At 35.6% G+C, this 72089-nt stretch overlaps 2 pseudogenes; both read right to left on the bottom strand.

Moving 5' to 3' along the window:
- Nucleotides 1-24656: 24656 nt before the first annotated feature.
- Nucleotides 24657-26516, bottom strand: LOC121406624 (annotated as a pseudogene).
- A 23252-nt stretch (nt 26517-49768) lies between these two features.
- LOC121408830 lies at nt 49769-52860 on the bottom strand (annotated as a pseudogene).
- Nucleotides 52861-72089: the final 19229 nt, after the last annotated feature.

The following is a 72089-nucleotide window of genomic DNA, read 5'->3' as shown; positions in this document are numbered from 1 at the left end:
CTTATTTCGTTTTCGGATTATCGAACCTTCGGAATAACGAATCGTCGGAATTACGCCACAAATGTTCGGATTAACGAACCCTTTTTCGTTTTCGGATTAACGAACATCGAGGTATAGGCAATTTACGTGTTTCGGAATTACGAACCTTCGGAATAAAGAACCTTCGGAATTACGAAGCTTCGGAATTACGAAGTGTAACCAATGTAATAATGACTTTACCCACAAATGTTATAAATTTGAAGATATTTTTGGCAAATCTGTTCTAAACTAAAATATTATAGTAATGCCTTCATATAGCATAAAAGTGCAAAGTCTCTTTTCCTGACCCGGTTAATTAACAAATTATGATATAAATCCAAAGTCTTTTTTCCAGACCCGGTTGTTTCAAAAATTATAATATAAGTCCAAAGTCTTTTTTCCAGACCCGGTTGTTTAAAAAGTTATAATATAAATCAAAAGTCTTTTTTTCCAGACCCGGTTGTTTCAAAAATAATAATTTAAGTCCAAAGTCTTTTTACCAGACCCGGTTGTTTCAAAAATAATAATATAAGTCCAAAGTCTTTATTCCAGACCTGGTTGTTTCAAAAATTATAATATAAGTCCAAAGTCTTTTTTCCAGACCCGGTTGCTCAAAAATTATAATATAAATCCAAAGTCTTTATTCCAGACCCGGTTGTTTCAAAAATAATAATATAAGTCCAAAGTCTTTTTACCAGACCCGGTTGTTTCAAAAATTATAATATAAGTCCAAAGTCGTTTTTTCCAGACCCGGTTGTTTCAAAAATTATAATATAAATCCAAAGTCTTTATTCAAGACCGGTTGTTTCAAAATTGATAATTTAAGTCCAAAGTCTTTTTTCCAGACCCGGTTGCTTCAAAAATTATAATATAAATCCAAAGTCTTTATTCCAGACCCGGTTGTTTCAAAAATAATAATATAAGTCCAAAGTCCTTTTTCCAGACCTTGTTGTTTAAAAATGATAATATAAATCCAGTGTTCTTTCCAGACCCGGTTGTTTCAAAAATTATAATATGAATGCAAAGTCTTTTTTCCAGACTCGGTTGTTTCAAAAATTATAATATAAATCAAAAGTCTTTTTTCCAGACCCGGTTGTTTCAAAATTATAATATAAGTCCAAAGTCTTTATTCCAGACCCGGTTGTTTCAAAAATAATAATATAAGTCCAAAGTCTTTATTCCAGACCCGGTTGTTTCAAAAATTATAATATAAGTCCAAAGTCTTTTTTCCAGACCCGGTTGTTTCAAAAATTATAATATAAATCCAAAGTCCTTATTCCAGACCCGGTTGTTTAAAAAAAATAAATAATATAAGTCCAAAGTCTTTTCTCCAGACCCTGTTGTTTCAAAATAGTCCAAAGTCTTTTTTCCAGACCTGGTTATTTCAAATATTATGATATAAGTCCAAACTAAGATACGATAATGATGTTCCAGTGGAATAAAAATGAGAATCGAGCTTAGTGTTCTCTCCAGACCCAGTTAATTAAAACTGGTGGAATCTATGTCTTTGTTGTTAAATTATACGGAACATTTTGTGAATAAATGGGCTATAAGTAAATTGAAAATCAAGCATAGTCTTTTCTCAAGACCCGGTTATTTAAATCTAAAAACTAAAACCCTATAGTAATGTTTTCATATAGCACAAAAGTCCAAAGTCTTTTCCAGACCCGGTTGTTTCAAAAAATATAATATAAATATAATATGAGTCCAAGCTAAGATACCATCATTATATTCCAGAGGAAAAAAGAAAATCGAGCTTAGCCTTTTATCCAAACCCTGTTATTAAAAAATTGTAAATAACGATACAACAACAACAAAACCGCATAAAGACCCTATAATTTTATTAATGCTGGATAACATGGACATAATGCGTAGTCTTTCAGCCAGACCCAGTCATTTGTTTCTCAAAATAACACTAATTGTAAAAATAGAAATAACTCCAAATCTAAGACCAGGCAATCCCTTAACCTAAGAACCCGTTTTTAAAAAGAGGTTTAGCACGTTGTCTTTATTTCAGACCTAATCATTACAAAAATTACGGGAAAAAAATCCTCTAACATAAGACCATATCATATTCTTTTGGAAAAACACGAGTTTTTAAACGTACTCTTTCCTTCAGACCAGGTTATCTAAAAAATGAGTTAAAAAGAAAATCAAAACTAAAACCAATTTTCAAAAGTTACACCCAGCAAAAAATATGTCTTTACCCCACACTCAGACTTTTTTTAAATAATACTAAGACCCTTACAAAACATTATAATTACGCATGGGTGAAGCAAACGTCCTTTCTCCAGACTTGGTTATTATTTAAAAAAATAGTTTTTAAAAATATTCTAAAACGAATACCCAATAATCTAACTAATGTGGAATAACATGGAGATCGATTGTAGACTTTCCTCCGGACACAATTATTTTTTAGAATAAAAAACAATAAAACCCAGCCTCCAACAACGAATCTAAAAACCAACTATCCTCCAAATTAAGACCAACTAGAAAAGCACATGCTTAGAGCGGTGTCTCTATTCCAGACCCAGTCATTTAGAAATTAATGTAAACAATCTTAAAAACATAAGACTTTGTCATATTCTTATTCCTGTTGAATGACATGAATATTATGCTTAGACCTTCGTCTAGACCCAGTTATTTATAAGATAAACAAATATTGAAAAAAACAAAGCTAAGACCAATCTTTGAAATTAAACCCAGTTAATTAAAATGCTTGGTTTAGAGAGTTGTCTTTACACCATACCCAGTTCTCTTAAAATTACAAATTAAGCAAAAGATTAATCTTAAGACTTAGACACCAGCATCTCCCAAACGATAAAAACCCTGTGATAACGCATACCACAAAACGACAAAGTAATGAAAGGCGTAAATATTCAGATCTGAATGGTACGCGCCTTAAAAACCCAAAATAACAAGAACGTTATTCTACATCAATGATATTGTGGCGTCCTTGTTAATATTGTTTGTCTGTTTTTATCGTTTCTAATAATTTCCTATTTTGAAATAACTGGGTCTAGAGCAAAGACTACATCATATTTAAAGACGTTTGTCCCCTGGAAAGATCAAACCTCAAGATGTTGATGGACCTGAATCCACCGACGGGACAGCCTAACCCCGTCACTCTGGTATGGGTGTGGCTTTTCTTTCTTTGCCTGTCTCTCTTTCAGTCATTGATCAAATCAGCTTTTTTTCCCCTATCTTATCACTTCTTAATCACAGAAATCCTCTATCTCTCTCTCTCTTTACTTTATGGGTCAATATAACCCCAGAAAATATATCTTAGGCCACTGAGATCATTTGAATTGTAACTAATAAAAAATGCTGAATATATTATATTACAAATGGTGCTTGGTACACTGAAAATTCAAAGTACCGAAGAACTTGTTAAAACGTTATCCCGTCTTGTTAGAATGATTTTCTTTTATATAATATCTCATAGATCGTTGTTCATCAACCTTATCGTTTTCGGGAAGTAACCCCATATTGTGTGCTGATATCTTATTCCTCAGTTTTTTTGTTGTATATGTATTCAAAGGATTTTTTTTCATAGAAAAAAGGAATGAATATACAAGAAACAATAATAATAAAAAAGTAATAAAAATAATACTAAATAAAATTGTTACCCTACTTCTCATACAGTGGGTGGTACAAATATTCAATCATGACTTATTGCCAAATAAAAACATGGCATGGAATGGAATGGTTATCCCCTCATGTTAGAATGTTTTTCTTTTATATACTATATCATAGATCGTCGATCAACAACCTTATCATTTTTTGGGAAGTAACCCCCCTATTGTTTACTGATATCTTATTTCTCAGGTTTTTTTTGATATGTATTTAAATGTTTTGTTATTTGTGTTTTTTCATAGAAAGAAAGAAGGAATATACAAGAATTTTTTTAAATGGTTGCAGGGTCTTTCTTTTGTTGTTGTTATTGTTGAGCTTTTAATTAATTCTATAACTGGGTCTGACAGAAAGACTACGCTTTATTTCCATGTTATTTAACATAAATAGGATCGTGGGTCTTTGTTTTTTTTATAATTATTACAATTTTTGAAATAACCGGGTCAGGAAAAAGACTTTGCATTCATATTAAAATTTTTGAAAACCGGGTCTGGAATAAAGACTTTGGACTTAAATTATAATTTTTTAATTAAGCAGGTCTTGAAAGAAGATTTCACATTTTTGTCCTGTATAGACGCATTACTATAGGGTTTCAGCTTTTATTTATCAGGTCTGGAGCAAAGACTATGCTTGAGTCTCAATTTACTATTAGCGTCTGGAGAAAAGACTAAGCTCGATTCTCATTTTTATTCCACTAGAATATCGTTTTTGTATCTTAGTTTTTATTAAAATTATAATTTTTGAAATAACCGGGTCTGGAATAAAGACTTTGGACTTATATCATAATTCTTAAAACAACCGGGTCTGGAGAAAAGACTTTGGATTTATATCATGATTTTTTAAGCAACCGGGTCTGGAAAAAAAGACTTTGGATTTATATCGTGATTCTTTAAACAACTGGGTCTGGAAAAAAGACTTTAGACTTATATCATAATTTTTTAAACAACCGGGTCTGGAATAAAGACTTTGAGCTTATATTATTATTATTGAAATAACCGGTCTGAAATAAAGACTTTGGATTTATATTATAATTTTTGAAAGAAGTGCGTCTTGAATAAAGACTCTGGATTTATATTATAATTTGTTAATTAACCGGGTCAGGAAAAGAGACTATGCACTTTTATGCTATATGAAGACATTACTATAGGATTTTAGCCTAGAACGGATTTGCCCAAAATCCCTTCAAATTTATAACATTTGTGGGTAAAGTCATTATTACATTTGTGGGCGTTATTATATTTGTGGGTAAAGTGTTATTACATTTGTGGGCGTTATTACATTTGTGGGCATTATTACACTTGTGGGCGATTATTACATTTGTAGTGGTAACAGACCGTCCCCACCTCAAATTAATGGGGAAAAGGTCCCCCCCCCTGCTTTCGCCGCCTAAGAAATTGATAAGCTTATTATTTCGACATAGCGATATATTCTATCTTGTCAAGTCGATATGTCCACATGGCGAGATATGAAGTGTACAAGTCCCGGCAAGAATCCCGATATATCGCCATGTTGACATGTAACTTTTTATGAGTGGACTGACTTGGCAGGATAACGTATCTCGCCATGCAGACATAATAAGCTTATTTAGTCGATATGGCAAGACAAAGTATTTTGCCATGTCGTCAAGTCGATAGCATTTTAGAGGCTCCGTATGGCGTCTAGAGGGTAAATAAAAATATGGGGATAATATTTTCCTTGAAGTAGATGTCAGGGGCGATTGTCCTTTGGGTCATCGTTATAGAACCTCATGGACTCGTATCATTAACCTTTCAACCTCTTGATGACATCGGATTTCACTATATCCTGATCATAATAATACACACACCGCGGACTATCGCATCCGCGGTCTATCGGACCCGCGGTCTAACGGACTCGCGGTCTAACGGACTCGCGGTCTATCAGGCTGTAACCCCGTCACCAACCTCGACGCATATTTCATTTAATTTGATTTATTTGAAAAAATGTCTAATGCTTCATTCGGCACATGTGCGATATTCGAAAACTATGCAAATGGGAAGAAAATTTAAGGCCTTGGCCCCACTCTATGCCGTATCGAATGATTATTTTTGTGTGCGCGCCTTTTGCAAAGCATTTATCTGAATCCATGTGCGAAGTATCATGAAAAAATTGTTCTCAGAAGTAACAAAACCTGCCACGAAAAAACACCTTCTTTTCAGTTTTGTTAAAATTTGGAATTCCTTTTTCATAGACATTGTGTACACTATGGGTGCATATGTTTCAGACCGAGTGACCTCTATTCGGTATGGTGGAACTTTTTTTCAAGGCTGTCTTCAGCAATGTCATTTATGAGTTATGTTGATCAACCTATGGGCAGAATTCTGTGCAAAATGAAATCGATACGTTAAATTATTGATGAGTGAGCATGCATTAAAGTTGGAAAAGGGGCATTTTCAATGTTACAGACTCATTTTAAGGGGAAATAAAGTTAATAATGGGGGCAAATTCGGTTTCAATGCTTTTTATCATCCATCAGTTTTATCACCACACAATTTCCGATTTCTTGATACTGCATAAATGTATTTTTTTTCCCTAACAACTTTTCAGGATCATTTGAGCTTATTAGACAAATTAGTGGTGGATCCAGAATTTTAAAATGGGGAGGGGCCGAGTAATTGGGGAGCCACCAACATTTACCAATTTTAACATGTATCAACAAGTTGTAGGGGATACTGCCATAAACCCATATAATGATACGTCACTAAATATTGTGCTCACTCAGCCATAAACATACGATGACAAAATTTTGTATGAAGTGGCTAAATGATGGATAGTAAAACAGCATTAAAGGTAAATGCTAGTTTTAGTAACGATATAAAAATGAGTTCGTACAGAATCCAATGAAATGACCACTAAAGTGTCTGTTTGTATAAATAAAACGCATGTGCCAAAGGATTCTGGAAGAAATTGTGTAATTGCTGAGAAATCAGCAAATAAGCACAGGATTCGGGTAGGGCGTCGGGCCCGACGCCCTAAGCAATAATTATACATTGTCCCACGTGCGCTTATCTGTGTTGGGGATTTTCGGTGAGAACATTTTTCAGCGTAGATTTCAAGATTTCACAAAGTCCAGGTAATGTAACTGTACCAGATCTAGATCCTCGATGATATACTGGTAATTGAGCCTTGTTTTACAGACTTTCTCATGAAATCAGTGTTAACTGCAACTACTGGAATTTCTCTTTAACACCATAAAATTCACCTAAAAACATTCTTTGCTCAAGTTTGTATTTACACAATCTGAAAAACGAATCTTGTGACTTTTAAATTGGTCATTTTTAATTCAATTTTTGATTACTCATGCATGACTCCGTTCAATCTCATTTTCCCCCAGGAGTTGCCTAATGAGTGTAAAAAAACACCTACGAAATATCATATATCATTCAAAAGTTATAGCAGTTTGATTGAGGGAGGACTTACTATTATATTGTGTATTGATTTGAGCCAACAACAAGTGGCGGTCGCACAAAAGCATTGTTCCCGACCTTTAATGGATGACTTAAAGGTTGTGTGGTGTAGAATCCGCCCTTTTCGGCTTCCAAGAGATGTCTCTGAAGTGTATCTCGCTGCTGTATATTCACCTCCCAACACTGACAAAGAGCAAGAGCTCGTTGATCACATCATCAGCACTATTGACGAGTTGACATCTCATCATCCAGATGCCGGTTTTACTATCATGGGCGATTTCATTCGACTTAATACGGATGTGATCTGGCTCTATACGAGTCTTGTCCAGGTTGTTAATTCGTCAACGAGGGATGAAGCTATACTCGACAAGATACTGACGAATATGACGAAGTTCTACTATTCACCAGTGATTACCTCACCTGTTGGCATGAGCGACCATAATTCTATCATTTGGACACCATCGTCAACAAGTGAAGATAGGCCAAACAAAATGTCCACACGTGTTGTCAGACCGATGCGTGACTCCGATCTGAGATCTTTAGGCCAGTGGATATCGTCGAATGACTGGTCAAGTGTTACAGACGCCTTGACAACATCAGGAAAATGTGAGGCCTTTTATTCATCTCTCTTTTCAGCCATGGATGCCCTCAATAAACGATAAAGATTCATGTGAGGGATAAACCTTGGGTTACATCCGAGATCAAATCCCTCATAACAAGACGTCAGCACCTGTTTGCTAGTGGCCCGGAGAAAGACTGGAAAGCCTGCAGAAAGAGAGTCATAAGATCTATCAAATCAGCAAAGGCTCGTTTCTACCATGATCGTATTGCTTAACTTAAGACCGATGACCCTGTCTCTTGGTATAGGCATATCAAGGTCATGACCTCGCAACAAAGGTTCAGTCAAATAATTCAAGCTCCAGGAATTAATCAGCTGGAAACTGTAAAGGTAGCTAACGCCATCAACAGGCACTTTTCTCAAGTTGCTGCTGACATTCCTCAACTGGATCTTTCGAAAATACCAACCTTCCTCCCATCACAAAATGCGCCCCCTGTTGTCCAACCGTGGGAAGTGTATCGTGAACTTAAACATATCAAATCAGGAAAGTCGTCAGGTCCAGATGGCATTCCTGCAAGACTGATCAAGATTTTTGCCTGTGAATTCAGTTCTCCATTATGCAGCATCCTGAACAGTTCGTATGCGGAGGGTGTAGTGCCTACTAGATGGAAACAGGCAATAGTAGTGCCAGTTCCTGAAGAACAACCTGCCAGAATCGACAAGCTGAGACCCATAGCTCTCACCGACCACTTCGCAAAGGTTGCAGAATTGTTCATCACGAAGTGGCTAATGACTGATATATCACCAGTCCTTGATGTGAAACAGTTTGGAAGTAGACCAGGTAGATCAACAACCCACTGTCTTGTTGACGTTTTGAACTTCATAGCCAAACATACCAATAAGTTATCAACTTCTGTTACACTAGTCACAACCGACTTTTCAAAGGCTTTTGACCGAGTAGACCATTCTATTGTCATTTCGAAGCATATGGATCTCTGCTGTCGTCCATGTATCATCCCATGGATCACAGACTTTATCACTGGTCGTACCCAGTGCGTCCGCTACCAAGGCGTCATGTCAGACATTACTCTTATGAGCGCAGGTGTACCACAAGGTACACGGCTTGGCCCGGTGCTGTTCCTAGTTCTTATCAACGATGCTCTAGCATCATCCAAAATGGAGTTATGGAAATATGAAGATGATATGACACTACGTGAAGTGAAAACGAGGGGTGCAGGCAGTGAGGTACAAGACACTCTTAATGGGCTAAATGTATGGTGTAATACAAATGAAATGATCTTGAATGCCAGTAAATGCCAAATGATGAGAGTAGACTTTGGGAAAAATCTACTCCCACCACTGATTTTTTATATAGGCAACCAGACCCTGAACGAAGTAAATGTGATGAAAATACTTTGTATCCTTGTCCAATCAGACCTGAAATGGAATGACCACATTAGTTCAATGATAGCTAAGGCTAACAGGCGAATTTACATGTTGAGGCAGCTCAGACCTTTTAAACTCCAATAGGGTGATCTACTGACCATTTATACTGGTTACGTGAGGCCTTTGGTGAAGTATGCTTTGCCAGTTTGGCACCCAGGCCTGACTACCCAACAGCAAGCACAAATTCAAGAGAATACAGAAACGATCTCTCAGAATCATTCTTGGCCCACTGTACATCACCTATGAGAATGCCATACAAATCACAAACCTGAAATCACTCGAATTAAGACGACGGGACTTGTGTATCAAATTTGCCAGGTCCCTACAAAACTCATCCATCTTCAGATCCTTGTTGCCTAATCCTAGACTAAACACAAAATCACTCGGAAGAACTGCTCCCTACGATCAGATTAAATGCAGAACACAAAAAGGTACAAACTTAGTCCAATCCCATATCTAATTAGCTTATTGAATGAATCCTTGATAAAGAAGATAATCTGTTTGTTATGATCTGTATAATGACCTCTTCGTAAATCTTTTTTTCTTTTCATATCTCCTCCCTCTCTCTCTTTCTTCCTTTTCTATCTCACCCTCCATCTCTTTATCTCTCTCTCTCTTTCCCTCCCTCCATTATTCTCTCCAATTCTTTCTCTATCTCACCATGCAATGTGACTTATTATCATTACTGTTGAATTCGAATAATCAACGACTATCTGTAATGTTTCAGTAGAACGAAATAAGTATACAAAACTCTCTATATAAAACTTTATTCTAACTATTTACCCAATAGTTACCCACTTCCATTTCCCCTTATACTCTGAATATGTCACTAATTCAAAATCTCGATATCCTCAAGTCAAATTTATCCAATCCAATTACCTTACACCATAAATCCTTCCAATCCGCTTCCTCGTATACATGTACTATATCTTAAGCAAATTTTGAAACATCTGCAATTACTTATATTTGAAAATATTTTGTTGATTCATATTAACCCCAAAAGTATTAATGATAGTATATTTTTTCATGCTTTATGTATTTTTATGATTCTATTTTGACACTGTTATGTTTTTTATAATGTTTTTTCTGTTAAAGTTCTGTACAATTCAGCTCTTGCTGCGAACAGTCTTTGAATAAATACCATTATTATTATTATTTCGTTGGAGAACGCAAACGCTCCTTTGCGACGGTAGTTGATTTTGGAGGAGACTTTTGGGGCCGTCGTCGTGGTCGTAAAATTCTGTCCTGCAATGCAAATTGTGTGATGGTGTATTATTATTAAAGCACGTTGGGAACTACATCTATCCATTTTTGTCCATCAATGTATTTTCATTATTACTTCAGATGGTTACAAATAATTCAAACACAATCCTATAACAGTGTTTTGCTTAAAAAGTACAGATTGACTTCCCCCTTAATTTTTTAGGTGAAAATATGAAATTAGTTTAGGACTGGACATTGATGACCTTTCTTCATTTACCCACTCAGCAATTAAAGACTTCATTTTCCAGTTATTTATTATTGATTATTAGTTTCTCGCATGAGCTTCTTCCTTTAGATAAAACACATTATTGCAGGCCTATACAATTTTTTTTCTTCTTGCAATTCAATCACTCTTTACAATCACAGGGTTCAACTGGCAGCATTGCACTATAATGCTAATTCTGACAGGAAGCAAGCAACCAGTTCTGCAGGAGAGCTGCTGTATGACATTAGCAAGCCTAAGTACAAGCCAGGCTCCTCCAGGGCAAAGGCCCGTATTTAGAACCGTGCAGATATTGTAAGTATTATTGGAACAAAATTAATTCACAAAGAATACAAATTAAGAGGTAAATAGTGTGAATGGCAACATTCTTCAACAAGATATATTATTATCTGTCTATTTTTCTTGAGCAATAAATACATATTAGATTAGCCATTTAAAAAGACCAGATAAAACCATTAGGGTGGAGTTTGGGGCGGTTGGGGAGGATATGTTAATAAATAAGGAGTAGGTCTCAATGAAAGTGTACTAAATTGTGAGAGTATGACATTGTCACGTCATCCTATTAAATATGTATAAGGCCTGGTCAAGAAACATTTTCCGAAAATGGAGACACTTTGAAATGTCGTAACCTGCTCCTTTCTAATGAAAATCTGGTTTTCATAATTTTTGCACAATTTCTTTAGAATATTTCCCTTTTTATCAAATACAGGGATTTTGGGGCCTGGCTTTCTCTTTTAAGAATTATTACAAGCATATATTTTTTATTCCATCTATTTGGTATGTGTTTTGTTTCTTTCTGCTTCATACAGCATATGTTGATGACCTCCTCTCTGCTGTTGTTGAGTATGATGAGCAAACTCCTGCACCCTGCCAGCCCTCTCCACCCCCTCTTGTGAGTGCCTTTGAGTACCCTCCACGGGTTGAAGTTATTGAACATCATAGGAGCCGATTTACTGCAGACAAATGATCAGTTGTACCCTGGAATTTTGTCATTCAAGTTGTGAAATGATGTCAAACTATCGTCCTATATGACATCACAGTAGTGTATTGATAAGCTGGCTGTCATGCTCTCTACTAGATTATGGAATGACGAGTACGTAATATAGCCAGAATGTTTTGATTGTTTATGCATCTGCCCGAAATTGCTGGAACTTTATGTTTCGGTTTTGTCTGTCAGTCCATATACCCCAGATATCATAAGCCAGATTTAAGGAAAACTTCCGTGCAGTATAGTGCACAACTGACTGAAATGGGATTGAGATGTAACTTTAGTAAAAAAAAAAAAGGAATTTTATAGTTCTGGGAATGATTTTAGAGTATGCCTGAGCAAAAGGTTCATGTAAGCCAATGTATTTTGTATGAAGAGAAAGTAACTCTTCCGATATAATGTTGAGTTTAAATTAGGATATTATTTATGATGATTGTCCAGCTGCACAGGCATAGGAATGGGGTCGGGTGGGGTGTTAAAAGTGGCTGCTCAGTCCCCCCCCCCTCCCCCACTCAGAAATCAGGGCTCAACCCATTTTTTTTTTAAGCATAATAACCCCGCAAGAGAGGGTCTACATACCTGTATGAAGCATATATTACACCAAGGAACCTCTCACTAAAGCATGACCAGCCCTGCCCCCCTTTGTGTTGTTCGGAGCTAGCATGAGGAAAATTCCCGCCCCCACTGAAAACCCATGCCTATTACCAACTGACATGGAACTGGAGATGATAATTTCCATTTTGTGCCGAGTTTTATGATTGGGAGAGACACAGGTATGGTTTACAATCTCATTTCCCACTGATATACCCTCTTGTATGCTGTACCCAAGACACAACTCTTCTACTGTAAATTGTTCCCCAAGCTTGACAGAACAAAGCCAATCACTGTGCCGTATTGCTCTCTGAACCCCCCAATCTATCTATACAAGAACATTCAACACCCATCTACACAGGCACAAACATGAGATTACCCTACCCCCCCCCCCCATAGAACACACACACTCACTCACAAATGCTTCCAAAAAGACATGCTTGAAACACTCACATGAACATGGGAGTTGCATAAGGAATTAAGGATGCACCATAACATAGAGTTGTTTTTTTTCAGTTAATGTTTTCCATTGATGGCGTGAAACATTCTATGATTTGAGTTCATGATGCCTAATATGTGTATTTGTGCAATGTCAAATATGTGTATGAAGGAGATCCATTCTGCAAGTATTTTGTGGGGTAATTTGATAATGTAATGCTATGTTTAAATACAAGGAATAAATACAGAATAAGACTTTTTCCATTCGTTACTTCATTTTGTATAACTGGTGTTATTGAATGAATAGTTCGACAAACGGATAAAGTTAGTGCATGTACATGTGGCCATATATTGTTACAGTACAGATAATCCAGTTACAGGTACTACATGTCATATTTTCTAAATTAGGGGAGTATGTAAGTACTAGACTTGTTTTAGGTTATGAACAGAGTCCCCAGAAACTTTCACCAACGAAAGCCATAGTACTGTGATTGTGTAAGGACCTTACAAACCTAGTATACTAGAGTGCTCCCTCCTGGAACACTGACCAGTGGAAAGTGTTAAACGTCTGTTTATACTAACTTTGTATAGTGGCAAGAGCGCTCTAGCAAGGGAAGTGTCAGCAGCAGCAGCAGCAGCAGCAGAATATACTCGGTTGTTGCTATAGAAGCACATAAAAAATGGGTTCAGAATTCAAACCATTCAGTTTTTCACTTTTCATCATAACCATACTGTTCTGTTTACAATTCATTTCCTTGAGCACTTTTGCAACAAAGCGCTCCAGATGACCACCTCGTAAGGTCGTCGTCAGTTTGTCTGTTTTCACTTGGGACAGAGCACTATGGAAAGCAAGACTCTAAACAGGGTCTTAGATAATGAATTTTGACGACCATAATTTCAGACATTGACATTCAAATTGTAAATTTGACACAAATAAATTACCTCTACTGTGAATGCTCGATTACAAGCACACACCTGCCTGATCTCTTTGAGGAGCTTTCTTTTACATAAAAAGATTTTAAATCAAGGAGAAATTGATAGATCTGTTGATTGTCATGGTATCAATAAAAACAATATAGCTTCTCAGTATTAATAATACATATCAGTAATCCAATTATACAAGAAATCTAAAAGATACAATTCTCCAAGTCAGTATGTGCCTTTATTGAAAATATTACTTTAGGTGTACGGTTGTGAAATTATAATTTTCCATTTACCCTAGAACTTAATTCAACTAAAAGAGTAAACATGGTGAGAATACGAATCAAGAAAATACATGTAATGACATATAGTGCATAAAACATTTTTTAAACCAATGATACTACCCCTTTATGAGTTTATATTGTAACCTTGTACGATTTGTATCATAAATAAAATACAACAAAAAATTGCCTTAAGACATCAATCACTCTGCTGTTACTGTAGTTTATCCAAATAGTGCTCTTGAGTGTACTGGATAAGAGTGTAGTAATAATTGTAAAATATCAAATGCCTAAATATAGGTAAAGCTTTGGGGGTAAATATGACAGCATTGCTTCAAGTTCCCCTTATTTTTATTTGTTTTTTGTTTTAAATTGTCACATATATCTCTGATAATTGGAAAGGTATGTAGATGCGATTTTCACAATGATTCTCCATGCATATAAAAGTAAACCGTCATTAAAAAATCTGGTGGTTCACTTATGGTTTTGCACAAACACTCTTATATAGGTAAAATATTGTAATGTTGAGGATCCACTGTGCATGACCATCTGTTGTGAGAGGCTGAACCTTGACTAATTCAGTCTATCTTAAATGCATTCCTTTCTGCAAACCTATTGCAGTGGCTGGAAAATAGTTTATTAAATTTGAGAACATGAAAAGTACTGACCCCCTGTTGCACCCACAAATGTAATAACGCCCACAAATGTAATAACGCCCACAAATGTAATAACACTTTACCCACAAATGTAATAACGCCCACCAATGTAATAACACTTTACCCACAAATGTAATAATTTCACCCACAAATGTAATAATGCACTTTACCCACAAATGTAATAATTTTTGATCGCCCACAAATGTAATAATGACTTTACCCACAAATGTAATAAATTTGAAGGGATTTTTGGCAAATCCGTTCTGAACTAAAATCGTATAGTAATGCGTTCATATAGCACTAAAGTGCAAAGTCTCTATTCCTGACCCGGTTAATTAACAAATTATAATATAAATCCAAAGTCTTTATTCCAGACCCGGTTGTTTCAAAAATTATAATATAAATCCAAAGTCTTTATTCCAGACCCGATTGTTTAAAAAAAGATAATATAAGTCCAAAGTCTTTTCTCCAGACCCGGTTGTTTAAAAAATTATCATATAAATCCAAAGTCTTTTTCCAGACCCTGTTGTTTCAAAAATTATAATATATATCCAAAGTCTTTATTCCAGACCCGGTTGTTTAAAAAAAAAATAATATAAGTCCAAAGTCTTTATTCCAGACCCGATTGTTTCAAAAATGATAATATAAGTCCAAAGTCTTTTCTCCAGACCCGGTTGTTTAAAAAATTATAATATAAATCCAAAGTCTTTATTCCAGACCCGGTTGTTTCAAAAATAATAATATGAGCCCAAAGTCTTTATTCCAGACCCGGTTGTTTCAAAAATAATAATATAAGTACAAAGTCTTTATTCCAGACCCGGTTGTTTAAAATATAATCATATAAGCCTAAAGTCTTTATTCCAGACCCGGTTGTTTCAAAAATTATAATATAAATCCAAAGTCTTTTTCCAGACCCGGTTGTTTAAAAAATAATCATATAAGCCTAAAGTCTTTATTCCAGACCCGGTTGTTTCAAAAATTATAATATAAATCCAAAGTCTTTATTCCAGACCCGGTTGTTTAAAAAATAATAATATAAGTCCAAAGTCTTTATTCCAGACCCGGTTGTTTCAAAAATAATAATATGAGCCCAAAGTCTTTTCACCAGACCCGGTTGTTTCAAAAATTATAATATAAATCCAAAGTCTTTTTCCAGACCCTGTTGTTTCAAAAATTATAACATAAATCCAAAGTCTTTATTCCAGACCCGATTGTTTCAAAAATGATAATATAAGTCCAAAGTCTTTTCTCCAGACCCGGTTGTTTCAAAAATTATAATATAAATCCAAAGTCTTTATTCCAGACCCGGTTGTTTCAAAAATAATAATATGAGCCCAAACTCTTTATTCCAGACCCGGTTGTTTCAAAAATTATAATATAAGTACAAAGTCTTTATTCCAGACCCGGTTGTTTAAAATATAATCATATAAGCCTAAAGTCTTTATTCCAGACCCGATTGTTTAAAAAATGATAATATAAGTACAAAGTCTTTTCACCAGACCCGGTTGTTTCAAAAATTATAATATAAATCCAAAGTCTTTTTCCAGACCCGGTTGTTTAAAAAATAATCATATGAGCCTAAAGTCTTTATTCCAGACCCGGTTGTTTCAAAAATTATAATATAAATCCAAAGTCTTTATTCCAGACCCGGTTGTTTAAAAAATAATAATATAAGTCCAAAGTCTTTATTCCAGACCTGGTTGTTTCAAAAATAATAATATGAGTCCAAAGTCTTTTCACCAGACCCGGTTGTTTCAAAAATTATAATATAAATCCAAAGTCTTTTTCCAGACCCTGTTGTTTAAAAAATTATAATATAAATCCAAAGTCTTTATTCCAGACCCGATTGTTTCAAAAATGATAATATAAGTCCAAAGTCTTTTCTCCAGACCCGGATGTTTAAAAAATATTAATATAAGTCCAAGAGTCTTTATTCCAGACCCGGTTGTTTAAAAAATTGTAATATAAGTACAAAGTCTTTATTCCAGACCCGGTTGTTTAAAAAATAATCATATGAGCCTAAAGTCTTTATTCCAGACCCGATTGTTTAAAAAATGATAATATAAGTCCAAAGTCTTTTCTCCAGACCCGGATGTTTAAAACATATTAATATAAGTCCAAAAGTCTTTATTCCAGACCCGGTTGTTTAAAAAATTATAATATAAGTACAAAGTCTTTATTCCAGACCCGGTTGTTTAAAAAATAATCATATGAGCCTAAAGTCTTTATTCCAGACCAGATTGTTTCAAAAAATGATATTATAAGTCCAAAGTCTTTTCACCAGACCCGGTTGTTTCAAAAATTATAATATAAATCCAAAGTCTTTATTCCAGACCTGGTTGTTTAAAAAATAATGATATAAGTCCAAAGTCTTTATTCCAGACCCGATTGTTTCAAATATTATGATATAAGTCCAAACTAAGATACGATAATGATGTTCCGGTGGAATAAACATGAGAATCGAGCCTAGTCTTCTCTCCAGACCCAGTTAATTAAAACTGGTGGAATCAAAGTCTTTGTTGTTGTTTTAAATTATACTGAACGTATTGTGAATATACGCGCTATGAGTAAATTGAGAATCAAGCATAGTCTTTTCTCCAGACCCGGTTATTTAAAACTAAAAACTAAAACCCTATATAGTAATGCCTTCATATAGCACAAAAGTCCAGTCTTTTTCCAGACGCAGTAGTTTCAAAAATTATAATGTAAGTCCAAAGTCTTTTTTCCAGACCCAGTTATTTCAAAAATTATAATATAAGTCCAAACTAAGATACCATAATGATATTCCAGTGGAAAAAAGGAAAGTCGAGCTTAGCCTTTTTTCCAAACCTTGTTATTCAAAAATTGTAAATAACAATACAACAACAACAAAAACCGTATAAAGACCCCATAATCTTATTAATGCTGGATAACATGGATATATAGCGTAGTCTTTCAGCCAGACCCAGTCATTTGTTTTTCAAAATAAGGCTAAGAGTAAAAAAAAATAAATAACTCCAAATCTAATACCAAGCAATCCTTGAACCTAAGAACATGTTCTTAAAAAGAGGTTTAGAATGTTGTCTTTATTCCAGACCTAATCATTACAAAAATTACGAAAAAAAAAATCTTCTAACATAAGACCCTATCATATTCTCTTGGAATAACATGAGTTGTAAAACATACTCTTTCCTCCAGACCAGGTTATCTAAGAAATTAATTAAAAAACAAAATCAAATCTAAAACCAATTTTTAAAATTTATACCCAGTAAAAAATATGTCTGTACCCCACACCCAGATTCTTTTGTATAATAATACTAAGACCCAAACAAAACATTGTAGTTATGCATTTGCAAAGAAAACGTCCATTTTCCAGACTTGGTTATTATTTAAAAATAAAATTGTCTAAAACAAATACCCAATAATCTAACTACTGTGGAATAACATGGAGATCGATTGTAGACTTTCCTCCAGACACAATTATTTCAAGAATAAAAAACAATAAAACCCAACCCCCAACAACGAATCTAAGAACCAACAATCCTCCAAATTAAGACCAAGTACAAAAGCACATGTTTAGAGCGTTGTCTCTATTCCAGACCCAGTCATTTACAAATTAATTCAAACAATCTTAAAAACATAAGACTTTGTCATATTCTTATTCCTGTTGAATAACATTATTATTATGCTTAGACCTTCGTCTAGACCCAGCTATTTATAAGATAAACAAATATTGAAAAAATCAAAGCTAAGACCAATCTTTAAAATTAAACCCAGTTAAAATGCTTGGGTTTAGAGAGTTGTCTTAACCCCACATCCAGTTCTCTTAAAATACAAATTAAGCAAAAGATAAATCTAAAAACTTAGACACCAGCATCTCCCAAACTATAAAGCCCTTTGATAAGGCATACCGTAAGTTGGTATACAACTTGTTTTTGTTTGATGGAAGTGAAATGAATAAAATTGAATTGAATTGAATACCACAAAAACGTCAAATTAATAAAAGGTGTAAATATTCAGATCTGAATGGTACGCGCCTTAAAAACCCAAAATAACAACAACAAAAACGTTATTCTACATCAATGATATTGTGGCGTCTTTGTTAATATTGTTTGTCTGTTTTTATCGTTTCTAATAATTTCCTATTTTGAAATAACTGCATGGGTCTAGAGCAAAGACTACACCATATTTAAAGACTGGGCGTTGTGGCGTGCGCCTGTAATTAAAGCTATGTGGGGAAGTTACAAATTGATGCAGAGGTTCGAGGTTCGAGCCCTTGTCACGTCTTTCGGATGGTGACGTTAAAGGTCGGTCCCAGACGTAAATAATCATATCTGATTGAGACACGTCTGACAAAACTCAAACACACACACACACCCACACACGTTTGCCCCCTGTAAAGATTAAACCTCAAGATGTTGATGGACCTGAATCCACCGAGGGGACAGCCTAACTCCGTAACTCTGGTACGGGTGTGGGAGGGGGCTCTTCTTTCTTTGCCTGTCTCTCTTTCAGTCATTTCAAATCAGTTTTTGTCTCACCTGCGAAGCAAAGTGAGACTATAGGCGCCGCTTTTCCGACGGCGACGGCGGCGGCGTCAACATCAAATCTTAACCTGAGGTTAAGTTTTTGAAATGATGTCATAACTTAGAAAGTATATGGACCTAGTTAATAAAACTTGGCCATAAGGTTAATCAAGTATTACTGAACATCCTATTAGAGTTTCATGTCACATGACCAAGGTCAAAGGTCATTTAGGGTCAATGAACTTAGACCATGTTGGAGGAATCAACATCAAAATCTTAACCTGAGGTTAAGTTTTTGAAATGTCATCATAACTTAGAAAATATATGAACCTAGTTCATGAAACTTGGACATGAGGTAAATCAAGTATCATTGAACATCCTGCATGAGTTTCACGTCACATGACCAAGGTCAAAGGTCATTTAGGGTCAATGAACTTTGGCCATGTTGGGGTTTTTTGTTGAATAACCATCATATCTCTGTAAGTTTATTGGTCTACTTCATAAAAAGTGGACATAAGAGTAACCATGTATCACTGAACATCTTGTGCGAGTTAGAGTAGTATTCAAAGTCAGCACTGCTGCTATATTGAACCGCGTGATGCAGGTGAGACGGCCAGAGGCATTCCACTTGTTTTCCTATCTTATCACTTCTTGATCACATAAATCCCCTCTCTCTCTCTTTCTTTACTTAACGGGTCAATATAACCACAGAAAATATATCTTAGGCCACTGAGATTATTGGAATTGTAACTAATAAAAAAAATGCTGAATATATTACAAATGGTGCTTGGTACACTGATAATTTAAAGTACCGAAGAACTTGTTAAAACTTTATCCCCTCTTGCTAGAATGATTTTCTTTTATATAATATCTCATAGATCGTCGATCAACAACCTTATCGTTTACGGGAAGTAATCCCCATATTGTGTGCTGATATCTTATTCCTCAGTTTTTTGTTTTATATGTATTTAAAGGTTTTGTGTTTTTTTTCATAAAAAAAGGAATGAATATACAAGAAATAATAATAATAAACAAGTGGAATGCCTCTGACCGTCTCACCTGCATCACGCGATTCAACATAGCAGCAGTGCTGACTTTGAAAACTACTATAACTCGCACAAGATGTTAAGTGATACTTGGTTACTCTTATTTCCACGTTTTATGAACTAGACCAATACACTTACAGAGATAGGATGGTAATTCAACAAATACCCCCAATGTGGCCAAAATTCATTGACCTCACATGACCTTTGACCTTGATCATGTGACCTGAAACTTGCACAGGATATTCAGTGATACTTTATTACTCTTATGTCCAAGTTTCAAAAGTCAGATCCATAAACTTGCAAAGTTATGATGGTAATTCAACAGATACCCCCATTATGGCCAAAGTTCATTGACCTTTGACCTTGGTCATGTGACCTGAAATGCACACAGGATGTTCAGTGATACTTGATTACTCTTATGTCCAAGTTTTATGAACTAGACCAACATACTTTCAAAGTTATGATGGTAATTCAACAAAAAAAAATCGGCCAAAGTTCATTGACCCTAAATGACCTTTGACCTTGACCATGTGACCTGAAATGATACTTGATTACTATTATGTCCAAGTTTCATGAATCAGATCCAAAACCTTTTTAAGTTTTGATTGTAATTCATCAGATACCCCCAAATCGGCCAAAGTTCATTGACTCTAAATGACCTTTGACCTTAGTCATGTCACGTAAAACTCATGCAGGATGTTTGGTAATACATGATTAACCTTATGTCCAAGTTTAATGAACTAGGTCTATATATTTCTTAAGTTATGATGATATTTCAAAATCTTAACCTCAGGTTAAGATTTTGATGTTGATTCCCCCAACATGGTCTAAGTTCATTGACCCTAAATGACCTTTGACCTTGGTCATGTGACGTGAAACTCTAATAGGATGTTAAGTAATACTTGATTAACCTCATGGCCAAGTTTCATGAACTAGGTCTATATACTTTCTAAGTTATGATGTCATTTCAAAAACTTAACCTTAGGTTAAGATTTGATGTTGACGCCGCCGCCGCCGTCGCCGTCGGAAAAGCAGCGCCTATAGTCTCACTCTGCTATGCAGGTGAGACAAAAAGAAGTAATACAAATAATACTAAATAAAATTGTTACCCTACTTCTCATACAGTGGGTGGCAAAAATAGTCAATCATGACTTATTGCCAAATAAAAACATGAAATGCAATGGTTATCCCCTCTTGTTAGAATGTTTTTCTTTTATATAATATATCATAGATCGTCAATCAACAACTTTATCGTTTTCGGGAAGTAATCCCCTATTGTTTACTGATATCTTATTTCCTAGTTTTTTTCATATGTATTTTAATGTTTTGTTATTTAGGTTTTTTCAAAGAAAAAAGGAAGGAATATACAAGAAATTATTTTTTTTAAGGACAAGTCCACCCCAACAAAAACTTGATATGAATAAAAAGAAAAAAAATCAACAAGCATAACACTGAAAATTTCATCAAAATCGGATGTAAAATAAGAAAGTTATGGCATTTTAATGTTTCGCTTCATTTCGCAAAACAGTTATATGCACATCTCGGTCGGTATGCAAATGAGGAACTGATGACATCACTCACTCACTATTTCTTTTGTATTTTCTTAAATGAAATATGAAATATTTTTATTTTCTCGTCATTGTCATGTGAAATGAAGTTTCATTCCTCCCTGCAACACGTGGAAATTTATTATTTTAACATTTTGTGCTTTAGGCAAGGTGGTCCTAATCGTCAAATTCGTAAAAATTGAAATAATGTATAATTCAAACAATGAAAACCAAAAGAAAGAGTGAGTGAGTGACATCATCGACTCTTTCATTTGGATGTAGCTGGCTCGTTCATATAACTATTTTGTTAAAAATAAACAAAACTTTGAAATGTCATAACTTTCTTATTTTACATCCGATTTTGATGAAATTTTCAGCATTGTGCTTGTCTAATTTTCCTCTATTGATTCAAATCAACATTTTTTCTGAGGTGGACTTGACCTTTAATGGTTGCAGGGTCTTTGTTTTGTTGTTGTTGTTGTGTTTCTAATGACTTTTATAACTGGGTCTGACAGAAAGACTAAGCTACATTTCCATGTTATTCAACATAAATAGGATCGTGGGTCTTTTTTTTTTTATAATTATTATAATTTTTGAAATAAATGGGTCTGGAAAAAAGACTTTGGACTTATATTATAATTTTTTAATTAACCCGGTCAGGAAAAAAGATTTCGCATTTATGTGCCATATAAACACATTACTATAAAGTTTCAGCTTTTAGTTACCGGGTCTGGAGCAAAGACTATGCTTGATTTTCAATTTACCATTAGCGTCTGGAGAAAAGAATAAGCTCGATTCTCATTTTTATTCCACTGGAATATCATTAATGTATCTCATTTGGGACTAAAATTATAAATTTTTAAATAACCGGGTCTGGAAAAAAGACTTTGGATTTATATCATGATTTTTTTTAAACACCCGGGTCTGGAAAAAAGATTGTGGATTCATATCATGATTTTTGAAACAACAGGGTCTGGAAAAAGACTTTGGACTTGCATTATTATTTTTTAAACAACCGGGTCTGGAATAAAGACTTTGGACTTATATAATCATTTTTGAAACAATCGGGTCTGGAATAAAGACTTTTGGCTTATATGATTATTTTTTTAACAACCGGGTCTGGAATAAAGACTTTGGACTTATATTATTATTTTTTAAACAACCGGGTCTGGAATAAAGACTTTGGACTTATATTATTATTTTCTAAACAACCGGGTCTGGAATAAAGACTTTGGACTTATATTATTATTTTCTAAGCAACCGGGTCTGGAATAAAGACTTTGGATTTATATTATAATTTTTGAAACAACAGGGTCTGGAAAAAGACTTTGGATTTATATTATAATTTTTGAAACAACCGGGTCTGGAATAAAGACTTTGGGCTCATATTATTATTTTTGAAACAACCGGGTCTGGAATAAAGACTTTGGGCTCATATTATTATTTTCGAAACAACAGGGTCTGGAAAAAGACTTTGGATTTATATTATAATTTTTGAAACAACCGGGTCTGGAATAAAGACTTTTGGCTCATATTATTATTTTTGAAACAACCGGGTCTGGAATAAAGACTTTTGGCTCATATTATTATTTTTGAAACAACCGGGTCTGGAATAAAGACTTTGGATTTATATTATAATTTTTGAAACAACCGGGTCTGGAATAAAGACTTTGGGCTCATATTATTATTTTTGAAACAACCGGGTCTGGAATAAAGACTTTGGATTTTTATCATAATTTGTTAATTAACCGGGTCGGGAAATGAGACTTTGCACGTTTGTGCTAAATGAACGCATTACTATACGATTTTAGCTTAGAACGGATTTGCCAAAAATCCCTTCAAATTTATTACATTTGTGGGTAAAGTCATTATTACATTTGTGGGCGATCAAAAATTATTACATTTGTGGGTAAAGTGCATTATTACATTTGTGGGTGAAATTATTACATTTGTGGGTAAAGTGTTATTACATTTGTGGGCGTTATTACATTTGTGGGTAAAGTGTTATTACATTTGTGGGCGTTATTACATTTGTGGGCGATTATTACATTTGTGGGTGTAACACCCCCCCCCCAAAAAAAAAAAAAGAGAGAGAGAGATTGGTATATAAGTCCAATCCTAACTACTAATCTGGGTAATCTTGCTCTTATAAGGATAATTTACCCACAGGAAATATGCCCATCATAGCTAGGGTGTCCACTAAATGAATTTGTGCCATTCATTACTTAAAAATAACAACAGTACATATTTACAACACCTACATTGTCACTGTTCTATAATATACGTCTTGCAGCAAAATAAGAAAAGCACGATTACTTTAGTCGATGGATACAGTAAACAGTTGAGAGAATTTTGGTCCCCTTTGCTCTGAATGGAAATGTAATAGCTACACAACTATTAAATACAGTGGTCAATTCTGATGGAGTTACTCATGGATTAAATCATAAGACTGGCAACCAAACCAGTTCTTGTAAAATCACCATTAATTTAAAAACACATGTACAAAGTTGTTGAAAATGAATGCACTTCAGAATGAATTGTGCTCAAATTTGATGGTATTTGCTGCAGGGAGACAGGGCACCTCAAGTAAAACACTAAGACATAATATTAAAGACATGTGTAGATACTTCAACAAAATCCAGGTTTTTAAATTGTGTTCCCTGATGAATTGGTGTTGGTAGCTGCATGTTTTTAGTTTGCCAGAACAAAAACATGAAATTATAATTGTGTCATAGACTTAAATAAATTTGAAAATACATGCACAAATTTGCTAAAAATTAATGCATTACAGAATGAAATGTGCTTAATTTTTTTGTGTTTGATAAAAAGAGAACAACTCTATTAAAACCCTAAGATATAATACAAATAACTTAAATATAAAAATAAAAAGATATATAATACAAATGACACGTAGATACTTCAACAATATCCAGGTTTTTCAAATTTGTTCCCTGATGAATTTGTGTTGGTAGATGCATATTTTTAGTGTGCACGATCAAAAACATAAAATTTCAAATGTGTCACAGACTTATCTAACATATTTCTAAAAGCACCCTCCCTAAATATGCAAAATATAATATGAGTGGTCACATTCCATAGCCAATACCAGTGCTGCATTATAGTCTTTTGATGGCCTTTGCAAAATGAAAACCTGTATAAGTTCCTGACGGAAAAGTTGAATGTATTTTTGTCACGGCGCAAGATGGCAACGGTACTCTTACCCTCCTCCAGCACCACCTTACAAGCTGACGGTATGCCACATGTCTTGATCGCCTGATATTGACAAAATAAAAGAAATTGAATGATTAGTAAACTTGATGATTTTTACAAATAAAATTGAATTCTAATTTCTTTTTTTTTTTACACCTAGGGTGAAGGATGGGTTGAGATGTCAGCAGATGGTTTACATAAAACTGTCCTATTTTTGTGGTTAGAAGCAAGAAAACAGTAATTATGATGTGCAATTCTTATATTAGCTGACTACTACATGTGAACTTAATTGTAAGAAATTCCTTAGGAGAAGATACAATAATAGAATGTATACATAAAGCTATAGGATAAGAAAAATCACTTCTTTATCAGGAGAGTAAGTTTAATAAGATAGTAATGCAGTAGGCATATACTGTATCAGTACATAAAAAATCACGAACATAAACATTAACTACTCATCCTACTTTTGAATTTACGATGACCAAATATATTTGAATAATTTACTGGAGCACAGGATTAAAATCACACATTGTGAATGAGATATTGCATTCTTTTGATGTGAGCAATTGGAAATTGGAAGTATAAACAGCATGTTGTCAAGGGAATATAAAATGACAAATTTGCATTATTTCAGAAGAAAAAAATGGAAAATTTGATAAACAAACTCACTAATTATCTGTGGCATCTATTCTGGCACCTTCTCCATACTGTTGAGCATATTGGTGATAAGCAGCTTCCAAAACCCATTCATCAAGGCAAACGGTGGAAAATCCTAGGTGTGCTGTTATATAGTTTATTGAAGCCTCTTCATTTCGGGCGTTGTACTGCTCGACCTTCTCTATGACAAGGTCAGCCTCGTGACAGAACAATGACTCCCTTGTTGTGGCCATGGGCACACAATTCCCACATTGGCACCTGAAGAAAGAAACAATGTCACAGGTAGACTCTAAATTCACATTTTTTTGTTGTGTAACTTAGTTGACGTACTGAGCTGTTACATTATGATAAATTGAGGCCAGTTGCAGTGAATTAAAGTGTGAACAAAATGTCCATCAAGTTCAAGTCAACATGCCAACTATTTCCACAGAGATTTGCATCTACACCAGCCTCTTCAAGACTTCAGTACTTTAGTCTTTACTCATGCTCATTACTGTCTTGTCCACACATTCCAAATAGCACCTTTTAGCAGTATAGTAACTAACTGTGGTAAAGACTTGTAATTTTTGTATCTAGAATATTACTAAGCTAGAGTGATTATACAAATACAAGCAAAGCAGCACAAATGGCAGCAGTTTTGTAGACTTCTAATTGTTCTTCCAACCAAGTTCCAACATTTATGACTTAGATCATAGTTAGAGTTCTACTTAGAATTTATAGGGACTAGTTATTGACCTAATACTTCTGAAATAAGTACTGGTAACCTGAGTTACTATAAGAAAGTAAGAGTAGGTCTTAATAGAACATAGACTCTCAAGTAAATAATTACCTATTGTTATTCCCCAATATTGCGGGCGCGTTGTCATCACCCCGTCCCGAACTTCCTCACCGCCGACTGCACCGGGGGCGGGAGGTGCAGCGTCTGGTTCATACTGATACGGGAGTAAATCCAATTGCTGTTGAGGTCGACCAACGGCAACGCCGACTTCCCCTGCTTGATCTTCGTCTTCACCATCTCGCTCGACATCCGACTCTGATTCCCACTCTGACTCACTCGAAACGGGAGCGGGGCTTGAAATGGGCGACTCGATCTCGTGGTCTGAATCCATCATTTCTTAGAAAGTTACCTGGCTAGGCCAGCGACAGAGCTAGATGATCATCATGCATAACATTCTACCTTGGATCGCGATATAAATTTAGACTGTTAACCAGTCTCCCGAAACAATATGTTGTTACGATCTGCATACGCACTCACCAGTTGCAATGTACATTCAGCAATAAAGAGGCTGTCATACACGCCTACTTGTCTAGTTTCCTAAAGGAAAAATTTAGTTTTTTCCAAAATGTAAACTTCATCCAAAATGACAAAGTATTATAGGTAAAATGCTAAACAAATGTCCAAGTCGCCATTAAGTCGCTACTGGAATATATAAACAACGTACTTGCGAATTCAACGAATTCAAATAATATTTTCGTCAAATCATGCGATCAGTATCTATTTGGGCATGGGGTTGTTTAATCCAAACACAGTTACAAAGGATACTGTTGTTGCAGAAGAAGGCCCTTAGGATAATTTTTCAAACTAATTTCAGATCACACACAGATGTCCTTTTTTCCCAAAATAATATTCTTAAAGTGAATGATTTATATCTTTTCCAACTTGCCCAACTATTGTATAAACTTAGTAAAAGTGATCCCCCCACAATTTTTTAAAATATGTTTGTAAAAACTCCTCCATACATGATTACCCAACGAGATAACGTAATTGTTATCATCTACCCCCAACCCGTAATCTTTTAGCAAAAAACTCTTTCATCTTTTTTGGACCAGTGTATTGGAATTCACTGCCCATTGACTTTAAAGAATCACCAAGCATTAATATTTTCAAGCGCAAACTTAAAAAGATATTAATTTGTCAATACTCCACACCAACAAGTCAAGTTAATATATAACTGTAACTAAACGTATTTACAACTAAACATATTTACAACTAGCATTTAATTATCAACAAATTTGTCTAATATTATATATTCTAAATAATGTCACTACAGTGCCCTATGACCTGTGCACCTGTCATGTTTCTCTTTTCATTTTCAGTTTATTTGCACCACCCTTTTCTCCTCTCTCTTTCCTCTGCCTCCCTTTTCAACTCTTACAATTTGTATTAAAAAAATTATCACTATTATCGTTATCATTCAAATTATTATCCAAATTATCTCCACTTTTTGTTGTCGCTTATATGCTCTATTTTTGGTATTTTGTAGATAATGTATTTTAATTTCGTTTTCCACCCGTCTCTTGGATATAGGTTATGATAATTAGTATTGGAACTATGTTTGGGGACTTACCTTTTTACAAGCTCTGCTTTTCTTGGCAAGTCCCTCTGTTCAGATAATTTTATCTTCAATATTAATTTTGTTATGAAATGTTATAGAACTGTATGTATACACAACAAAAAAAGTAATTCCCCCCCCCAATCAAATTGCTGTAACTTTTGAAGGGAATTATTTTGAGATATGATATTTCGTAGGTAGTTTTCTGCACTCATGAAGCAACTTCTGGGGAAATATGAAATTGATCGGTTGAGTCATGCATGAGTAATCAAAGATTGAATTAAAAATGACCATTTTTGAAAGTCACAAGAGTGGTGTTTCAGATTGTGCAAATACAAAGTTTTTTTAGGTGAATTTTATGGTGTTATACTGTTTTACTATCCATCATTTTATCCACTCCACACAATTTTGATATCGTTTGTTCATGGATGAGTGAGCACATTGTATTGCAGTGGCCGCGGAAGCGGGTGGGGGGTTAACCGCCCCCACAATTTTTTTCAAAAAACATGTAGAAAAATGTAAAAGTGACCATACGATTGTGATTTTTTGCATGGTCAGCCCCCACCCTCCCACTTTTGGCTCAGCCCCCCCCCCCCCAACTTTGAACAACCATTCAGTGGCCCGTTTATGGTGACGTATCATCATAGGGGTTTATGGTAGTATATCCTTTACAACTTGCTTGATCATGTTAAAATTTGAAAATGTTGGTGGCTACCCCGACTATAGGCCCCTCCCCATTTAAAAATTCTTGGTCCACCACTGATTTGCCCATAAATTAAACTGATCATGAGAAATTGTTACAAAAAGAATGCATTTATGCCTTGTAAAGAGTATTCATTCCTAAGTTTTCGAATGTGCTCGCTCAACCATAAAATTGTTTTAAGTTTGGAAAGTGTGTGGTGATAAAAATGATGGATGATAAAACAAAAACATTTGAAACCGTATTTGCCCTCAATATTCACTTTATTACCATTTAAAATGAGTCTGTGACATTGAAAATACCAAATTTCCCACTCGATTTCATCTTTGATACGTGCTCACTCATCCATGAATAAAGATATCGATTTCATCTTTGCACAAAATTCTGCCCATAGATTGATAAACATTACTGCCAAATGACATTGCTAAAGACAGCCTTGAAAAAAAGTTCCAACATATTTAATGAGGGGTTACTTATTCTTAAACATATGCACCCATAATGTACACAAGTCTATGAGAGAAGAAGTCAAAATTTTCACAAATATGAAATGAGGGTTTGTTTCATGGACGGTTTTTGCTACTTCTGCCAACAGTTATTTCATAAAACTTCGCACATGGCTTCAGAGTAACAAAATCCAAAAGGCGCGAACACCATAATAACAATTCAACACGGCACAGAGTGGGGCCAAGGCCTTGAACTTTCTTCTCATTTGCATAATTTTCGAATATTGTGTGCTCACTTATGTATAAAACATCGGGATTTTCATAAAAAATCAAATCAAATGAACTATGCAAGGAGGTTTGTAACATATATCCATAGTTACAAAATGTATTTTTTCCTATAACGTAAAAAAGGGCTAATCACATTCCGCATGTTCATTCAAGCTTGAATGTTTAATTAGACGCCCTTAAATCATTGAAACATGTTAAATGGTCGTGAACATAACAAAAAAGTTGAGAAAAGAAAATTTTCAGTTACCAAAATGAACGAATACTTGTTTATGATATTTGAAAATTTTATTTTTTGTTTTCAAAATATGTTCATTGAATCGTGAAACGATGAATATTGTTGAAGATACTCTTCCCATAACTGTCATCATATTCTTTCATTCTTACTGATGAAAATGTTTAAAAAATCAAATTAGAGCAAATATAGACCTGTGTTAATTCAACCGTGAAATTTAGCCAAAAAGATTGTATCGTCTTTTAGAAAGTACCTTTTACAAGCCTTCTGACTATTTTTCATGATGAGAATGTAAAATTAGTTCCAATAAAATGGAATCAAAGTCATGATATTTTGCTTGTGACTTTTGAAAAGTGACATTTTTGCCTTCTGACGGTGCTCACTGAAGCATGACGGAAAATTCGTCCACAAAATTTACTTATAAAATTACCTACACGCTCATGTAAAAATATATTATAATCTTGCATTGGTTCGGAAATTATTGGTGTTTGTTTAAGGGGGGAATTACTTTTTTTGTTGTGTATATTATTTTGAGTATGTATTATTTTGAACATGTATTTACACTGTACTTGGATTATATCTTTTGTTTGAACGGAAATAAATAAATGAAATAAAATAAATCAAATCAAGATGTACGGACCCAAACACGAAGGGTAAATATTATTTACTATCAGATATCAATGAAAACGATTTTTTTTAAATGCATATCGCCAGTCAACTCAAGGCATATTTCAGTCAATTCGGTTAGGTGTGAGGGTGCATTAAAGGGCGACCCCGATCCGATTGTCATCGTTCAAAATCCACCTTCACACATTTGTATACTTTCCCCCCCATATATATATATATATATATATATATGCATGTGTATATTATATATGTATGTTTATATATATATATGTATAACTTTAAACATTTGTATTTCTTCTCCCATACGTGTACTGTATCGAAGCAATAGCTTTGATCCAGCTGAATTATGATTGGCATGGTGTCTAAAATCTGTCTATCTGACGGTCAGTCGGATTGGGCTCGCCCTAGCCACTAACCCTTCTCTGTGGTCTAGTGGTTAAGGCACCGGCGTAAAACCTGGGGGCCCGGGTTCGATTCCCGGCAGAGGTATTTTTTCGGCATCACCAATTTTTCCAAAGGGTAGATCGCTCTGGGGAATCTTGATTTAAGCTACGCCTACCTTTGTTCTCTTCATCCATTTCTTTGCAATATATACATATATAAAAGAGTTGCCAAAAGCTGTTGTACATGTAAAGCTTTACACATTTGCATTTCTTCTCCCATACGTGTACTGTATCGAAGCAATAGCTTTGATCCAGCTGAATTATGATTGGCATGGTGTCTAACATCTGTCTATCTGACGGTCAGTCGGATCTGGCTCGCTGTAACCATTAACCCGTCTCTGTGGTCTAGTGGTTAAGGCACCCGCGTTCAAAGCTGGGGGCCCGGGTTCGATTCCCGGCAGAGACATTTTTTCGGCATCACCAATTTTTCCAAAGGGTAGATAGCTCTGGGGAACCTTGATTTAAGCTACGCCTACCATTGTTCTCTTCATCCATTTCTTTACAATATTTAAATAAAAAAGAGTTGCCAAAAGCTGTTGTACATGTAAAGCTTTACACATTTGTATTTCTTCTCCCATACGTGTACTGTATCAAAGCAATAGCTTCGATCCAGCTGAGGCATGGCGGCTTGTCATTGTTCAAAACTCACCTTCGCCCGACAAAGGAAAATATAATTGGTATAGTGTCGAAAATCTGTCTATCTGACGGTCAGTCGGATCTGGCTTGCTCTAACCATTAACCCGTCTCTGTGGTCTAGTGGTTAAGGCACCGGCGTTCAAAGCTGGGGGCCCGGGTTCGATTCCCGGCAGAGACATTTTTTCGGCATCACCAATTTTTCCAAAGGGTAGATGGCTCTGGGGAACCTTGATTTAAGCTACGCCTACCATTGTTCTCTTCATCCATTTCTTTACAATATTTAAATAAAAAAGAGTTGCCAAAAGCTGTTGTATATGTAAAGCTTTACACATTTATATATATATATATATATAATATATATATATATATATATTTACTTGGGGTGGGATAATAAAAACGAGTGATACAACCGCAGAATGATAGATTTCAACTGCGTACCTTAGCTACGAGGCCCGAATTAGTAAAAAAAAATGGGTAAAATGATAAAAGTGGGAACGGTTTGCAAAACGTGATATAATGGGACTATTAGGCCCACGCGCAAAAGATTACCTTAAGTTGGTGAAAGGGAAAGAGTGGTGTATTTTCACAGTATACATACCGGTACCAGTAAGTAGTATATATAGGTACCCCTCGGGCGCGGTAGAGCAAGTGGAGCAAGGTTGCTCCACAATAACGCCATACCTAAATACAGATATGGCATAATCATGACTACGCATGATGTTATAATCACGTCATAACTATATACAGATATGACTTCATTCCTATACAGTGCGTCCAAAGAAAAATATACACTTTTGAAATGACTTCCAAATAAAAGATGTATCACTTTGGGGGAAAACATTTACATATTACGGGAACCAATAAAGTCAACTTTCAAATGACACCAAAAAGTTGAGCGAGCACTGCCCACTGAAACAAAAGTTACGAAAATTATAGTGGGCTGGAATTAGCCTTCCAATTTCTGTCAGCTTTTGAGAGGCAAATTCTTTAGACCTTGCAAAGTTAAATGATTAACTAATGATCAACTGTGACCAGTTTTTGTTGTTTCAGCAATTATTAAATTGAAATTCAATGCTTGAGTGAACACAAATTACACTTTTTGGGCACCATTCAACATTATGATGTGGATCTCAGCAATGTCTTCATGGGAGTAGAGAGAATAAGGGAATAAGTGGGAGAAGTAGGCTGATGGAATAAGGGTCAACAGAACATTTAGTCCTCCTCCCTCTCTCCCGCCCTCCCCTCCTGTTGAGTGACCGATTGCTATTGTCATGTACGCGTGAAGTTCAGAGCACAATGCGGATTTAATGATAAATTCTGAATTGGGGTATTGACTTTTATTCTATCAATCATTCATCAACAATTTCTCAATAAATGAACTCAATGTGCAAAGTCATTAATCAAACATTCAGTTTTTGATAATTTTTTTTCATAAATCATCATAATCCGTCAACTTCTTGGTAATCATTTAATGAAAAAAATGACTATCAGCCACCGGTCACTTCAATGGCAATTAAGTTTTGAATAGGCTACAATCCAGGAAGTGAGACACAGAGAGAGGGAGAGGGGGGGCTGGGAAATGGAGGTGGAGGAGGAATATGAATTTAATTTGTAAGAGGAAAAAAGAAGAGGAATGCCCTTTTAGCCAAGTCTTACCATATCTCGCCCTCTTGTTTGTAACAGGTACCATCACATTACTCTGACTCTCACGAATACCCTTGCTGAGGTCCACAAGATGAATTTGCTACATTGAAATTACAATACCTGTTCACTCATGCATTAAATTTCAATTTAGTAACTCATGAAATTTGCTTTAGAAACCAAAACTTATCGCACTCATTGATTTAGCATAACACCCTTACAGTTCCAACGGAATAACCACTCAAAGAATTGTAAGTCTAATTCCGGCCCAGCCTAGCCGAGCTTAGTCTCTCAGGAGGAGAGAAGTGGGGGGTGGGTAGAGATGGAGGGAGGGTTGCTAAATGTTCTGTTGACCTTAATACCATCAACGTACTTCACCTACTTAAGTCCTATCTTACCCCCTATTCTCTTGACTCCCATAAACATATTGCTGAGATCCACATAATAAAATCAAAATGCTGCACTAAAAATTGCAATTCATGATCACACATGCATTAAATTTCAATCTAATAACGCATGAAATTTTCTCAAACGACAAACTGGTGACAATTGATCATTGATTCATTACAAAACCCTCAAATTTCAAAGTTTTTTGGTGTCATTTGACTTTATTTATATAAGTCTTTCCCCATAAGTGATATATTTTTTTCATTTGGCAGCCATTTCAAAAGTGTATATGTATATATAATTTTTTTTTGGTGGGGGGACGCACTGTAAACAGATATGGCATCATCATGAGTATAAGTCATTTCCTGTTTTAATAATAAGTGATAATGATGATGGGGAAATCGGCATTTCCGCCACGCATAAAGCCAACGAGTGCCTGATCATTTGAGCGTGACGATAGGCCTAATGCATAAATTTTGAAAATATTAAATGGACTTTTTGTACGTTAACACAGCATTATCCAGAAAGCACAGTCGATAAATATTATTGGGTATTCCCTCTAGCATGTCAACTATGCCCATCATTCGTGCGTAATGATACCGCGATATCGCATAAGTTCAAATATTACATGGTAGGGTAAAGTGTGTGACATTGAATTTTCCAAACAGATAAAATTGCACACGAACAAAGTTGATTTTGAGCATTACCTTTTTTAACTCTCAATGAAGCAGGGGTAGTGGGTATTTTCCCCGCTCATAAAGCCAATGCATGCTTGATCATTCGAGCATAACACGGTATTGCGTGTCAAATATGCCCTCATTTTGTACAAACTCAATTCGACGTTGCACCATCCAAGAGTGCAATGCGTAATCCGAGAAGTGATGACGTTATTAATCCTCATTACGTTTCCAAATATTGCGAATCATCAGTATTGTCATTCATTCCTATGTTATGGGGTCTCTATACCCCTACCCAGTAGGTTATGCATGTACTGCAAAGATGGTTGTTATAGTAAGCAGTGATGTGACAGGTGGACGTGTATGATTTCCTGTCAGAACAACATAGTAAAAATCATCCAAGCGCATCTTTGCTTTCACCCAGCTATGCACAACATCGTGTGTTTATTTGTGTGTGTGTTTTTTTAAGAAATCAAATAATATCCTCAATCCTTTTTCATGTATATGTCGAAATCCAACTTCGTTGATGTCGTGTCTTGAATGTAGAAATTGCAGAGTTTGTATATAACTTATATTCATTATTTCAACACTTTTTAAACAGATTAACAACCCTATTGGTACGTCATTATATTTAAGTATAAATTGTAGTACGTTTCATAATTTATATTGTTTTTAATTTTGGAAAGGTGACATCGCGACAGTCCGAATAATGATCGTATATTATTTATCGAATAATATCGAGGTAGCGGCAAAAACCATGAAAACAAGATACACCGTTAAGTTTATGTATTCCATTAATGCAAACATCCGTAAAGGATAAGAGTTTGGTCAATTTGTTCAGTTTGTCCATTTTATTCATATTCAGATATTGTTCAATATCTATAGCACAAAATACATTATTTACATAAAAAAAACTATTATTTTCAAGAAATTCACGCTATTATTCAAATTGATCATTATGTTTCCATCATCCATCTCTTTCATTTTAATTTCTTCAAATGATTCCTAGTAAGTCCATACTGAAAAAAATAGGTTAACTAAAGCCTGTCGCCTTGTATAAAACTAATTCGTGTAAAAATGAACATAGGGTGCAGTTAGCATCTATAAATGTTTATAAAGAAAGATATAATGTAGTAAAAATATAAACAAAGTATTTGTTCAATTTGTTCAGTATGTTCAATTTGTTCATATTGTCAAAGCAAAAAAAAGCCTGTTTCTATTTAAATCGCATTCTATTTACAATAAATTCACGCTTTTACTCAAACGGTTCAATTGTTACTATAATTAAAAAAAAAAATCGAAATCAAAGGACACGCAGCAAGATAATGTCCCGATAGTTCCTAAAACAAAATAGTAATAATAATACAGATGCGTAACAGTGACGCATCCCGAATTAAAACTTAATTATGGTGTTGGTGAAAAATGTAATGTGGCTTATTTACATATTTACTGCAAAGTAGAGCTTTCACTCTTTTGTAAAAATGATACACCTCTCGAACATTCTTTCGATATAATAATGGGACTACGCTTTGATCAGAATCTCAAGGCTTTTTTTCACTCCTCTTAATTCTACATCAAAATGTAAGTATGACAATCTTGTTGTAAAATATGGAATAATAGAACCATTCAGCACCATCAGGGACCCGTACATGTTTGCAAAAAGGGCGTTACCCCCACCATGAGTTCTCAACTTTAAAACTCTTTCTATGTGTAATGAAGAAAATTCTAGTCCAAACCTTTCTTAGTAAATGTCATTGGATGATGTCACACTTTTTGACTTGACTTTTGGCTCAATATGTCAATCGTCGTGTTCATAGAAATCATAATATGTTTATTTCGAAAAAAAACAGTTCCCCAACCTTGCAGTTACGTCTTAATCACCAAATAACATAACAAATCAAACTTTAAGGATGAACATCATAGACAAGTATTCATTGCGATAAATAAACCTATTCCTAAACCTTGGCTAATGCATTAAAACTCCATGTTTGCACAAACCAAAGTAAGTCTTTCAGAAATAGACCTTTCGAACGTCATACAACTCGAGCGCATTCATGCAGGAACAAGTTACCCATGACACAAAAAATGTGGAGCTCATCCTAATACTTACCTGATTAGAGTAGATAGAAGTCCCGATTTGCTTTGTCTTTAACACCAAACAAGTTCCCTTTTTTGGTAATTTTATTTTTAAAAAATCACCTCGCGATTTGCGCTCGCATTAATTGTTAGAGTAGAGCAGATAAGCCGAACAATTGTGCAAATTACGACTAAAGCATGAAAATTTCACAAGTATTAGTATATGCCGTAAGATTTATTTTAAAGATGGGAGGTAAATTTACAAATGCCATTTTCGGTCGTTGCCATGGCAACGGATTCATTTCTCCAAAATCACATACATTCCCATGTAAACGAAAAATAAACATGATATAGATGACCAAAATGATAATTTTCAGGCTCCCAATTCAATACATATGAAATTTAGAAATATTAAGATCACCAAAATAGTTCCAATTGGTCCGTTGCCATGGCAACGGCTTGTGTTTCCCCAGAAAAATAAGAATTTTGATGAAAAGAACGTTGTAGAATACGATTTATCTTAAATTTTCCCTAATTTTACAGTGCTTAACAAAGATATTTTGGTTGCTAAATGTATAAAGTAGATTTCAAGCTATTGCCATGGCAGCCAAATAACTTCTAATTTACAAAAAAAGCATGGTTGACAACCCAATGGACAGGTGAAAAATACAATTTGAATGGATTTAATCTCTATGCTGAAGTTTTGGCCCCCTCATTTGACCAAAAAATACAGAAAGTGTTTTGCAGGAGATCTTTGTAAAGATAAAAAAAATTATGTTGCCTTGGTAATGCTTGAACTAAATTATAAAAACAATGTTGCAAAGGGCCCGTTGCCATGGCAACAGCTTAATTCAATTATATCATCATTCCATTTTCCTTAATTTTAAGGTACTATTCGGGATATGTTTGTGACTAAATTTATTAATGTAACATCTTAAGTCATTGCCATGGAAACCAGATAACATCTGATTTAGAAAAAAAATGGATGACAAGTATATATGGACAGGTAAAAATACAATGAAAATTAACTTTAAATACATGCATAAGGTTGGACCTACACAATTAAATTACGGGGGAAATAATACAGTGAGTGTTTTGCATGAACGAATTAGACTGATAAACATTGATGTTGCCTTGGTAATACGTGAATTCAACGATAAATATCAATGTTCCAAATGGCCTCTTGCCATAGCAACGGATCATTTAGTACCAGGTTTGATTTAAAAAAGACTATAGATCTGATTTTTCTTGCATTTCCCCCAATCTTAGTGTGCTAAACATAGATATGTTGGATGCAAAATGTATAAATAACATCTGAAGCTTTTGCTATGGCAACCAAATAATATATAGTTTACAAAAAAATAAGAATTTGGTTGACAGGATTAGGGACAGGTGGAAAATACAATTACAAATAACTTAATATGCGAAAGGTTTGGCCAGTCATTTAATTTTCAACAAAGATTACAGTGTTTTGCATTAGTTCATTAGAATGATTAAATTTGGGGTTGCCTCAGTAATGCTTGAATTTAATGATAATTATCGATGTTGCATATGGCACGTTGCCATGGCTACGATTCCCTTTTCCCCAAGAAAAGTACCAACTTTGATCTAAAAACAATTGAGAATCTGCATTTTGTCATAAATTTTCTTTAATTTTAGGGTGCAAAGCACATGTATGTTGTTTGTTAATAAACAGATAACTCAAGCTATTGCCATGACAACCAAATAACATCTAATCAGTGGCTTAGGTTGGTTTCTATGCAATGGTTTCAAGGGTGAAGTAGTACATTGGGACAAGTTACAAGGACAGCCAGTGGTCTGATGTGTCCAAAACCCTAAGACGGCTTCCAAAAATGGAATTTGAAATGGACGTTAATATATAAATGGACATAGTTCATTTCTTCCGTCCGGGATATATGATTTTTGGTGTCTAGACCTTGGTTTCAATAGTCAAATAATATACTATGACAAGTTACCCGGATAGTCAGTTGTCCAGTATATCAAAAAATCCAAGATAGCTTCCAAAAATTGAGTCTAAAATTGCTATTACTGCATTAAAAAAATGTAGTTTGTTTAATATCCTGGAATATGTTTATACTAAGGTTAAATGAGTCAATACATTAGGACAAGTTACAAGGACAGTCTCTGGTCAAAGTGGCTTTCAAAAATGGATTATAAAATAGCTCCTGTTACTAACAAATGGACATATTTCGTGTAATATCTGCCAAGGGCATATTATTTGGATATCTAAACCATGGTTTTAAATGTCAGTAAATACATCATGTACATTGAAACAAGTTACAAGGACAGCCAGTAATCCAGTATGTCTAAACATCCAAGATGGCTTCCAACAATTGGAGTCTAATCAGAGTCTGTTGCTTAAAAATTGGCATACCTCATTTAAAATCCACCAAGAAAAATTGAATAAATAGTTCACACTTTGGTTTCAAGGTTTAAAAAGTATGTTTAGACTGGTTACAATGATATCCAGTTGTCCATTTTGCCTAAAAATCCAAGAGGGTTTTCAAAACGGCATTTAAAATGACTTCTGTCACTCAAAAATTATCACAGTTTGAATTTTTGGACCCAATTGACACCTGACTGTCCTTTCAACATGACCAAATGTACAGTATTAGTTGACCCTTTAAATACTAGTGCAGACACCAAAATCATACCCCAATGTATATTATTAATGAACTACAGTGCGTATAAAAAAAGTTTACACTTTGAACAGATGCTGTAAAATTATGAATTTGTAATATCCTGAAGATTTTTCCACAGTGTAACATTGGTACAGATCCATTTAAGCAAATGGCGATATAACTGTCGAAAAATATTTCCGCTTGATTGAGCATCACTTACTTTTGATAAGTTAGTGAAAAATTATTTGCGCAGAACTTTGAACTTAGTAAAAGTAGAACTTAATCATGAAGAATATGTGGAATTTAGCTAGTAAAATTGATTTGAAGATATCTTTTACCTTTTTTTAACTTGTTTCCTTGCCCAAAACACTTTGAAGAGTGCATTACGCACCCACCCTACTCTCCCACACACCGTGGCCATCGTGACGACATTTGCTTTACACTGAGCTGTGATTTACATGCAATGGCTTAGGCTTGATTTTCATTTTGTTAATCATTGTCAAGCTTGGAAAAAGTGTGGAAAAACAAGTATTAAATGAAAAATGAAATGTAAACCAACTTTAAATGATAAAAATTGCTAAAGATGTCTGATGTCAAAACTTTTGTTCAGATTCAGTTGTCCTCAGATCACGCTGGCACAAAAAGGTTAAAGGTTGTGCTTACTAAGTGTTGAAATTTTGATTTAGGAGGCAAATTTGTTACAAATGCTTGAATGTATCCGTTTAATTTCAATTGACTGAAAGTGCAAGGGAAATGTATGAGATATGTTTCGCAGGGTAAGTTTGATTTCACCCTTTCCCATTGACACAGCGTACAAACTAGCATTTCTGCGCAGACAGATTTCTGCAAGCTTTACAAAAATGGACAGTGCTCACTCAAGTGTAACATTGTGTCAAAAATTTACTTTCATTGGATAGATAAGACCCAAACCCAAGATAATATGTGAAAAGATTACCCACATGTTGTATATTTTTTAATTCCCAGAGCTTTTTCAAAGCGTAAACTTTTTTATATACGCACTGCATATGTCCATATTGAAGTAACAACAGTCAATTTATACCCCATTTTGGAGGCCATCTTGGATTTTTTAACATACCAGTTCACTGAAAGTCCTTGTAACTTGTTCTAATGCATTAAATCATGGTTTTATGATTATGGTTTAGACATCAAAATCATTTTCCCCAGACAGATATTGAACAAACTTTGTCCTTACTTAATATTTGACTTATGAAACTATGGTTTAGACACCAGAATCACATCTCATAGGCGGATATAGAATGAGCTATGCCAATTTTTAAGTAACAACAGTCAATTTTAGACCCAATTTTTTGGAAGCCATCTTGCGTTTTTTTTAACAAACCAGACCACTGACTGTCCATCTAACTTGTCCTAATACATTAGTAATCTTGACCCTTTGATTAGACACCAAAATTATATTCCCCAGACAGAAAATGAACAAGCTATGTTTATCTGTAAGCAACATAAGACATTGTTTTACACCTTTTTTGTAAGCCATCTTGGAATTTTGTACATACTAGACTACTGACTGTCCGTTTAGCTTGTCCTAATGTATTATTGGCCTTTGAAATTGTAGTTTAGGTACCAAACTCATAACTCTCAGGTGAATATGAAATGAGTTATTCCACTTTTAAATATCAGCAGCCATTTTAGAATCATTTTGGAAGCAATATTGGATTTTCGGACATACCTAACTTTCGCTGTAGCTTGTCCTAATATTATTAGACTCTTAAAACCAATGATTTAGACACCAAATTCACATCCCCCAGGCCAATAGGACATGAGCTACGTCCGCTTTAGGTATCAACAACCATTTTAGGTTAAGCCATCTTGGACATTCCAGACCACTGGCTGTCCCTATGTACTACTTGATTCTTAAAACCAACGAATATTAACCAAATTAAAAAAACATTTTATCAAGTAATGGATGAATTGTGGATTTTCAGCCTACGGCAGCCAGTGAGGGCACCATCTTGGATTTTCCTGTTACGCTGGAGTGCTTAAATTCTTTTCAACCTTTCAACCAGTATAGTCAGGGGCCTTAGGCCCAAAATTTGAAGTTTTGGGGACAGAGTTTACAAAAGCACCAAACTTTCCCTATGTCACTATTAGGAAACTTTTGGAAAGTCTATATCAGGTCAATAGCTTTAATTTTTCCCACAGAACATGGTGTTGAATATTGCATCTTCATGCAAAAATATGCTAATTTATGTAAATTAACAGTAATTTATGCATGAAGCCATATGCCAATACGTATTACTTAATAAAAGTAAATGAAGAGATATCAAACTTTAAGAAAGTCTCTTTTAGGTCAATAGCTTTAAATTTCCTTATCAAACATGATATTGAAAAAAGTGTCTTCATGCAAAAATCTGTTAATTTATGTAAATTAGCAGTTAATTTATGCATGACTGGTGAAAATTAGTAAAAATAAATAAAAAGAAACTAAATTTTAAGAAAATCTCAATCAGATAGATAGCTTTAATTTTCCCTATCAAACTTGCTATTGAAAATCCTGTCTTCATGCAAAATATGCTAATTTATGTAAATTAGCAATTATTTTATATGAATAAATTAGTTCCAACCAATGGGTATTAACAGTGGAAAAGGGGCCGAACGTTTGAAGTACCTCTATCAGCTCAAAAGTTTCAATTTTACCAGCAAAACATGCTATTGAAAATCCTGTTTCCATGCAAAAGTGTGTTATCTTATGTAAATTAACAATAATTTATGTCTGAAGCTGTATTCTAATGACTAAGCAAATACTACATAAAGCATAAAGCCGTATGCCAACCCAAACAGTGGAAAAAAAATCGAGCCAGAGTGGCCAGAATCGAGCCGAATTTAGCCCGAATCCTCCGATTATCGCCAAATGACGACCTGAATAATGACCCGAATCGAACGATTATGCCCGAATTCACCAAGTACGCCACCGAATTTCCAGAAAATGCGCCAGATTCTTTTGAAATGTGCTATAATTTACCGATTCGGCAGCTATTCGGACGTCATTTTTCAATTTTCTGGCCAATTCGTCTCGCTTGTCTATATTCTTCTTTGTATTCGAGTAATGATTCGTACGATATGGGGAGGCAAGAGTCACACCTTTACTCTACGACTGATACGAAGAGGTCTTAATCTTCCCAGAATACCCCCAAATGCCTCCCAAAATACAACCGATTTTCATGGGAATACATCCCGAATGTGGCTCGAATGGAATTTGTCGTAGCCACATTCGGGAGTATTTTAGAAATATTCGGCTGTTTTTTTTTACATTTTCATAACGAGCCGAATTCCTCCAGAAATGTTTTCTAATCCCTCCTGAATTTTCCTGCATTAGGGAGGGGAGAACAGAGTGCTCCAAAGTCCATCCTTATGTGTATTCGGATAGATTTGCAGCTGATTCGGTTCCAGTATTACCCATGTTTTAAGTAGGCAATCCGTTTCTATAGATGACAAAAGCCAGAATAGGATGCAACTGCAGTCTCTGCAGAACATTCAGATGACAACCAAAGTACAGTCGCAAGAATACATCCGTCAGTCCTGGTTTAAGCTAGGTTAACACCAAATCCAAATTCTCCCGAATAAATTCGGACTGATTCTGCCCGATTATGACCTGATTCAGATGGATAGGGAAATTAACCCCAAATAGAGAAGAATGGGTCCGGAATATGTTGCGATTCAGCGCAGAATCGCTAAGAATCGACCAAATCAATTTTGGCCATCCCCAAAAAAGCAGAATGCCAACACAAATAGTGGAAGAATCAACCCAAGCATGTCCAGAACCAGCCGAATGTGACCCGATATATCTGATTAAAGCCCCTATCACACTTATTCGGAATCAGCAGGAATCAAGCAGAAGCTGGAACGAAACAAATATTCCAAAAATCTAGAAATTTTTGAGAGGAACTTATTTATTCACCGAACTCGAGTTGAAATTCAGTAAATTGACCAGGTGAATCATCATACACTAGTCAAAATGAACCGCAATCAAGTCAGATTGATAATTCGTTCTACATTCTTGAACATTCTTGGCGCATTCTAAATATTCTGACTGCATTCGAAATATTTTTGTTATTTCTTTTGGCCGTCCCGAAGGTTTTGGTCATGTTCAAAACATTCGAGGGGTAATTTCGAACGGTGTTTGAAGTAGATTTAAATGACCAACTGGTGGTCAAACAATAGGCCTTTCATTCCGGCCAATTCGGAACAAGTGTGATGGGGGCTTTACAGCCGAACGATGGCCTGAATGTAGACCAGAATCAGAACGAATGCGCCGAGCTCGGACGGTTCGGGACAGTTATTCCCAGAATGATACAAATAGGTCCGAATCCACCCAGAAAACTTCATATGCCTCCCCTAATCCAACCGAATGTCACCCGAATAAATCTCAAATGTTGCCCGAATCAAATTTTTTGTGGTCACATTCGGGAATATTCTGGAGGACATTCGGCTTGTTTTGAACATTTCAAAATGAGCTGAATTTCTCAGCGAATTAATGTTCCCGAATTTTGTCGCATTTACGAAGGCAAAACATAATATTCCTGAAACGACCAGAATACGTGTATATGGATGGATTCGTTCGTTCTAATCCTAGATTTAAGCAAGGATTACACCAAAACCAAATTCTCCCGAACAAATTCGGACCAATTATGCCCAAAATGGCCTGGATTCGGTACTTATTTATCTCAGATTCGGGGAGCTCCCGGAATCGATTCGGAAGGATTCAGGACTATTCTGTTCTCCCTCCCCATCGGGAACATTCATGGAGGGATTCTGCTTTTCTTGAAATGTTTAAAGCCAGCCGAATATCCTCAAAAATGTTCCTGCATGTGGCCAAGACACATTTTATTCAAGCCACATTCGGGATGTATTTGGATGGAATTCGGTTGAATTAATTTGGGGAGGCATTTGGACAATTTTTTGGGGAAGTCAATAGCTCTGATTCTGGACCTATTCCATACCGATTCGACTCTGATTCAGTCTAAAATTGATTGGGAGAATTTGGTGTTGGTGTTACCTTAGTTTTAGAGATAGAGATCAATTCATAAGCCAATACAGAAAAATCACTGAAATTATTCAGGTCACCGTCAATGAAGGGACGACAGAAAAAGAAGAAGGATCAGATCTCTTCGCTCAATTCTGATGTGTCCCTGTTTTAAAAAATGTACATAGTTGTTAGAGGGGCAGACATGGACAGCTTTTTCTGACATAACCATCCATATACCCTCCTCTTTCTGATAGGGGAAAACTCTTCTTTGGGAAGAAATCTGACCTCTTGATTTGTTTTGAAAAGAAAGATGAAATACTGGTTTATTTTTTCCATATGATTTGGGTTTTTTAGATTGTGAAAGGGGTATGCACAGGATTTATGATTTGCATAAAATTGCATTTTAAACATGATACCCTCCTTTGGTCGCATGGAAAGTCACCATAATGAATGAATTGTGGAACAGTGTCTCATATGCATAGCGTTGATCCCTCAGTTTAAAACCTAAAAATATGATAGTTGATGAGTTTTACCCATAAGTTTGCATAACTTTTGCATAAATTTGCATCGATCAACATTGAAAATTGATTCTTATTCAGGAACTGTACAGAAATCAATATTGATTTGATGCCCCATCAAAATAAATCCCAAATACCCCCTCCCCCCCCCAAAAAAAAGAAATAGGCTTCTATAGAAAAGATTAGGTCTGTACTATACATGTACAGTAATTTACGGTGAATAGTGTGATTTTGCATAATTTTGCATAAATTAGCACTATGAAATAGGATTCCAGTCATTGATATCGAGGCATCCTATCAAGAATTAATGCTTTTGGTACCAGTGACACATGTGGAAAAATTGTGAGTTTGACAATTCTATATGTCGATATATGATAAAATATATGTTTTTACATCTTATTTGCATAAAATTTGCATAAATTAACCTTAAGTATTGATTCATGCTCACCAATTTTATAAAAATCGACCTGCAGTTGAATATTTAGCAAAAGAAGACCCAAATACACAAAATTTGGGTATTTTAAAAATATTTTAGTGAGATATGGTGAATTATGAGTTTATTGCATAAAATTTGCATAAATTAGCATTTCAAAATAGGGTGCCCATCACCGATTTCGGGGCACCCTATCTAGAATTAATGTTTTTGATACCAGGGACCCACATGCAAAAAATTGCGCTTTTGTAAATCCTGTCCCCAAAATGTTGCTAAGGCCCCTGACTAGTAGGGGTATATTTATTTCCGAAAATGAAAAATTATTCATTTTTGTAACAAAAACAGTGTTGTCAAGATTACACGATATTATGCAATGACGATCGATGATACATGCATGTGTTGTGGCCAAAAGCATGTATTTCATTAAGAATAGGCGCCCTGAACAAGCATAGGCTAATTTCGATTTTATCTGAGCAATTGCTGCCTAAGCAAATGGTTTAAAGATGCAGGGGATCAAGTGTGTTGGTCGCGTGCGAGTAACCTCTAGATAATAGGATTTGTATTGGAGGGGATGTCATTTTTGATAACAGCTTCTGCTGGTAATAAAAATAAAAATAATACTATAATAATGATCCTTGTGAGATGTTGAAAGCGCGAATCGCAAGCTCAAACTAGTAGACATTTCATGTAACAAGACGTGAACTTAAACATTCTGAACAGTTTTTTTAATCGTGAGAAAGATGTGCATCTTTCTAAAGAATTAACTCGAGGGCGAGCTGTAATCTGTCTATATACTAAGTAATCTTTTAAAGACTGCATTTAGTGACTCATGAATAGAATATTTATCTCACGAACTAAATAATGAGAGCGCGAATCGCAAGCTTAAAATTTGTGATATTCCACCTGAAAACTGGACATTTTATATTTTTTTGTACCCAGGAATAGAATGAGTTCCTCAATAAACAATACTTGATGCGAGCGAGAAACGTGAGCCAAAATTTTCCGATTTCCAACCTGAAAACTGGACATTCTAAGCATAAAATAATAAAATAAAAAAAATAAAAATAATAGCTGGGAGAACAGTTTTCAGAACTGAAGTGGCTTTCCTGGGTAAATAATATCTATATCATTATTATCATTCTAGGCCTACATCAAATTTCCAAAAGTTTGAGCACGTGAATCGCCCGCAACATCTCACAAGGATTCCCTTTTAACAGTAATTGACCAAAAAGGCGAATTTTACATCTTCAGATTTGATTTTTCCCCCAAAACAGCTTCCTCGGTACGCGCGCAGAAATAAAACGTAAATATATAATTTATCAATCAGGGATCACTTAAAATTTTTTGCTCAATTCAATTACTACAAAACACACAACCTCTTTACACAGATGATAATCTCATGGTGAAAATATACTTTTGCACCAAATTGCCCCTATTGGTCCCTTTTTTGGCTTTGCCCCCTGTTGCACCCACAAATGTAATAATACTTTACCCACAAATGTCATAACGCCCACAAATGAAATAACACTTTACCCACAAATGTAATAATTTCACCCACAAATGTAATAATGCACTTTACCCACAAATGTAATAATTTTTGATCACCCACAAATGAAATAATGACTTTACCCACAAATGTAATAAATTTGAAGGGATTTTTGGCAAATCCGTTCTGAACTAAAATCGTATAGTAATGTGTTTATATAGCACAAAAGTGCAAAGTCTCTTTTCCAGACCCTGTTGATTCAAAAATTATAATATAAATCCAAAGTCTTTATTCCAGACCCGATTGTTTCAAAAATGATAATATAAGTCCAAAGTCTTTCTCCAACCCGGTTGTTTAAAAAATTATAATATAAATCCAAACTCTTTATTCCAGACCCGGTTGTTTAAAAAATAATAATATAAGTCCAAAGTCTTTATTCCAGACCCGGTTGTTTAAAAAATAATCATATGAGCCCAAAGTCTTTATTCCAGACCCGATTGTTTCAAAAATGATAAATTAAGTCCAAAGTCTTTTCTCCAGACCCAGTTGTTTCAAAAATGATAATATAAGTCCAAAGTCTTTCTCCAACCCGGTTGTTTAAAAAATTATAATATAAATCCAAAGTCTTTATTCCAGACCCGTTTGTTTAAAAAATAATAATATAAGTCCAAAGTCTTTATTCCAGACCCGGTTGTTTCAAAAATTATAATATAAATCCAAAGTCTTTATTCCAGACACGATTGTTTAAAAGAATATTAATATAGTCAAAAGTCTTTATTCGAGACCCAGTTGTTTAAAAAAAAATATAATATAAGTCCTAAGTCTTTTTTCCAGACCCGATTATTTCAAATATTATGATATAAGTCCAAACTAAGATACGATAATTTTGTTCAGGTGGAATAAAAATGAGAATCCAGCCTAGTCTTCTCTCCAGACCCAGTTAATTAAAACTGGTGGAATCAATCTCTTTGTTGTTGTTTTAAATTATACTGAACGTATTGTGAATATACAAGCTATGAGTAAATTGAGAATCAGGCATAGTATTTTCTCCAGACCCGGTTATCTAAAACTAAAAACTAAAACCCTATAGTAATGCCTTCACATAGCACAAAAGTCCAAAGTCTTTTTTCCAGACGCAGTAGTTTCAAAAATTATAATGTCAGTCCAAAGTATTTTGTCCAGACCCAGTTATTTCAAAAATTATGATATAAGTCCAAACTAAGATACCATAATGATATTCCAGTGAAAAAAAAAGAAAATTGAGCTTAAAATTTAATTTACTGTATTGACTTTGATTAGGAGTTCAAGTCCATGTCAACTTCTCAAATAAACTTAAGATTTTGATTTATCAACCCCTAAAAATCCCCTTATATATTGATATGATAAACGGCTTTAAAGCACAAATCACCCCAAGACGCTTTCTTCAAAATGTCTGCGAGTACTTTGAACAAAATTGTCCAGCATCGAAATTAGAGTTTCGGGAATTATTTGAGCCCCAAAAAGTTATTTTTATTTAGGTTTTATTTTGGTGCCATGTATAATTAAATAAGATGGTGCTTATCAATGAGCATATTTATGTTCATCATCCTCAAATTAGGGAAAAGGAAATCATATTTTTTATCGAGATTTGTATTTTTCTGGGGCCAACATTAGTATTTATCATCATGTTCAAGCATTACCAAATCAACATCCTCGTGAAATCATGTATAACACTTAAAGTACTTTTTTGTTTAAAATTGAAGAGTAGGTCAAACCTTATGCATATTAAGTCAATTTTATTGTATTTTCTGACTGTTCATTATCTTGTCAGCCATGTTATTTCTTTTGGTAAATCAAATGTTATTGTATTGCAATGACAATGCCTTAAGATGATATACATTTAACACAAACATGTACGTATATGTTTGGCACCCTAAACTTAGTGGAAATGAATGAAAAATAAGATTCTACAAGGTATTTTTTTTCAAAAATTGTATTTTCTGGGAAATAAAATGATACGTTGCCATGGCAACAAAAAAAAATTTGCAAACATTGTTATCATTAAATTCAAGCATCAACAAGCTTTCATCATGCTATAGTGAACCCATATTGCAATTTTTGTTCAAAACTTAATGACTGGTCAAAACTTATGTAGATTAAATACATTTTCACTGTACATTCCAACTGTCCATTATCCTTTCAACTGTTATTTTTTTTGTTTTGAAAATGATATCTTAATTGGTTGCCATGGCAATGATCTGAAGATCATTTATTATATTATTTATATATTAACAACAATCATATATATGTTTAGCACCCTACAATTAGGGGAAATGAAAGAAAAATCAGGTTTTACAATGTTTTTTTGCTTACCAAAGCTGATACTTTTCTGGGAGGGGGGGGGGAATGAGCTGTTGCCATGCAACATTGATAATTATCATTAAATTCAAGCATTACCAAGGCAACCTCAAAATTCATCATTCTAATGAAATAATGCAAAACACTGTAATCTTTGTTAAAAATAAATGACTGGCCAAACCTTTCGCATATCAAGTTATTTGTAATTGTATTTTCCACCTGTCCATAATCTTGTCATCCAAATTCTTATTTTTTTGTAAATAACATATAATTTGGTTGCCATGGCACTAGCTTTTACAGATTCTACTGGTTTTTTTAATCAAAACTTGTGCTAAATGATCCGTTGCTTTGGCAACAGACCATTTGGAACATTAATATTTATCGTTGAATTCACGTATTACCAAGGCAACATCAATGTTTATCAGTCTAATTCGTTCATGCAGAACACTCACTGTATTACTTCCCCTGGAATTTAATTGTGTAGGTCCAAACTTATGCATGTATTTAAAGTTAATTTTCATTGTATTTTTACCTGTCCATACATACTTGTCATCCATTTATTTTCTAAATCAGATGTTATCTGGTTTCCATGGCAATGACTTAAGATGTTACATTAATAAATTTAGTCACAAACATATCTCGAATAGTACCTTAAAATGAGGGAAAATGGAATGATGAATATAGTATTCTATATTTTTATCCATATTTTTTTACCTTTTTAGAGGGAATTAAGCTGTTGCCATGGCAACGGGCCCTTTGCAACATTGTTTTTATAATTTAGTTCAAGCATTACCAAAGCAACATATCTTTTTTCATCTTTACAAAGAACTCCTGCAGAACACTTTCTGTATTTTGGGGGTCAAATGAGGGGGTCAAAACTTAAGCATACAGATTAAGTCAACTTATTCCAATTGTATTTTCACCTGTCCATTGGTTTGTCAACCATGCTATTTTTGTAAATTAGAAATTATTTGGTTGCCATGGCCATAGCCTGAAATATACTTTATACATTTATCAACCAAAATGTCTTTGTTTAGCACTGTAAAATTAGGGAAAATTAAAGATTAATCAAATTCTATAACGTTTTCTTAATCAAAATTATTATTTTTCTGGGGAAAAAACAACCCGTTGCCATGGCAACGGACCAATTGGAACTATCTTAGTGATCTTAAATATTTCTAAATTTCATATGTATTGAATTGGGAGCCTGAAAATTATCATTTTGGTCATTTGTATCATGTTTATTTATCATTCACATGGGAATGTATGTGATTTTGGAGAAATTAATCCGTTGCCATGGTAACGGCCGAAAATGGCATTTATAAATTTACTTCCCATCTTTTATATAAATCTTACGGCATATACTAATACTTGTGAAAGTTTTATGCTTCAATCAAAATTTGCACAATTGTTGTGATTTTTGGAACTTATCCGCTCTACTATAAAAAAAAAAACATTGTAATGCGTATTCAAAATAATGCTTACAATTTCCAGTTTTCAAGCATTTAAAACAACAACTTCCACTATGCCATTACGCAGATTAATAAATAAGAAAATAATTTTCATGAATTCATTATAAAAAAATTGGGTTGATAGACAACGGTATACTGAAGTAAATGGTATAACCTTTGGTATTAGGGACGTCAGCAAGGCTGATTGAAAGCCAAATTAAGTTTTCAATATATTCAAATGATCTTCCCAATTAAAAAATAGTAATTTGGCACTCAATGCTGATGACACTTGCATTTTGTTTTATAGACACAAACCAACTGAATATATATGATAAGCTGAATAAAGATTTAGAAAAGTCAGAAGCAATGGTAATTGGTAGTAAACAAATATGACAGTTGATGTAGTTGTCATCAACTAGAGTAAACGTTTGTGAATATTTCGGGATTTACATTGATGAAAGCTTTAATTGGAACAAACAAACAGACCATGTTAAATCGAGAGTTGTGAAAAATCTCTATTCACTAAAAAGAATAACACCCACTATTAGTAAATCAACTGCTATTAATTTGTACAAATCTGTTATTCAGTCATAATTTGATTACTGTTCCACTGTATGGGGAAAAAACTTCCCAAACAAATTATAAGAGATTGCAAACATTACAGACTAGAGCATTGAAAACTGTATTATAGGTTGACTGCTCAACACCTATTATAATTCCCCGTTACTGCATGCTACCACCATCATCATTTCAAAATAAACCATTAATGATTAACCCGCCATCAACAACGTCATCATTATTTCCACCAGCACTACCATCATCATAATTTTCATCATCTTCACTTTCACCATTACCATCGTGTTTTTTTTAATATATATCAAAAAAAGTGCTTGTTTGATTTTCTTTCTTTTTACTTAATTGACAATTGAATAATTCCAATTCATCCATCCCGCTCGTAATATGGTTATATACAATTATAATGTCATATGTTTTCAAGCAAATTTGCCTTCAATTGCAATGCATTTTCTGCAACTGATTTTATGTTGATGTATATGTCTGATTTATTTACAAAATGTATTTGTTTTATTAATGCTGTTTTATATTAAAATAAGATTTTCGTCAAAAGAAAAACAACTAAATCAAATCACATCAAACAATTTTTTAAAGGATCGATTGAGTGAGGAGCGAAGCGACCGCTCGAAGAAATTTTGCTTTTTTAGAAAGCAAATTTGGCAATGAAAACACTAACTGCATTTAATGATAAATCCATGCATTAACAGTAGTATCCATCTCTTGTTGAATGAAAGGAATATCGTTTCTGAATCTAAAAGTCTTTGTAGGGTTGGTTCTACATGCTTTCCAACTTCGAAAATAGGGGAAATTTCCCCCAATACCTCAGAGATTTACACCCGTGCATATGAAAGCTCAAGAAGCATCCTAAGGTTTATGATTATAAAAAAAAATCGAGAACTTTAAAACAAAAATAAAATATCACTATCAAGACAACACGGAAGTTAACAACGGTCAAATTGATAACAATGGTCAAGGTCTATAATGTTGCCTCTTGCAAGACAATTTCCAAATTTGCTAGGAATAAAAGAACAGAATTAAATACATTTAAAAGGAAAGGGGGCAGAGTACATGATGAGCTTTGATCAAGAAAAAACCTCGGTATTTTCTGATTGTAGTGCTTATGCAAATGGAGACAGTAACATGTTCATTGCCGAGTAAGAAAATGACCATTATTCCTGCCAACATAGATATTTCTTAAACTTTGAAAACGTGCAGGCTAAGTTTTTTGTCTCACATTTTGATATCTTACATACTTTCATTTACGCTCCCTCTCTTTTGGTATCTGCTTTGAACTGCTCTCCAGATATTCATAGCATTCATCTTAGTCATGATTATGTAGTGGTCTGTGGCCTTCAATGGTGCAATTATTGGTTCATGAATATGATTGGACCTAAACCAAGAAATAATATCTTCCATTTGTATCGCCAATGAATGTAAAAGTATACCACAATAAACATCATCCCATGGTACTGGCGGAGCAATCTTCTGAGAGGTTTGGTACAGAAGGTGTGCAACCTCTCTGGAAACGATATACCCGTATCCACGAGGAAAGGGAAGCCATTTCTTGCCCGAAAATAATTCGGGTGGAGTGTACTACTTATCGCCAGGATTTCGTTGTGGAACCCAGTCAATCGCTCGCTCGGCGAGGACTAAGTTTGAACGAAACGTCGAGGATGTACTCGTTGCGAGATCCTTGGCCAGATTAACGACGTCGACGATATAATCATCATCTGTAGACAGTACATAATAACTATTTTTGCAGAATGTCGATGCCCATTTGAACCCCGTAATTAGTTTAATGGTTAGATTGTAGTATGTGTCAATAAAGTCCACTTGAAGGATATCCCCGTGTATTTCAGATTCCTTGTGGATGTGAATTTGTTCATTTGAATCATATTCATTTGCTTGTCCTAGAAGGAATATAATCCTTGCAGACACATTATATTTCACAATTTCTTTGCCATACGTTTCTCTTATCACATTTCTCTCTTTTATACCACTCACTCTTGTCTTGATGAGGATGAGCAACGTTATGTTTTCCGACGGCAGGCATTTATTCAGCGGACTGATAAGAATACCGTAGTTGTGTTTATGTAATTTTGACTCCCAGTGAACAGTTTTCGTCCAACCAAGTTTCTCTCTGGTTTGAGGTTTAGAGTGAACTGTAGAATTAACTTTATCTTGGCCATCATCATGGATTGTTATCTCCTGTGTTGTAACGCGGCGTTGCAATGTAGTAAGCCGACGTGGCTCGTTAGAACGAGTTTGAGGTGAAGTATGATGATGAAAACTTGTTTTGCAAAACAAATAGAAGAAAATAGACAACGAATAAACAAGTGCGATAATCACGAACTGTCGTTCTTGAGACATGTAAAAAGAATCGAATATAATGATCGAATAAAAAGACTTAGAATTGATCAAACAGTATTGCTATTTCCTTTAGTCTGGCTGTTCGAGTTCCCTTGATCAATCGAGAATCACTATACATAGACACATTACAGTGAGGGTTGAGAAGTTTCAGTACTCAGAGTAATGAACAATGCCAGTCGCACAGAAACGTGATTAGAGGTAACAGAAGTTCCGACAGTTCCGATTGCGACATTTTGGTCGCACGAGAGCGGTGCGGTGTTTTTGTTGAATGTATTACAGCGACATCCCAGGTAGCACATAAACAGAAAAAAATGTCTCAAAATGTTCGGATAAACACCCTACAGTTAATATTTTGGTAAAACGTTAATACCATATTAAAATACATGGTCTTGTAATAACACCCCAAAAACTTCACATAACATCAGACAACAAGATTTCAAACATATTTTGTAATACAATGATTCTTTTATAGGATTATCGGTATGATGTTGGCAAAAAACGAATCAAACAGGATTATTTATACATAATTATTAACTATTAAAAAACAAATGTTTCAAATTGTGTATAATACTATACACTTTGACATCGTTAAAATTAACACATTGTTTAAATATCTATATTTTATACTTTTGAAACGTCATTCTAGAAAATTTTCATAAAATGTAGAAATTTCATTTTAAAGATGTTTTAATATCGTGTTTTGATTACATAAAAAGAATTAACACAATACATGTACATTTCGACATTAAGCAGTTGAATAATGTAATTATATAAATGTTTATTTTATCTGTTTTTTACCTAATTATGAAAATGTCCATTAAATGTTAAAAGAACTTTAATCCAAACTGAGATGAATCCAGGTTTCTTAATTCACCACCTTCCCTTATCTATTGCTTTTTATTTTGATAAATGTGACAATCCCATTATCTTAGATTAATTAAACCAGATTTTGACAAATATCTGGCATTCAAGATCAATTCTTAAAGATTTTTATAAAGAAGCGATGAAAATAAAGGAACTTTTTACGTACAATAATTATTGTCACGATTCTCGTATTTAGGAGGTTGAAAACAGAAGGAACTCAATTAGTGCAGTCTCCGTATTAAAACAATCTTGAAATGGAAGAGACGCAGTCTAACCCCCCCCCCCAAAAAAAAAACATATATATATATATATATATATATATATATATACAATATATAAACATATAACAGTTATAAATTAAACAAAAAATGCATAAATATTGATAGCACATTTTACTTTTCCCGTTGCTTTTCCATTGAAAATTGAAAATGAAAAAAATATAAATATACATGTATACATAAATATACACATAAATGAGGAGCTTGATTCCAAAAGGAGCTAAATCCACTTTTGACCAAAATCTATTTTTTGATACAAATATATGTATCTTAGACGTGGGAATCATATGCAACATATCGGTTTTATTTTTTTTTTTGGAAGGTTGGTAACTATTGATTGCAAATTTGAGTTTTGTTCCAAAAGGAGCTAATTCGACTATGCGCTTATTCAAAATTATTTTTCCTATCTTACATTAAGTTATGCATTCAATTTCTTAGGTAAATTTTGCTAATACAAGTTCACAACTTCAGTGCATATTTTGCTGAGAATAACCGAATTTTAGAATTTTTATGAATATTTTTGGATTTAGCTCCTTTTGAAACAAGATATCGAAAAGTCACAGTCCTAAAAGCCCCCTCACACCTGATCGAATGTAGGCGGACGAAGGGTGATGAATGGAAGAAAATGCACAAAATGGACGCAAATTCAACGAATTCAAATAAAATTTTCGTCAAATCGTCAAATCATGCGATCAGTAACTATATTGTCAAATTTTATCAACGAACGGTAAGCCAGGCGCGTAGCCAGGGGGGCGGTCACCCCCCCCCCCCCAAAAAAAAAGGCCCCACACAGAAAAAAAGGAAAAAGAGAAGAGAAAAGGAAAAGAATAGAAAAGGGAGGAAAGGGAAGAAAGGTAGCTTTGTGGGTTTTTCTTTTTATTCTTTATTTTCTCAAAAGAGAAACTCCTTCACTCTTGCTCTAATTTTATATATATATAAATTTTGCTTCCGCTCTTCGCGGCTAAATACAGTTCTCCGTGGCCCTCTCCTTTCTTTAACCCTATTTTTCCACCTCAGCTATATGTGTTTCTTGCCAGTTAAAATACAAATGTTTTCATTAGGGCATGGATTTAGATATGTTTTATAGCTCCATCATTATCCATGGAATTAGAGTAAGGTTAGTCGGATGTACACTGTTGGTCATAAAGGTGGAATAAAATATTTTTGAATAAAAGTCGACAGTTTTGTTGGTATTTGAAAGGCTACACGTAGATAAAATGATAATTGAGTGATAACATAATGTTTCCCCATTACACAGGTGACATTATAACATGAGAAATTTGGATTACGTAATAAATTAATTTGTTGTAGACTAAAAAAAAAAATATGCATATGATATTCTGTCCCTTTCCCTGATTTAGCACTGTGTATATATTCTCTTAACAGGCCAGATATATAATTTCTTTGATCTTCAGGCATGTGTTTTAATGACTCATCCATATTTACTAACATCTCTGAGTTAGACAACTTTACACCACATGGTTCGTTCTTAGATACATCTGTATAAGACAATTCATTATCTGTCTTTCCATAGCATTCTTGTTCTTGTACATTTACATGTTTTTCTTCTTCGTTAACCTGTGTTATACCTATTGGCTGACTAGCCTCCCGCTCAAAGTATTCTTTCAACATGTTTACATGACAAACTCTTTGAGACTTTCTTCGATCAGGGGTACTGATCACATAGTTGACATTATTTAATTTCTTTTTGACTATGTAGGGACGACTAAACCTAGCTTTCAAGGGCTCACCTTGCAAAGGCAACAACACTAACACTTTGACTCCAGGCTTGAAACTTTTTTCTTTTGCATTTTTGTCAGTGTGAGCTTTTATTTTTCCCTGCGACACTTTCAAGTGTTCCTTAGCGACATTACAAGCTTTTGAGAGCCTTTCTCTAAACTTTGACACATAGTCTAGAAGGTTTACATCGTCATCCTGAACCATAAACCTCTCTTTGATAAGCTTTAGGGGACCCCTAACCTCATGACCATAAACCAATTTGAATGGACTAAAACCTGTGGACTCATTCGGGGAATCCATAGTTGCAAACAGTAGAAATGAGATCCCTTTATCCCAGTCATCGGGATAGTCTTCAAAATAAGCCCTAATCATGGTCTTCAAAGTCTGATGATAGCGTTCTAACGCTCCTTGGGACTGTGGGTGATAAGCAGATGACTTGATCTGTTTTATTCCCAACTCTTTCATAACTTGCTGAAATATTCGTGACATGAAATTTGACCCTTGATCAGACTGTATTTCCTTAGGCAGACCGTATCGAGTGAAGAACTGCACTAACGCCTGTACCACTGTCTTTGCAGTGATACTCCTCAAAGGTATCTGCCTCTGGAAAACGTGTAGACAAGTCCATAATCGTCAGGAGAAATCTGTGACCCGACCTCGTTTTGGGTAAGGGTCCGACACAATCAACAAGAACCCTAGTAAAAGGTTCATCAAATGCAGGAATGGGTATCAATGGAGCAGTCTTGATAGAAGGCTGTGCCTTGCCAATAATCTGACATGAATGACATGTCTTACAGAGATGCACAACATCTTTGTGCATCTTAGGCCAATAGAAATGCCTCATAATTCTATCTTCTGTCTTCCGAATACCGACATGACCTGCCATAGGTAACTCATGAGCCATTTTCAGAATCTCTGTGCGGTAACAGGGAGAAACTACAACCTGGTGAATTATACACCAATCTTCATCAGCTGGTCTCCGGGTAGGTCTCCATTTCCTCATCAAAATGTAATCATTGACATAAAAGCACTCAGGAACCTTATCAGCCTCAGCCTCAGAACATGCTTTCTGTGACAAGCTTTTTAATTCTGGATCTGCCTGTTGTGCCTGTACAAGGGATGATTTACTAAACCAACTATCATTCTTAGCAACAGAGCCTTCAACACTATCCCCATTCAAATCCTTGAAAAGGGTTTCAGCTAACCAGACATCAGCACTCTCCTCTACATCAGCAGATTCCGCATCATCCTTTTCAGCTCTACGAGTCCGAGACCTAGTAACAACACAATCCAGGGAAATCCCTGGAAAATCTTTCTGCAACAATTCAGTTTCAGCTACCTCAACGGGCTTCTCCGAAACCACTGGAGATGCACAACTTTAACTCCAGCCAAGTCGTTACCTAACAAGAAATCAACACTTTCCATGGGTAAATCTGGAACGACACCAACAGTCACAAGACCACTAACAAGGTCACACCTTAAGTCGACCTTATGCAAAGGAACTGACATGAAATTTGGGCCAATACCTTGAATTAACACTTTGGCATTTTCTGAACTCTCCGGAGGAAGAGCCAAATCCCCTGGCACCATCAGGGACTGTGCAGCCCCTGTATCCCTAAGGATCACCACTGACCTACCAGTAGCACTAGTCGAACAAGGGGATACTTCACCATCATACAAAAAACTTCTAAACGTTTCATGAACCTGCTTGACTTTATCAGCAAATATCAGAGAAACACTCTCAATATCTCGATTGGGCTCTGGTGGGGAAAAACTCCATCGAGGGAACACTTGTTTGCTTGACAAAACCCATGTCTTTCTTAACTTTGGTTGGCATTCCAGCCAATTTCCAACATGATTCTTTCAAATGCCCTGATTTATGACAATGAGTGCAAATTCTGGAATTACGAGTCTCAGACGTTTTGGTTGATTCTGTGCCCCCACTAGCCTGATTCTTGTTAGTGTCTTTGTCCTTGTTGGCATATTTTCCCTCACAAGGTTTATTGTGGGATTCAAATGACCCTTTACCTTTCTTTTTCCAATAATTCTTGAAAGGAGGCCTATCTCCACTACCTTTATGTGTGACCTCAAATTCATCAGCTACTATGGCTGCTTTACTGACTTCAGTAACTCTATGGTCATCTAAGTGAGATTTAATGCCAAAAGGAAGACTCTTTTTTAATTCTTCTAGGACGACAACTTCTCTAAGGTGAACAAAGTCTTTGTCAACTTTTAGTGATCTATACCACTTATCGAACATCATCTCTTGTTCCCTAGCAAATTCAACATACGTCTGGTCTGATTGTCTTTGCATGTTCCTAAATTTATGTCTGTACGCTTCTGGTACCAACTCATATGCATTGAGAATTGTTTCTTTTACTGTAGCATAGTCACATGATTGCATTTCAGAGAGTGAAGAATAGACTTTTGCAGCCTCTTCAACTAAAACACTTTGGAGGAGAAGAGTCCAACATTCCTCGGGCCAATTCAGTCTCTTGGCCACTTTTTCAAATGACACAAAATATGTATCAACTCCCTCTTCATCAAACTTTGGCACAAGGCGAATGTTCTTCGCCACATCAAAGCCTTGGGGAGATTTATCTTTAACAGAGTTAGTATTAGTATTTGCATGAGCTAACTCCATTTCCTTCAATTTCAACTGGTACTCCAATCTCATTCTCTCCTTTTCAATGTTTATTTTCTCCATTTCTAGGTTTTTGTTGTTTCTTTCCTTTTCAAGTTTGATTTTCTCCTTTTCCAATTCTATGTTTGCCAGTTGGATCTGAGCATCATCTCATACAATTACAGAAGTTTCAGACTCCTCTGTAAGCTTCATGGGACTAGCTAACAAGTCAATTATCTCTGCCTTCTTTAAACCTGGGGCTAGAGATACACCCAAATGATCACAAACTGTTATCAAATCATCTTTTTTCAGTGACTTCAAATGATCATATGACAATTCTGTCATTGCAAGAAATTCTTCAACATCAAATGTAGCCATGGTGAATATACACAAATACATGTAATAACACAGTACAGTATATTCTAGAACTTTCCAAAACTTTACAAAATGTTTCAAATTCAAATTGGCTTTAGTTTCAAATCGACTTTCGTCTCAAATTGGCTTTCGTTACCAAATTGGGGTTCGATTTCAAATGGGCTTTTCGTACAAATTGCCTTTCGTTTCCTGGACAAGCCCCCAAAATTATTTGTTACGATACTGCAACAAATAACAATGAAATAATTTGAAATTGAATTTCCTTTTCTTTTATTACAGGAAATATAACACTCAAAAACTAAGAAAACATAAATAAATATCTCACACCTCTTGAGGTGACAGATGTGCAATATATCCGATTAATAATCCAAATGATAAAATCCAGATAAAAGTCCACAATGATGGTGACGATGAAACTGATGTTTAAGCACGATGAATAACAAGAGTCACTGTAACGAGTTGAAATATCCGTGAAGACGATGATGATGATGATTAACAGTCAAATTCAGCAATCCATGGGTTGAAAAGCGTTCATTAAACAGATTGATGATCTCGATGAGAACTGACAATTCCTCTCTCAAAATAACTGCAAACAGTTCATTGAGGGTGTGCAAATATTACACAGAAGATAAATATTCTAGATGGAAATAAAGTCTGGAGTGAAACTCTTAGGTCTGATCTGATCTGTTGAAGTGATCTCTTATGATGTGATGATGTCCTTGAAGAATCTGACAGCTTTATATATTCATTAAAACTATTCTAGATCCTTCTAGTATTCGCTATTCTAGAGGCTTCTAGTATTCACCATTATGGAACGTGAGGAGGATTTGCTTCTGGTATTGTATTTTAAAAGAACATTCTCCTTTCAGGAGCAGTCAAATTCCAGAAGACTCCTGAATGACCTCATTGAAATTAACATGTGTCAACAAAATAGCAAAGCCTATTCATTTCCACTACCAATACAATTCTATTGTAAAATAATCTCTATTCAGAAATAACAACAATCCTTTGCCTTTAAATAGGCAGAGGCCTGCTTAACAAAAGCTTTTACAAACTTGTCGTGGAATGTTCTTGATCATTCTAAGCTATCCTTAAAGGGGAAATAACGAATAGATGAATGTAATTGCTTTTACAATTCTTCTTATATATAACAAGGGAGATACTGCTTCCGCGATTTTAGAGCTTCAGAAAGTAGAAGATGATATCCTCAAGCGTAACAAGCTCATTAGGATTGCAGACAAGTCTGAAGATGGTTGGAAGGTGGTTGATGAGTACTTATCGGAGGACCTCGCAAGTGATTCCGATGACGACAAGAAAATCAGAGCTGCTCAAAACAGAGCAGCTTCAAAACGTAGGAAAGCTAAGATTAACAGCTCCAAGGCTACACCCTACAAATCCCAACGTCGGCCTCAGGAAACTTTCCCTAATCCTGATGCTACTTTTCGTAGCTATATGCAACAAGGTCGACCTCAATTTAACCAGGTTAATAAATGAAGACCATTCGACTTATGCTTCGGTTGCGTCGAGTCGGGACGTTGGAAGAGGAATTGCCCGAATAGCTAACCCACCAAAGAAGGCACAGGCCTCTAAAGATACCGGATTCGGTAAGCATAATTTTGACAATTATAGACATATTTGAAGCATTACTCTGGATATAAGCCTATAGCATTAGTGTGAGTACGTGGTACCATTGGTGTGAATTAATTGTTTGAATGTAGTTGGTCGAATCAGAATCCCACAGATAATCATATGGTGAAACATATCTTTCATTTTAAAATGATTATTGAATAGACCTTAAGAAGGCAAATTCTATACTGAGAAATACTGTCACGTTGTACGGGTCTTATAGAAATCATGAAAATTGTCACCCTTATCAAACACATGCATGCAATGAGCACAATTTATTTTGCTTTCATTGGATTTCAGTAGGTTTGCTTGGATTCTTGTCTTTTCAGCAATACCTGAATTAAGCGAAAGAGTCGAAAAGGATCTGGAATTGGAGAGGGGAGAGATGAATCGGTATGAAATAGAAGATTACAGAATCAACTATTTTGAATACGAACAAAGTAGAGCTGAACCCATTGTTAGAGGGAGAATGAAAGCCAACGTTGACTTCTGGAAATTAATAGGAGCCACAGAAGAAGTAGTGAAAATTATTCAATTTGGTTATAAGATACCCTTTCTTGAGACACCCCCTCCAAAAGTGTTTCAAAATAACAAATCAGCCCTTGAGCACACAGACTTCGTTTCTGAAGCTGTTCTTTAACTATTGAATAAAGATTTGATTTCCGAAGTGAGTTCCGTACCAGAATACGTCAATCCTCTTATAGTTTCTGTTCAAAATTCTGGCAGAAGCGCCTTATCTTAGATTTAAGATGTATTAATCAATACGTTTGGAAACGAAAGGTATGCTTTGAAGACCGGAATGTAGCACTGGAATACTTTCAAAGGGTGACTACGTGGTTTCCTTTAACCTTAATGCGGGATATCACCATATTTATGTTTCAGTTGGAACTTCAACGGAATTATTAGATATTTCTCCTTTAAGGTACTTCCTTTTGGATTGTCCTCTGCTCCATATATTTTCACTAAAACAATCAGACCTCTTGTCAAGCATTGGAGGAATAAACAGGTTTTTGTAGTTGTATTTCTAGATGATGGATGAGAGCATCCTCCTTTGAAGAATGTGAAGATATTCCCACAGCAGTCAGAAATGACTTATTGAATGCGGGTTTAGTGCCTAACGTAGAGAAGTCAGTATGGATACCTAGTCAGAAAATTGATTGGCTTGGTTTAACTTGTGATTCTAAAAGTGGCACTTTACATGCATCAGATCGTAGAATTGTTAACATTTTGGATTGTATAAACGATATGATCACAGAATTACCACACACTACCGCTAGAAAATTAGGGGCCTTTATAGGTAAAATTATTTCCTTGCTACCTGTAACTGGGCAGATCGTACAGTTTAGAACTAGATTTTCTTCAATTGTTGTTGCCTCATGCAAACACTGGGACAAAGAAATTAATCTATCCACACGAAAAGATATCATAAAAGAACTATTTTTCTGGAGAGATAATGTGAAGTCTTAAAATGTACGAGATATCTTGTATTATTCTATACCGCAGATACTTGTCTTTATAGTCGATTTGACAGTCTCAGAGGCTCAATACACCAACCTAGAAATGTTCTTTCCGATGAAGTTTTTTTTCTTGATTCGTGTTCCTATGGGGTCCGAGAACGAATTCAGCTTGGTTGCCCAAAGTTGCCATTTGGGCAATTTAGCTAATTTGCATAAATCCAAAATGGCCGCCAGATGCCATCTTGAAAACCTAACTTTTGAACCCCTTTTCACAAAATGATGAGTAATGACTCGTTTTAGAGGTTTAGAGATGTGTAGAACCGATTTCTGTAATCATTTTTGCAATACAAGGTCATCTTCAGGTCAAATCCAAGATGGGCGCCAGATGCCATCTTGAAAAATTAACTTTTGATCCCCTTGTCCCAGAATGACGAGTAATACCTCTGTTTAGGGGTTCTGGGGTGTGCAGAATCCATTTCTGCTGTCTATTTTGCAATATAATGTCATCTTCAGGTCAAATCCAAGATGGTGTCACGTGGAAAGTGACTTTTTTTTTATTTATCTACTGCTGCTTGACACCAAATAAGGAATACGTAAGAACTGAGGATTACAGTTATGAATGATTTAATCAAACCTTTTCAATATTTCTTTTGAATTCTTTGACAATGATTGTACAAAAAAAATATACATAGATGTGGATTATGGATAACAAAATGTAACTTAACGGTAATCGTTGATGTGAGCCCCCATCATCCTATCTGGTCTGACATGCCCCACTCGGCCCTGGTGGTCGGTCCAGTTCCTGGCCTCCGCAGCTAGCGATGTCTCTTCCACTCGGCCTCCGCAGACTGTGTTACCCCTCGATGAGTAGCCCCAAGATAAGAGAGATGTGGCTTCAACGAATTAGTGGACGAGATCGAGCCCCCAATAATGACATGAATTTTGACCAGTCATGTCGGTGGAGAACCGGCGCCAGCTGGGGTCATCTCGTCACCGACGTAGTCCCTCAGTTTTAACTTAGACTGCCCACATGAACATCGATCTGTTGTTTATTCTGGCTTAGGTGGTTCTCCCTGAATTACCGAAATTAACCTCCTAATATACTCTACCGTTACTAGGTCTGACTGAAAAATTTCTATAAAGTAATTCAAAGGATTTCAATAAAAAATGAGTACATAAAGCAACACATTCTTATCAATAAAAGACACTTCCTGTGTATCTACATGTATATATCTACACTCATCATCGCTAGATCACTTGGTTATTTAGGATACCTGTATGAAAATGCTTCGCCTAATAAGAAATATTTCTAACACCTGTATAAAATATGGCATAAACCTGGTACACTTGTACTCTTAAGAAGGGGGGCATCAAACGTTTGCAACGTTTGCCTTAAAACATTCAAAACATATGTACATACAACTATCTATTGGCCTACCCTAACTTGGACTCAGCAAATATTTCAAACACATGTTTGAACTCAACTGAAACATTCTATAATTAAATTTCTTTCCTGACAGATGGCCGCCATATGACGCCATTTTGAAATATCTACTTTTGAAACCTTGGCCGTAGAATCATGAATAATTCTTGAGTCATTTGGTATGTTGATTCAATTTATGCTTTAGTTTTGAATAAAGGATAACCTTCAGATCAAATCTAAAATGGCTGCCAACCGCCATCTTACAAAAATACTTTCCGAGGCTTATGCGTGTTAGAACTAATGTAAAGGGATTTCAGTAAGAATACTCATTTCTTTTATTAATTCTCAAGTTTTGGTCCCAGCGCCATTTGATTTATATCTGATGTTATAGTGCTATAACGCCATCTGCGTCAGTCATGCGACAACACGTCTGTCCTACACTTCGGTTAATTACGGTTAATAAAAGTATTGATCTACAACTACAAAGTTGCAACTGTGTTTTAATTTATTGTCGCAGAATCCATCTTTTCGTGAGTTGTTTTTTATGTTGATTCCATTTCTGTTAATAATTATGCAATATAAGATCATCTCCAGGTGAAAATAATCCAACATGGCCACTAAACGCCATATTAAGAAAAAAAACTATTTCCAGAGACTATTGAACCTTGAAGAATTACTCTCATACTGATAATAGGTTACTATTATGTATGGGAGCTCATGTAATGGGATTTCATTGAGAATGGTTCATTTCTTTTAATCACTCCATTTTAGTTCGAGGTCAAGTCATGTCTAAGATAGATGGTTGATAGATTTCGTCATTAACCACTTACCTTAGAATGAAACCATTTAAGGTTTGGGCTATGATTTCGGGAATTCTAATCCCTTTTTTAATTTCTGTCCAACCATACTTTTCCAGTGAAACGACTTTAAAATATTACTTGAATTAAAAAGTGATTTCTCGGTATTTTTTCAAATAAAAAATAGTTAACATATTAACTTCCTTTATATTGCACTTTTCCTTCTGACAAGAGCCATTGACTTGGTATTAAAAAGTATTTAGCCTCCTTCAACCTTGAAGAAGTACTCTCCCCAAATGCGTACACGCTGTCCTGGAGAGGGTTGTGCTGTGTCAGATGCTGCCCGTGCTTCAGGTGATGTGGCGATCCTGTGATGGTATTCTTCGTGCACTATATACAGTGTGCTAGGTGCAGTGTGCGGGTGGTGCATGTGTGTCCCTCTTACAGCATCTTAAGGTGAGGGGAGGCAACATTTGCTGAATGATAGACAATGTTGCTCCCCCCGGTAACCAGCTATAGAGGTCGAAGTTACAGCAGCATTTGGGAGAGTATTCCAAATACGGATGGTTCTTGGGAACATACTGTACATGTAGCAATTCACTCTACTCTGGGTGTACTTGAACTGATGTCCAGTGTGTTGTGAACGTTGTAGATGAGAATTGCTGCTAAACTTAATCTGATGTGGCATGTTGATGTAAACAAAATTGTGATGAATTTTGTAGAACATCTCATATTGGCTAAGAAGGCGTCTGTGTTGGAGAGTATCCCAGTGAAGAGTTGACAACATCGATGTTACACTGGATTCTCTGCTATAGTCGTGAAGGACAAACCTAGCACCCTGACGCTGAATGTTCTCAATAATGTTTACATCTTTCTGTATGTGAGGATTCCATGCACATGAAGCATACTCTAGTTGAGGTCTGACAAGTTGCTTGTACGCAATGTCTCTCACTTTCAGGTCACATTTAGCCAATGCTCGACGTTTGATTCCAAGAGTACGAGCAGCTTTGGAAGATATCTTCTATGCATGGGAGTTCCAACTCAGGTTGTCTGTGATGGTCAAACCGAAGTATTTACAGGAGGTTGCCATTGGAAGATAGACTCCTGCAGAAGATAGGCTCCCCCAAGACTGTTCCATGGTCAGGATTGTTCTCATTCAAGAAGTGGGAGTACAAGACATAGTCATACATAACAACTGCCTGTCCTGTGCATGTAAGGGGTTTGGATTACCCATCAGCCTGTGAGACAGAAATCTGATCGACTCAAGACACCGACTGTCCTCCAGATATCTATATCAACTGCACGTCTAGTTGTAGTGGACTCCTCACCTACCTTGGATCGACTATATGTCTCTAGCTCCCCTTCACTGGACAAGTATATAAGCACCAGGATCCGTATTCCATAAACGAGATAAACATGCTTAAGTCAAAAATCTAAGCATTTTGTCTTATTTTTCTGTCTAAGATAAAACTCTTAGCCAAAACGCGTATTCCATAAAGAATTGGCTAAGAATTTTGCCTTAGAATTTGGCTAAGAGGTTTTGCGCAACTAAGACAGATATAGGATGAATGGCTAAGTAACTTTTCTTAAAACTGCAGATTCTGTATTTCATAAATACAACATGGCTAAGAATTTAGCCCTAACTTTAGGACAGCTGTGAGTTGTCTTAAGTGTATTAGTTTCAAGGTAATTCAGCCAACAAAATTTTACAATTTATACCTATATTGCATTTCGAGCTCCTACCTCATTTTTTTAACCGATTTTCATGAAATTTTGAACACACATCGGTCGTAAGGTAAGGAGGTGGAAGACGTTTTTCTTTTTCAGAAATTGTGTTGCCATGGTAACAATATATTATGGCCAAAATTTTGCCGTTTAAAATACTTCATTAATTTTCTACCAATTCTCATGAAAGTTGACTCACACATTGGATTTGAGGAAAAGATGTGCAAGACACATTAATGCATGTGTCGGAAAATGTTTTGCCATGGTAACGGTATATAATGGCAAAAATTATGTATAAATCTTGCTGTTCCAACTACTTCCTCAGTTTTTAACCAATTTTCATGAAATAAGGCACAAACATTAGTCTTGATGTGAAGATGTGCAAAACATATTTCATGCCTATATAAAAAAATTGTGTTGCCATGGTAACAAAAAAAAAATACCAAAAATAAATGAAAATCTTGTGATTGAATTGCTTTATCAGTTTTCAACCAGTCTATTCTCCTAAAAACTTGGCATACACAATAGTCTTCAGTTGAAGATGTCTAAGACATATTTTTGCCTGTATCAAAAATCGTGTTGCCATGGTAACAACATATTATTTAACGAAAATCTTGTAGTTCGAACTCCTTCATATTTTTCAACCAATGCTCATGAAATTTGGCACACACATCGGTCTTGAGTTGAAAATGTGCAAGAATATTTTTTGTCTGTATCAGAATTCGTGTTGCCAAGGTAACAACATATTATATAATGAAATTAGGTGAAAATCTTGTGGTTTGAAACCCTTTTTAGTTTTCAACCAATTCTTATAAAAGTTGGCTCACACATTGATTTTGAGGTACAGATCTGCAAGACATAGTCTATATTGGAAAATTTGTTGCGTGAACCAATTTTTCTGTGGCCGGTCGAGACAAGTATTTCCTAATAAAACCAATATTTCGCAATTGGTAGCGAACTGATCTACAAATAAAAGAAATGTGATTAGACATGTGAGAATCAAAAACTATACCGAGATTGCGACAAGAACTTGACAGATTTACAGTCAGGCCAGAAAATGAGATTGAGTCGATGTGGATTTTACTAAGATGTACCGGTACTTTGGAGCCAAAAAGAAGAAATTCACATTTGGCTGGATTCAACTTAATGCTAGATCCCTAGCCTACTTCCTTTTTTAGGCCTAATGTTAGATGAATAGATCTAGACTGGCCTACATTTACTATTTTTTAGAACTAGAATCTATATTTTGATAGAGTCTACCAGTCTCTACTCTAGATCTCGACCTATAACTATGAACACCTAGATTGATATAGTTCTACTTCTACTAGATCTAGATAGGGTCTAGCTTTTAGTCTTATTTTTGTCTAGATCTAGGCCTACGTTAGAGATTCTAGATCAAACAGTAGACTAGTCTGAGATCAGCCAGTCCTAAAGTTAGGGCTACCGGCTAGGCTAGAAATAGAATCTAGAATGAATAGAAGTATAGCCACAATAGGCTAGGCCGCCTAGACCTGAAGTAAATTTTTATATAAATCTAGGCCCCAGTCTATACTGAGCTGTTGGTCTAGGCTTTACTTTAGGCCTGTTTTCTAGAAACCTAGATCTAAACAAACTCCCCAAAATGTATAAAAAAGAACTCCTCCAAAGTAAACAAACATATGGACCTAAAATAAAAGTAGGCCTAGAACTCTAGATCTACTTAGAATCTACATAGATGTCAGCAGGCGCGTACGCAGGATTTTTGAAAGGGGGGGGGGGGGTTCGAGCTGATTTTTTTTTTAAATCTCCCGCCCAGTCTCTAAAAAGTGATGAGCGGGAGGGTGATGATTTTTTTTTTCAGCGCTGCAAATAAGACAATAACATTTAAGTGGGGATGGGGTATGTAACAGTGCGGTCATGACCTGCGAGCGAGCAGAAATGTTCTCGTTTTTGCGTTGAAAACATAACCTTTTGTCAATAGTTTGTTGGTATCATAGTCGATGCTACTTGTCCTTCGGATCGTAGCACTCATGATATGGCCCTGATCAGAACATTAGAAACTTGAGAAATGTCATGAATAATTACGAGCGAGCGGAGCGAGCGAGCCGAAATGTTTGCGTTTTTCCGTCAAAACATACAATTCTTCTCATTAGCTTGTTGGTAATGATTAAATATTAGTTGATGATACATGTCCTTCTGCTCGTAAGTCTCATGATATGGCCTGGATTAAGAGACTAGAAACTTAAGAAATTTCATAAATGATTACGAGCGAGCGGAGTGAGTGAGCCGAAATTTTCGCGTTTTCCCGTCAAAACATACATTTCTTGTCAATAGTTTGTTAGTAAATCAAGTATTAGTCGATGCTACATGTCCTTCTATTCGTAACATTCATAATACGGCCTTGAACAGGAGACTAGATACTTATGGAATTTCATAAATTATTACGAGCGAGCGGAGCGAGCTAACCGACATTTTAGCGTTTTCCGTCATTTTGGTTTTCATATTGGTAAAACATATTTTGTAAGAAAACGTATGTCTTTGTCTTGGTTCACTTGTATTCATAAGTATACATCATGATAATCATGTATGGCCTTGTTACTGGCGATACCGTGATCATGTCGGAGACATGCGGAAATAAAAGATATAATAAAATGGAGCGAGCGAAGCGAGCCGAAATTTTTTCTGTGTTTCTCGTCGGAAACATGAGATTCTGTTCATTATTGATGTCACATACATTATTGGGTAGGGGAACTGTCCGTAACCAGACCAAGGAGTTATCAGGCTCTTGCCCGATAACCCCTTGACCAGACCGACCTCTGGGGAGACAAGCAAGCAAGCAAAAAAAAAGAAAAAAAAAGGAAAAAAAAGGAAACGAAAGGGGGGGGGGGTTGAACCCCCTAAACCCCCCTCCGCGTACGCGCCTGGATGTCAGGACTAGGCCTAGATCTAAGTTAACTTTAGGCGTACGTAGATGGCAAGCAATGCATAGCGATAGGCCTAGCAGTAGCACTGTAGACAGGAATACCGTAGTTTCTGGGAATTTATTTAAAAGTTTCTGACATTTACTGTCATATCACATTGGTGAGATTAAGGTCTAGGCAAACTTAATGTTGTTAGACTGTTGAGTGTCGTACTCGTAGTTTAATTAGCAGAAAAACCAAAATACAGTCGGAGACTGAAACTTTTGGTCTGGGGCTAGGCCTAACTCTTAGTTCTAACTCGAGTCTAACTAGCCTCAGTCAGATCTATTCTAGATCTCTAGACTATCCCTGTCCTAAGTTAGGCTAAGCCAGGCTAAGTCCTGAATGTTGTTCTAGGCCTAGACAAATACTAATATAGGTCTATATCTATGACTATGTTATATGTAGCTCAGTCTCGGTTGCTCCACTAAGTATGGCATGCCAGTAGGCCTAGGTACTAGACTAACAAAGTTACGTTTTGCAGCCTTCATCATGAAACTACTAAAAAAAAGTCGAAACAATGTTCAATTCTCCTCGAAACAGACGGATATAATAGATCTAATTGGGCATAGGCTAGATCTAGGCCTAATGTTAGACCCAAGACTAGTCTCAAGAGTTACAAAAGTTTTCCCTTAGGGGGCCTAGGTCTACTTAAACTGAAGTTAGAGTAAAGATGTCGAGAGGAATATATTCAATTTATATTTTGACAAACAATACATGAAAAGTAATATATGGGACTGATAGACAAAAAAACTGTGCAAGTCACTCGGTTTGGGATTTAAATGTTTTGGTAGTTAACAAAAATATAGATAAGTTGAATTAAAAATTCTTACCATATATGTGTGATGAATGCTCTTCTCTTACTACAATAGTTGTAATTAGTTTCAATAAAATCCAAATTTTTAAGAAAAAACAACTTTAATCACATTTTTGCAAGTTTGTTACAGTGACCTCTGCAGCAATTTATCATTAAGAATGTCACTGAAGGTCATAGAATTTGAGACTTTGGCTTAGCCATATCGCCTGACTTGAGAAAAATGTCTTAAAGTGTATAGAATATCGTTAGGGAAGATTTCTTAGACAAGCAAAATGCTAAGACATATTGCTAAGACTTAAGCAAAAACCTTATCTTATTTATGGAATACAGGCCTGGGATAATAAAATCTGTCACAGTCATGGCCAAGCTCCTGTAAGGAAGCTTAGTAACTCCTGGAAAACTTACGCCGACCAACATGACCAAGAAAAGCGGCTAAACACCTTCCATTCCATGTCAACTGCCTAGGACGTATCATAAACATTAAATGTCGGGACAAAGTGAAAAATACAGAGGCCTTTCAGCGTACGAGCTGGCATCCCAAGCTTATTCTCGCTCCTTAATCAAAGGCACCTCAAGTGGTTGGAGCATGTTCGCCGCATGAAACCTTGGCGAATCCAAGAAGGGATTCGCCAAAGTAAGGTGAGCTGTGTGATGAATTTTCGGTAGATCACACCTCCGTTATAAAGACACCTGCAAATATGACATAAAACTTGTCGGCATAGACACACTTCTGAAAATGTAGATTATAGTCGCCATTCTATGGAGAGCTACTAAGTACAGGGGGTCAAGACGTCAGAAAATAATCGGAATGCTAAATTGGCAGACCAAAGACCTAGGAGGAAGGCTAGGGCAGCATCTCTAAAGAAACGTATCTCAGCGCCATCCATCAATGAGTATTCTTACTGAAATCCCTTTATGCTAAGTTCACACCAACGGCGAATGCCGCGCTTTAAATCGGCGATCAATTCGGCGTCATTTTTTTTCAACTTTTAAAAAATCTCACGATCTCATCAGATATGTTATGCTCTGATAAGCTCTGATGCGCTCTGATACGAAGTTCGTTCCCGCTTGTGCGACAAATTATTTCCCGAATAGCTACGGCTTCTCACGCTATGATGCCGATTGATCAGGATTTATTACGCTTTAAATCACGCTTTGATATGCTTTATTACTCTTTGATAAGCTTTGATGCGCTTATCACGCTTTAAATAACGCTCTGATACGATTATCAAGATCTCTTGTGCATTGATAGGGTCTGTCAAGCTCTGTTACGCAATGACGAAATTCGAGATTCTGATTGCATCCCGACTCTGATCCAGAGTATATAAAGATGCAGCAGATACACGACATCATTTCATCTTTTGCAGAAAAACGAGATGTGGAAGTTCAATATATACCAGACTATGAACCATCCTATGATGTAGACATGACCTTTGTCTCCCTGTATATAACTACATGATAGCCCTCTAGGCAGAGGAGAAAGAACAGCAACGACAAGAGGAGATTGAACTACCAGCAGGAGGGAGAAGACCATTCATCAGGTGCTGCTGGACCATGCAGGCCATGGCTCACTGAAGAAAGAAGACAGCAGTATATGGCCAGTACACTATCCTCTTAGACACACAACCGCGGTTAGAGGACCCTTTTGCCTTCACAACGTTCACCAGAGTAACCCCTGAGGTGTTCGATGAGATCCTTGCGAGAGTTGCACCAGCCATTGAGAAGCGACTAAGAGACTAACTGCAGGCACCCTTTGTCCGCTGGCCTGGCAATCACCTTGAGACATCTGGCCACTGGGGACAACTACAGATCACTGGCATATGGTTTCAGATGTGGTATCTCAACCATATCAGAGTTGATTCCAGGAGTGTGCAGGGCCATTGCAGAGGCATATAAAGATGAGGTCTTCAACATACCTACCACCCCTGGAGCATGGAGCACCCTTGCCCAGCAGTTTGAACAGAGATGGAATATCCCCCATGCAATTGGTACATTGGATGGAAAGAACACAGCCATTAAGAAGCCAGCAATCACAGACAGTCTCTACCACAACTAAAAGGGCTTCTTCTCTATACCACTGCTGGCATTGGTAGATGCAGATTACAAGTTCATCTGGATTGAGCTGGGAGGTAAATGACACATGTCTCACTCTGAGCTTTTCGAATGCCTAGAAGATGGGTCCATAGGGCTGCCCCCATCATGCCCCCTCCCTGGAGAAAATCAGCTTGATACCCCTACTTCATCCAGGGTGAAGATGTTTTTGCCCTGAAGAGCTACATGATGAAGCCATACAGCAGAAGAGGGATGACAGATGAACAGAGGATCTGCAACTACAGGATCTCAAGGGGGGGGGGAAGAGTGGTGGAGAATGCCTTTGGCATCATGACCAACAGGTTCCGGTGCCTGATGTGAACACTGGAACAGAAGGTAGATAACATCAGAGATTTGGTGGAGACTGCTGTGGTGCTCCACAACCAGCTGAGGAAGAGGGTGGCGCTGGCAGCCAATGCGGTGGACCACGAAGATGAAGAGCACAGTTTCGCACTAGGGGCCAGGGGAGGGGGACCTCACTGGGAAGATGTTCCGCAACCACCTGCAAGGGGGAACCTCGCCACTGTGGATGCCAGACATCAGAGAGATCATCTCAGAGAATACTCTCCAGTGGGTGCTATCGACTAGCAACAAAAAATGGCTGGGGTGGTACTTCCTGATTGAGTCAA

Source organism: Lytechinus variegatus, chromosome 1 (genome assembly GCF_018143015.1).
Source record: "Lytechinus variegatus isolate NC3 chromosome 1, Lvar_3.0, whole genome shotgun sequence".
Classification (NCBI taxonomy): domain Eukaryota; kingdom Metazoa; phylum Echinodermata; class Echinoidea; order Temnopleuroida; family Toxopneustidae; genus Lytechinus; species Lytechinus variegatus.
This window is presented reverse-complemented; position numbering and strand designations above follow the sequence as displayed.